Here is a 72,089-nt window from a genome sequence, read left to right as displayed (position 1 = left end):
ATCAAAACAAATCACATATTTCATATTCACTGGTGTTGAATGAGTTTTCAATGAGCCGACTTGACGCGCTCTGACGCAATGGGAATTGGTGTGACGCACACGTTTGACTAATACATTGGCGTGCCATTGATAGGAAGTGGTCTTGAAAACAATATTATAATCATTATACACACGCTGATATCCGCAGTAGACTCGACTCATAGAAACTGTCTTTAGATGCATGAATTCACTGACTCGCAGGCAGTGGTGAATTGTTCCACCTGTAATAGACGTTTGAATGTGACGAACGCTTTTCACTTTTTTCTACTGTCATGACAATCGCGTCCTGGCAAGAACGTACGAGGATTGACGTGGATATATCAGAGACGACCACTGATTTAATGAATCAACCAAGCAGATATAATTGCGTATATACTCGTTATTGAGTTATTGTATTGAAATAATATAAGTAATGACAATCTTGTTTATTTTCTACCAGATGGAAAATCCCAAAGAAGTAGAAGAATATGTTAAGTGTGCAATTAATGCTAGCTACCGTCATATCGATACGGCATTTTTTTAATGAAAACAAGAAAGATATTGGAAATGCACTTAAATCAGTTATAAATGCAGGAGTCATGACGCGAAAAAAATTCTTTATCAACACTAAGGCAGGTTGGATTGAAATCTGAAACAGTTACTGCATAACCAGTAAGGAACAGTCAAATTTACGGTAGCCCATATATACAAATGGTCCGCTACATGAAAATCCGTCCGTTAATTGCAAATAACTCCGTTACTTGGAAAAAGGTCGGTCGGCTACATGAACATCGGTCGTCTACTCGAAAATCGCTCTAGTTAACTTGACAATCGCTTGGCTACGTTGATGCAGTTGTGTCGGTTATTTGTTATAACGCCTTTTAAAACCACTGCGGTTTTGTGTACAAATTGTGTATATTTACTAAATTCTTGCTACACGTACAATGAGGAATTACAATTTAAATCCAGAGCAATGATACCTACGCATGATAATTTACATCATTTAATATAGGTGTTTTTCTAACGTGATAGAAAACCGGTGGCAAATACAAATAAGTAAATTGCGCGGGAAAAAAAGATACAATAACGAGTAAGCGCTCTTTGGTCGAAATTACAAATTAACACCCCCCCCCCCCCCGGTGCTGTTCATACAGTCGGTCCATTGTGGATGGACGATGTGTGTAAAATAGGCAGGCTGGTCGACTTCACTTTATTTAAAGACGTGGGAGTCATCACCTACGCATGCGTCAGGTGGCCATAGCTTGTAATTGTTTACAGACAAACGTCTACCCATGAGACTTTGCGTTTTTAGCGTGTGTTGTTACTCGCTTGGGACTCAATTTCCACGCGTGCGCAGGTGACGACCCTCCCGCTTTAACAATCAGATAGGAGCTTTGCATCACCGGTCACTTTGCCCTCCAAGCGTACGTGGTTTACCCGACTTTGTAAGCACTGTCATGAATTTGTTTTTGCGTATCTGTTGACCGACTTAATTAGTTGATTATTAGTGAATTGCCGTGTTATGTCTGTCATCGTTTAGGCCTATTTGATGTTTTGGACGGAACTTGGCTCAGTGATTTGAAACTAATTGCGAGATAACCGTCGCTATTCTGACTACTCATTCTGACAGTTGGTATCCGTAGTTATTAATGTAGTGAACGTTTAATCAAAAGATATGACGTATTCAGTACTTAGTGTGATTGGCTTTATGATTGGAAGTTACGCCCTAGAGTCTTTTTACTGCTTTGTAATTGGTTAGAGATTTGAAAATGAATAAAGAGAGTTTGAGTTGGTCTTGGAGAGCACAGCACGATTGACGCAGTCTGAGAGTCGAGTCCTGGAGAGACTTGGGGCGAGTCTTGACGCAGTCTAAAAGGGTCTTGGGTCAGCCTTGTGATAGTCTTGGGGACTTTTCCCCAGGGCGCCGTGTCTTATAGAGTGCTCGATTGACCGACTAAGACGAGAGCTGAAACGTATTTCGTTGTGTGTGTCTTATTTGACTGTAAAGTATAAGTTACTTTCCCGATCCCATACCTCAAGGGGTCGAGATATAGAGACGAGACGAGATTTCCCCCTGGCAAGTGTGGAGAACCCCATAGAGAAGAATCCCCCCCCCCCGTGATAGCACACACAGGAAAATCGTATACAGTAAAGGTAGTGTGTATGCCCCACCAAACTGCAGATGAATGTATTCAGGTGAAATTCAGGTGGCAATTCGCTGAATGAAGTTTCCTTGTGGTAATGCAAATGACATTGTTCTGTTGAAAGCAATAGGGCAAAGAAGTACGTGCAATTATTTCTACAAATTGTCCTGGTATAGGTCGTTAGTCGCAATGGAAACGTACTGTCGGCTGAGTGACTTTTACAAGATGCTGAACAAAAGCGTGACTGTAAAAACAACCACTACACTACACTACACTACACTACACTACACTACACTACACTACACTACACTACACTACACTACACTACATGTGTAAGAGCAAACAAAATAAATTTATGCAGTATAATTGAGGTCTAACAAAATACAATGTTTCTGGTCAGCGTGTGTACCACCGAAAAAGGGAGAAAATAGAGACCGATCTTTTTTTGCACTGTTTTCGCCACTTCACAGCGCCCTCTGTTGACAAATGTATTTAACCTGTGAGGCTTTATCCACATTAAAATGTATGTAATAATTGTAAATGCATTATTTTTTCATTTTTTTGGGTCAATTCGTGAAAGTCGAAATTATTGCATGTATTTTTTATGGGTCAACACGATGTATTGCGTGTTGGTGTGGACTACGTTGATACGTGAAAGGTGAGTGAAGACGACTCACAAATAATTCATGCACGTTTCTAAAGCTATGTTTGTTGTGTTAATGTTATTTAAAGAAATCAAAAATTTTATTTCAAAACTGCAATATTAATATTAACATTAGTACTAATTCTTAATATAATGACATCAATTTCACAGTATTTTTATAAGGGTTTTTATACTGAAAGTTTAAAACGTTTATAATATGGAGCATCAGACAGACAGAAAATGAAAAAAAAAATGACGTCAAGGTATACTAATGCTAACTCCGTTTTATACAGATTATGGAAACATTTGTCGATGAAGGTCGCAAGTCAATTGGTGTGTCCAGTTTTAACTCAAAGTAACTATAGCGAATTATGATCATGGCTAAACATAAACCAGTTACAAACCAGGTAAGACGTGCAACCATACTTGGAACAATCACTGTAAATTAAGCTAAGTATATTCTTACTGTGAAATGAAATGAAATATTATTGTTGTAATCACTGAGAATCCGTCACCCTACGCACCCACCTTATACTTCTATTCCTAAATGGTCAAATCAACATTGAAAAATAACCATTATTTAATGCTGCATTCAATAGTATCATTTTTTAAAAATTTAATTAGTAGATACTAATTGCATCCAATAATTGTATATATTTGAAAATGCTCAAATAAAAACATAGTCAATATTGAATGCTGCCCTCTAGGGTGAAAAATACGAACATCCCATATTACGATTTCGTTTATTTCTATGGCTACACTATGGTTACACTATGTTACGTTCTATAAAATTGCACATTCACCAACTCGTTAACGCATCGTAATTGGACAGTGTTTCATTTATTTTGGAGCACGTGAGTATAGCAATAATTATTTTTTTCTTTTGTTATGCATTCCATTCCAATCCATTCTAATAAATGCTTAAGGTTGTAATATTAAATTCATGTATTGTTCACAGATTCAAGGATCATTTACACATTCCTTTTAATGACGAGTTGCAGCTATAATACGTCATTATTACGACATTTTTGAAGTGGAACATGGAGATTTTGCAATAACAGACGGGCAATCACACTTATATGCACCGACAGAAAGGGATAACCCTATATTGATCACTTATGTGAATTGTTAATTATAAACCCACATCGGAATTAGGCATAAACCCTAATCATTCTTGTGTTTTGGTTGTCATTTCAAATATAAAATGGTCAGTGTAATCCTTAAAGCGCGGTGGTCGTTGCGCAGCGCGTGTTCGAATTTCATGTACATAAACAATGTATTTTACACGCGTTGTATACGTCGCTATGAGTCCCATATCGAACAGGACGCGGCACGTGAACCTCCATACTCAAAGTATATTTTGACCTGAACAATTGGCCTTTATATGTAAAAAAGTCATTGCATGCAAATTAAAATTGGAATGGGAAAGTAATTATTAATATTACACATCATTCACAACCTGGTTGAGTAATAACCTGACACATTGTCTGCTTCTTGTTTAATTCTTTATATTCGTGTTAAGAATTAAGGTATGTAAAGCCGGTTCACACCTTTTTATTTTGCTTACAATAATTAGATCTTAGATACAACTTACATGCAATTATTCAACTAATGCGTTGCCATGTTGTCACAATTAATACACTTGGCTATTTATTTCTGTTTTTCATGTGAGTATTAGTTTATAGCTTTATAATGTTAGTCTTTGTTTGTTTAAGTTTATTACGTTATAGGTTTGTAATTTTATTTCAGTTTCAGTTGCCTTTGCTTGTATACCATCTCTGTCGTATCTGGGTACCAGGTGCCAGTAGCCTCGTTTTGAGTACATGTGTGTTATTTGCTTGAGTCATATTTTTAATAAATTTCATTGCAATATATATATCATGCAGTTTGAACTATACATATCATAGATGTTGTGGATCCGTGGTACATCGTGGCCATTCCAGGATGTAAACTCGTTCTTACAAATAAATAAATACAACATTAGTATATTAGGCCCATTTTATATAATATTTCAATCGTGTGCATGCGACGCAAAACTTAATATATTGCCAAATATTTTGATTTTAATTATTTCCATGAGATAGCAAATTTAGTATTTTTTGGCAAATGTTTATTTCATTATCAGTATCAGTGTGTTTAAATTTCCACGAATTAACATTATGGCATTTTACGTCTGTCAAATAACGGCCAAATAAATACGTGGAATCATTAATTACTAAGGACCTGGCGTAGAATTGGAAATTACTCCAAATAAACAAATGTCCAATTCGGGAACAGGATAAAAGTATATTTGGTTATTGATGAAATAGTAGGGTGCCACCAGACGGTCTGGCTTAGCAAGTGCGTTGTGTTTCTCTCAGGAAGTTGACGCTGATTGCACATCGTGTTTGTGGTGTTTACAAAGGACGTGCAGATGATCCGTGGTTCATCGTGACCAATAATAAAATGATTGGTTGTCCAACTGTGGGCGTGTCTTTTATTTCTGTGTTAAATGTGCAACACCAAAGTCCCGCCATTTATTTCTCATGGTTGTTCAACCATGGTCGTCTGCACTAGTATCGCGAGTTCTAAGTTTGGTTTACTCAGTGTTCACTATGTTGGTAAAACTGCGCAAATTCATTTTACCGCCACTTTACAGCGGTTTTCACACAGACACCAGTTAATTCTGTTATCCAATGGCTGAAGCAATTTCACATCGACCAGACACGCCCCAAAACAGACGACAAGATTTGACAGGATCGGCCAATGCGCACGCGTATAAAACAGCTGGTACTAATATCCTAATATCTTATTTTGCACTCGTACAATGCAAAATACATATTTGATTAGGTTGGTTGGCCACCAAGTACCATCCTATGGCACCCAATTCATATACTATCACCAATACCATAGTACAGAGTTATGTTAACAGCGAGTCACAAATAAGACTAATATACTAAATTTGTATTTAATTAATTGTAAGAATGAGATTACATTGTGAAATGGCCATGATGTACCACGGATCGTTGTGACTTACAAAAATGATATACGTGGACTCGAATTCGAAACTAGCGCTTACCCTGTTTGTATGATCCGTGGTACATCGTGGCCATTTCACAATGTAATCTCATCCTTACAATTAATTAAATAAAAATTAGTATATTAGTCTTATTTTTGATTCGCTGTTAACATAACTCTGTACCATGATATTGGTGATATATGAATTGGGTGCCATAGGATAGTATTTGATGGCGAACCAATCTAATCAAATATGTATTTTGCATTGTACGAGTGCAAAATAAGTTATTGGGAAATTAGGATATTAGTACCAGCTGTTCTATACGCATGCGCATTGGCCGATCCTGTCAAATCGCGTCATCTGTTTTGGGGCGTGTCTGGTCAAGGTAAAATTGCTTCAGCCATTGGGTAACGGAATTAACTGGTGTATGTTTGAAAACCGCTGTAAAGTGGCGGTAAAAGGAATTTGCGCGGTTTGGAAAGCATGTTTCCGGGGAGGAGAGGTGTCGTGGCGTGGTGAGTAGATTTGCTCCACAGGACGCCGAGTTCAAAAGTTGGGCGTCGGTACCGACGGAGAGGGAATATGGTGTCGAGCGACCAACATAGTACTTAAACCAAACTTAGAACTCGCAATACTGGTGCAGACGACTATGGTCGAACAACCATGAAAAATAAATGGCGGGTGTTGCACATTTAGCACAGAAATAGAAGACACGCCCACAGTTGGACAACCAATCATTTTATTATTGGTCACGATGTACTACGGATCATCTGCACGTCCTTTGTAAACACCACATACACGATGTGCCGCCATCCAATGGCGGGATGAGCGGCTTCCTTTGTGCACAATCAGCGTCAACTTCAAGAGAGAAATACGACGCACTTGCTAAGTCAGAACGTCTGGTGGCGCCCTACTAATTCATCATCAATAACCAAATATACTATTATCCTGTTACCGAATTGGACATTTGTTTATTTGAAGTAATTTCCAATTCTACGCTAGGTCCTTAGGAATTAATGATTCCACGTATTTATTTGGCCGTTATTTGACAGACGTAAAATGCCATAATGTTAATTCGCGAAAATTTAAACACACTGATACTAATAATGAATTAAAAATTTGCCAAAAAATACTAAATTTGCTATCCCATGGAAATAATTGAAATCAAAATGTTTGACAATATATTGAGTTTTGCGTCGCATGCACACGATTGAAATGTCATATAAAATAGGCCTAATATGCTAATGCTGTATTTATTTAATTGTAAGAACGAGTTTAAATCCTGGAATGGCCACGATGTACCACGGATCTTGTATGTTGGTAATCTACCTATAATTTATAGAAGAAAACACATTTGCCAGTTAAAACTGGGGCTATATTGAAATTATTAATATAACACTGTGATTACAAAAATCAAATGGCAATGGACATGAACTGTAGCTTGTAGATAAGTTAAACGAATAAGGCAATTTAGATTCATTGCGACTTTTTGTTCAATTACCCCAATAATTTGAATTATATACCGGCCAGGTTATTTTAAATGCGAATAGCAAATTAGCAACCACGTTTGTTGGTATCCTACCAGCGATTACGTGAATGCAGTACATTCGTACTACACATACTACATAACATTTATCCCTGCAACAGCTGTTAGAGTGAATAACATGTAATCACAGCTGTTATTGCCACGACCCATTCTATGGCGACTGATTATGGCGGAAAGTGTACCAACATTGACTCTGAATAATGGATACCAAATGCCTCAGTTAGGACTGGGGACATGGCGAGTAAGTAAATCCAGGTTAAACACATCTATTTGACATTGTAGAATATATAATTAACTGACTACGTAGATGCGAATAGGGTATAATGCCAATTGAGTGTCACGCAGGCTATACACTAAATATAACATGGCGATTCGTGTCTGGTGTCAAACAAGGACCGTTTTATATCATGCTTTTTACGTGATTGTGATTGGGTAACGCACTCTAAGCAATGCAATGGAAAGAGCGTGAGTGATGGTCTTTCAGTAACATCAACGAATATCGCGTCAATCTTGCAATATGGGGTATGGGGGCAACAAATTCACAGGAATATGTCCCTCCCACAGCACATCGATAGTTCTGACAGTTATCCAGTGTAACAGACTTATATTTTAAACTGTTGAGGGTAGTGGTGATACAATCAGGATATTTATTACAACTACAATCGTCACCATACGCCCCCGGTCCTCTTCTCCCTTAATACCTTAGAACCCCCCATTTTTATAAACGACAGTGTTAATCGTTCAACCAATAGTCTAAATACTTTGCATGCGTTGTCATGACGGCATGTGGACTCCGCCAGTGAGGGCGTCGCCCCATAGCATCGTCATGACAACATCAATGCAACTTGGTGACACTGTCCTGTCCAACAAAAGATGAAAATGACCCCATTTTCGGACCGTGGCAACGTATGGTAAAAATATATAAACAGTAGGAAGTGTAAAAATTAGATATATGCAATAGGAATTGTACAAAATCAGATACAGACAACAAGAAATATATAAAAAAATTAAATACAGATAGAAGAAAATATAAAAAACAAAATTGATGATTAAATGAATAGGATGATTATAATGTGGAGGTAATGGAGTCTTTCAGATGAGTCTGGACCGCGAGTCTTTCAGATGAGTCTGTACCGCGAGTCTTTCAGATAAGTCGGGACCGCGAGTCTTTCAGATGAGTCGGGACCGCCAGTCTTTCAGATGAGTCGGGACCGCGAGTCTTTCACTCGAGTCAACGTGATTGGTTAGAACTTACTAACATGCCAAATAAGGAGTGCTAGACAGTCATGGTGACGTTTGACACAGCGTGTATAAAAGTGTTAATATGGTTTAGACTTTAAACAATACATTAGATATTACATATAGGTGTAGGAATGTGAACATTAAAGTAATAAGCATGGGAAAGTTAACACGTATTGACATAGACAATTGAATGCAATTGTCATGTCATACGTGTATGCGGGTACCACATCAGATTGGTGACACCAGGCACCGGGCGTCAGTTATAATCTAGGGCGCGTGTTCGACGCATACGTTTCGTTCTTTATTAAACTCCAAATTAAATGTTGCATTGTTCAGTATCTTGAATAACACCATCTCTGATGTTTATATATATATTCATACTCTAATTCAGGAGGAAGGGGTATTACTTTGCGGTGCTCCTATAACTTGATGGAGATATTTTGTTGGCATGACGACCACTCCAGTTTAACGTATTCCTTTTTAAATATACATATATCGCCACATATTTAACTTTTCTGACCATTTCCATTCATAAACCCGACGACACCAGCAGATATTTTGACGATAACAACTTAAAACATCACATATACGCAACTCTTGCCGCCAAAAAACAATCTTATACATCATCTAATGAATTGTATTGCGCTTGCTTATATTGTGTCAGGATTGTCTTGTGAATGATTACTTAGTTAGGCAAACATTTCTGAAATGGTTCGAGTTGTTTACGGCTTTCACAACGTTTTGTATTGAATGCATTGCCACTGAGTGGGAAATAAAATATATCAAAATGTTACGCATTCCATATGCTACACAGAGCAGCTCTCATTACCAGGCTAAACCAAATGAAGTGGGAGCTGCCGTGAAACAAGCCATTGATTTGGGATATCGTCACATTGACACCGCATGGGTTTACGGTAACGAACGGGAAATAGGAGATGCCCTGAAAGATGTACTGAGTGACGGCAAAGTAAAGAGAGAAGAACTGTACATTGTAACCAAGGTTCGATTGCGTTATTATTGTGTTGTCTTTAACTCAGCATGTGTATTTTGATTATACAAGGCATGTTACGTAGCTATATTCTTACTATTTCATTGGCAGCTGTGGGCAACATTCATGGCACCTGAGTGTGTTCGTAGTGGATTTATGGAGTCTTTAAACAACTTACAATTGGATTACGTTGACTTATATTTGATACACATGCCACAGGCACTTAAGGTGAGTAAGTGTTTTGAGTAATCCTGACGTACTAGAGTATTTTGAGATGCATCTGGTTAACTACATTTTTTTTAAATTCGCTGATAAACGGTATTTAAGTTTAAGGCATGTCATGTTATGTTACAGGCAGAAATGTGGTTAATTTTCATTCACGGATGAATGACAAAAATAAATAACGTCACTAATAATATATATACGATATATACAACCAGCGTGTTAATGTGTGATTACTGAATAGCACTGGCTCACAATCGACGGCTACAACACTTCTAAAAGAAAATAAACTGATAGCATAATGTTCATATACATAAATAAATATTACTGATTGTGATGCACCATTTCAAGGATAGCTGTAATTGTTATACATTATACACCAATGAGAGAAAGAGAATGATATATTATTACGTAAAACCATTCGATATATCGATATATCGATTGAGGTATGGGTCGACTTTGACCACAACATCCATCAACATACTGGCTTAGCACTTGGATATTATTTCCTCCCAGTTTGTGACGTATGCCATATCCATTGAATTGACGCAGATAAAAAAACAGACAACCCATCAATACTGAAATAAGACTACAATGTACTATAATTATTCATGTATCGGCAGTTATGAGTGACTGAAGTAGTGGGAGTCAGAGAGAATCACTATAACCCTCTATCCCCCGTGGTAGTGATTTTTTTTATTTCTTGTTTCACGCGAATACAAATTCACGCCTTTCGCTTATTATATTTATATTGCTATTATATTATATTTCTGTTATACTGTCATGAATTTGTTTTCGCGTATCTGTTGACCGACTTAATTAGTTGATTATTAGCGAATTGCTGTGTTATGTCTGTCATCGTTTAGGCCTATTTGAAGTTTTGGACGGAACTTGGCTCAGTGATTTGGAACTAATTACCAGATAACCATCGCTATTTAGACTATTAATTCTGACAGTTTATATCCATAGTTATTAATGTAGTGAAAGATTAATCAAAAGATATGACGTATTCAGTGCTTAGTGTGATTGGCTTTATGATTGAAGGTTACGCCCTGGAGTCTTTTTACTGCTTTGTAATTGGTTAGAGTTTTGAAAATGAATAAAGAGAGTTTGAGTTGGTCTTGACGAGTACTCTACAATAGACGAGTCGAGTGCAGTCCTGGAGAGCCTTGGGGCGAGTCTAAGCACAGTCTTGGGCTAGTCTTGGGTCAGCCTTGTGATAGTCTTGGGGATTTTTTCCCCAGGGCGCTGTGTCTTATAGAGTGCTCGATTGACCGACTAAGACGAGAGCTGAAACGTATTTCGTTGTGTGTGTCTTATTTGACTGTAAGTTAAAGTGACTTTCCCGATCCCGTACCTCAAGGGGACGCGATAGAGAGACGAGACGAGATTCCCCCCTGACAAGTGTGGAGAACCCCGAGAGAACCCGTGGAGTAGGATAATACACTGGTGTTATAATCAGATTTATATTTTGTGCATTAGTTTTAGCCGCGACCAAAAAAACCCTCTGTTTGAACCACTGAAATCAGGAATGTTTACAAATTTGACATGTAATCCGTTATTCCTGTTTACCATTTTTACTTGCCAGCAGAGTAGCGAACAATAAAAAAAGTAACTATAATTATTATCCTTCTCCTCAAAGACTTTGTCGGTATGAAAGAACTAAATAGATTAGGAGATGATAGTAAAAAAAATGTCTGTATGACACACGGCTAGAAAACATAGTCACGTATTCATTAGGTTGTACATAGCATAACTAACTGTAGCACAGTGGTGGACTTAGCTGACTTGCATATATATCAGGTCAGAACACTAGATAAGTATATAGTCTTCCAAACTGGTGCAAATATTCATTAATGCATAATTGTGACCAATGACAAACGTAACAGAAATACGGGGAGCGAGTTTGCTGATGCCTTGTACAAGAGAAACATGCCCAATAATTCAATCGATACTCTATATCTATTGGTAAGTATGGTCTTCGCGTTGGAAATGACGGATTGTTGTAAATCTGATCTATTTCGTGTTTTATTCCGTGTGTTTATTTATGAATTGAATACACCTACCAATGACATATGAAGAGTGGTGCATCTAAATCTGAAGTCATGAAAAACGACAAAGGTGAAGAGCTGTCTGATGACGTCGACTATGTTGACACGTGGCAGGTAATAACACACTTTAAAACTAAAATTCTTGAACAAAGATGTTTGTATTCAATGTATAGAAATGTACGAATGTCAAAGTACTGGCTACCATCAGACGGTGGTAATATCTTCTTCCCTGTTCTTTATTGCAAAATGTGTAGCTTTGCGTCATATCTGCGATATCCAATGTTTAGTCTAATCCTGGCTACTCCAAAACATTGATTATTCATATGTCTATTTAAATAGATTTTTTTTTGCTCACAGGAAGTCGAAAAACTTGTTGATGATGGTCTTGCAAAATCTATCGGCGTGTCAAATTTTAACCATAAACAGATTGACCGTATTTTGAGAATTGCAAAACATCGTCCTGTGACAAACCAGGTAAATACTGCAATGAATAATAATTGATTATTTTAAAATTGTATTAATTGCTTTTATTTATTCAAACAAATTAAAATAATAGCTGTTTTGTTGGCTCTTGAAAATGTAAAGATATTCGAAGAATATAAAATTAGCAGCGTCTCTCACTTCTATCTACAATTTATGAGATTGACGCTGATGACGGTGTTTCTAAAATACCCACTGTTTTTATTGTTTTAAAAAGAATAGCATATACATTAACCAACCATAATTTTATGTTTAACACTACAATTAGAACGCGCGTGGTTACGTCGGTAAATAGGTAACATGTTTTTATTTTTAAAACAACATTTTTGAAAGTAATGGAATTCTTTTATTTTAAACTGTTTTATTTCTTACGATACAAGATTAAGCAAGCCGTTTGTTTAAAGTGTAGTTGAATCGCCATAAATCTTTATTTCCGGAAATAATAGTATTTTTGTGGGTCCTCGGTGAGTCATTTTTACACGAATTACGTAATGGGAAATGGATCATGCTCCTATTCTCAAATGGAATATACTATAAAACACTTATTCAATTCATGAATGCAGTACATCAGTACACAGTGAGTGAGAACTGACCTTTCAGAATTTGTGGTTACATTTGCCATACCATTGCGTTTTTTTCTTAGCACAGTAAAACTTACATCTTTGATATCACGTGATTTGTATAAAAGTTGGTTAAAGCAATTTATGAGAACCAAGAAATTTGACTTGAGAAAACTGAGTCAGACTCGTAAACAGGACATTTAGTGTCATGCAGTGGTGCATTCTGATTGGTCGAGAATCACTAGGTGTTTTATATTATTTGTCCTATACTTTTTTGTATACAAAGTTTAAACACAGAAATGATCGACAGTCAGTAATATTCTATTGTATCAACAACAATACTGGCGTGCATTTAGCAAAATAGTACGTATTAAAATGCGTAGCTTTACACTTTACGTTTACGCGTGGCGTTCAGTCGGTAATATGACAGAACCCCACACCCTCCCCGTGGCTTTCGTTGCGTGTGGAAGTTATTTTCACGAGTGATGCGGTGTATCCTGCGGCCGTACTTTCGCGAGCGTAGCGAGTGAAAGTACAGCAGAATACACCGCATCTCGAGTGAAAATAACTTCCATACGCAACGAAAGCCACGGGGAGGGTGTGGGGTTCTGTTATTATTACATATGTTCCATACTTGATTATTTCGTACTAAAGAAAGAACGTGCAAACCGGGATGGAATTTAGGTCGGGGAACCCATTGCCCATTAATATGTTCCAATATAAGTGTTACGCCCTAGCAGCGCGTGTCAGTGTAGAACGCGCCCGGAGAACGCGTGTCACTGTTTGAAATTAAAATAATCAGACGTCTAATCTGAGTCACTGTCCGAATAAATAACTCGTTGACGTTTAGTTGGGACCTCGGCAGAACTTTACGACTATGATACACAGTTTATGTTGAAGTTAAAAGTTCTGCAAACATGCCGTGCAACTGCGGTACTCCACTGACGGGATGACTTTCGTCGACAGCGGTTGTCGCTGAGCTGCACGCTACAACTTCGTGTGTGATATGTTGCTTGCTGGTCGTGGATTGACTGAGTCTTGATTACCGGTTAAAATGTTGCTCTTTTGGCGTTGGTAATTTTTATTTGGAACTGAGTAACGCCGCAACGTCGCCAGCAGAAACCTGGTATCTCGATGCTTATGGTTGCGGCTGGCTGCATAGTAATCGCTGATTTTACTGCTGGTGGATCTTCTGAGAGCCCTTCAGGATTTATAAAACTCAGTTTCCAGGTGGTCAACATACATTAAGTTCCCCCAATCGTAGTATTCCATGTGATGTACACCTGACATGCCAAAAATGTTGTTGAACGATTTGAACTGGATAAAAATAGCAGACGAAAATGTGTTTACAAAATAAAAATAGTTCGGTAGCCAATGAAAATACCATGGTCATTTGCATATCGACCGTGAAAATACCGAAAACATTATTGCATGGGTGATATGCAAATTAGTTTGGGCCAAAATAAGTGACTGCCTAAAAGTACCATTACTGTTGTTCAAATTTCATTTCACTTGGCAAGTATATTTATTCATGTACCCCAAGGGGAAAGTATCATACTTCTAAATATTGTTTATTTCGAAAAACTGTACTCCTGAAGGGACTACTTTGTTTGCTCTCAGACCTCATTTGCATATGGGTTGTAGAAATACCGATTTTGATTTCATGGACGAATCAAAATAAACTGAAGTGCATATGTAATAATATACTTAAATACGTACATATAAATTGCATAGTTCAACTCTACTCGAATAGAACATACATATTATTTGAAGCATTCACTGTATATTATTATTATAACAGATTGAGGTACACCCTTACTTAACAAGAACAAAATTACTAGAATGGTGTCAGTCATATGAGATAATTGTTACAGCATATAGTCCACTATGTTGCCGAGGAAGACCTTGGTAAGTTACGCTAAATCATTTAGTTAATGTCAATAACCTTGTATGGAATTTATATGAATATTCTATGTAAAATGACAAGAAAAGACTGAAAGTCAACTGCCTCGTGTGAGCATGTGCAATACTCTGAAAACACCGATTTGTCGATATATTTGAAATAGAGATTAGCGAATATAAGTGAAGATGCAATATAATTAACATCAAATTATGCATTTATTGCCAATGTACTCTGTGTTATAATAACAGGGCTAAAGCGGTCGAGCCTGATATCACAAGAGACCCATTACTGCTGTCCATAGCCGAGCGACACGGCAAAACGTGCGCACAAGTGGCCCTCAGATTTGCCATTCAACGAGGCTGCTCGGTTATTACAAAAAGTGTACATCGAGATCGACTACAAGAAAACATTGACGTGAGTGGATCACACGATAATACACATTGATGTGAGTAGATCACACGATATTACACATTGATGTGAGTAGATCACACGATATTACCCATTGATGTGAGTAGATCACACGATATTACACATTGATATGAGTAGATCACACGATATTACACATTGATGTGAGTAGATCACACGATATTACACATTGATGTGAGTAGATCACACGATATTACACATTGATGTGAGTAGATCACACGATAATACACATTGATGTGAGTAGATCACACTATATTACACATTGATGTGAGTAGATCACACGATATTACACATTGATGTGAGTAGATCACACGATAATACACATTGATGTGAGTAGATCACACGATATTACACATTGATGTGAGTAGATCACACGATAGTACACATTGATGTGAGTAGATCACACGATATTACCCATTGATGTGAGTAGATCACACGATATTACACATTGATGTTAGTAGGTCACACGATATTACACATTGATGCGAGTAAATCACACAATATTACACATTGATGTGAGTAGATCACACGATATTACACATTGGTGTGAGTAAGTCACACGATATTACACATTGATGTGAGTAGATCACACGACATTACACATTGGTGTGAGTTGATCACACGATATTACACAACGATGTGAGTAGATCACACGATATTACACATTGATGTGAGTAAATCACACAATATTACACATTGATGTGAGTAGATCACAAAATATTACACATTGATGTGAGTAGATCACACGATATTACACATTGATGTGAGTAGATCACACGATATTACACATTGATGTGAGTAGATCACAAGATATTACGCATTGATGTGAGTAAATCACAAGATATTACACATTGATGCGAGTAAATCACACGATATTATACATTGATGTGAGTAAATCACACGATATTACATATTGATGTGAGTAGATCACACGATATTACACATTGATATGAGTAGATCACACGATATTACACATTGATCTGAGTAGATCACACGATAGTACACATTGATGTGAGTAGATCTCATGATAGTACACATTGATGTGAGTAGATCTCACGATATTACACATTGATGTGAGTAGATCACACGATATTACACATTGATGTGAGTAGATCACACGATATTACACATTGGTCTGAGTAGATCACACGATAGTACACATTGATGTGAGTAGATCTCACGATATTACACATTGATGTGAGTAGATCACACGATATTACACATTGATCTGAGTAGATCACACGTTAGTACACATTGATGTGAGTAGATCTCATGATAGTACACATTGATGTGAGTAGATCTCACGATATTACACATTGATGTGAGTAGATCACACGATATTACACATTGATGTGAGTAGATCACACGATATTACACATTGATGTGAGTAGATCACACGATATTACACATTGATGTGAGTAGATCACACGATATTACACATTGGTGTGAGTAAGTCACACGATATTACACATTGATGTGAGTAGATCACACGATATTACACATTGATGTGAGTAGATCACACGATAGTACACATTGATGTGAGTCGATCACACGATATTACACATTGATGTGAGTAGATCACACGATAGTACACATTGATGTGAGTCGATCACACGATATTACACATTGTTAATAAACAATTATTAACTTCAACTGAGGGGGTGTATGAAGATTTGTTTCCCCGATGTGACAAATATTCACCGAGGCGCAATAATAGGTCGGAAAGATAAAACTCATATAACCCGAAGCTAATAGTTAATGCATATCACAATGAAACCCTAATAAGTGGAAATTGTCGTGTCAAAAGTGGTATGATCTTTTTTGAGTAAATACAAACAAAATGAGTTTACCCTTGGCTTGTTCTGACAACAAATCAGTCAAGTGTGAACAATGGACTGAGTACTAGTATCCTAAGCTTTACGTTGATATATATAACCATATCGTATATTTATTTAATGTTTTTAACTATTTTTGACATCGCCTCCAAAACGACTGGTTAATTTTAAAAACTAGTCAAAGGAGTGAATTGTATATATATATATTTGATTATCAAGTCGATATTCCATCTATTACTCTCTGACGTCGAATAACATAGTTTCTATATCTCACGAGATTTTCCGTGTCCTGTGATAGAGGTATCGCGCAGTGAACAGATGCATCAAAATGAGCCGCAGTTAACGCTCAAAACTGTATGTGAGGAGTGTAAAGAATGGCATTTAACTGAAAATGCAGAAAAACTAAAATAATTCCTTACTCTTGTGGGAAATGTAAAAAATTTCCTATGTTCATGTTTTGTGAGGCTAATATTTAGGTAACGTCTGATCATGTTTATCTTGGCACAATATTTAATTATAATTTAAATTATAAATTTACCAAGGCTAAACTCAAGCAGACTGATCAGGCACGGCGTGTCAATCCGCGAGGGACTGTGATGAAGGCACAATCCGCAAATTATGTCAGCCAATTGACTTAATGAAAGCCGTATATGACATACTCTTGGATGACTAAAATCAGGTCTAGTATGTCTAACGTTTGGTTGAACCTTTTAAACAAAATATGAAATTAAGGTTATTGGATTTTACACGCGATATTAAACTTCTGAAATGCATGAAAAAGGCTTGTATACTCTGTTATTTCACAACACCTTTTATGTCTTGATCCAGCTCATCGTATTCAACTATGTGAATTTAGATTACGTAATAATACATTACCTATTATTACTGGTCGTTATCAAAACGTTGCTAGTCATGATAAAATATGAACATTATGATCATCAGATAACTATATTTGTGTTTGGGTGCATAGCTTTTCATACAAAAAGGAAACAATTATTAAAGCCGTAATATTTTTTTAGACCAAACATATTAATCAAATATTCAATTCATCGAAACAACTTGAACTTTCAGTTTTGTGAGTATATTATGATGAAGTTTTATATGCCGTACTGTTTTTTTTTTTTATGTACCAGTATTTCATTGTCCTTGGGATGGTGCCATAATCATACATATTTCTTGCATGCATTTTTTCACATTTATTGTGTAATGTATATTATTTAGTTCTCCCATAACTCTTAAGTGGAAAGAAAAACAAAATTGACATTATTTCAATTACTATTATTTTTATCGAGCGACCATCTTTTAGTTTACGGATTCAGATTATGTGTTAGTGTTGTGTTAGTGGCGTTTAGACTGGACACGGTATTGTCAGCTGCTCGCGTCAAGGAGTAAAATATCGCTGTTGTTTTCAGCATCGGTCTTGACAATATTGTGTTAGTTTGCCAAACCTATCGATACTTAGACTTTTAACAATTCGATTTTTGAAATCCAAATTCGACAGCCATCTTGGTGCATAGTTCGTCCCACATGCAAACGCCATTAGAGGAATGTTGGTATAATTTGCATAAACTGAGGGGATATACTATTCATTTTACGTGATCGGATCTCCTCCAATCAGCTTGGCGTATTCGAATATGAGAGATGACAGTATGATTTGCTCAACAGAATATTTAATGTTTGCACTGCACCTAACATTACTTTTACAGGTATTCGATTTCAAATTGACCACTACCGAATTGATCTCAATAGAAGCCCTCAATCGAAACTGGATGATCGGTGGGGAACGCATTTGGGCGAGGTAAATTTATTCTTTCTCTACGTGAAATTAAGCATGCGATTTTAAATGGCGAGTTGTACGCATGATCTTGTGGGCCTGGAGTCTTGGCTTTTACACGTTAAAATGAAATGAAACGAAAATGAAGAAAAAAGTTAGTATAAATGCTTCGAACATCTTGACTTATTCACGAGAAAAATGACGAAAATGAAACATTGAAAATCAACAGATATACCTTTTGTAAGCCAAATTATTAATGTCAGAGCTAAAAAGATGGCATCATATGAACTACAATTTATTAGTTGCTAGTTTATGAAGTTTTTGTACAAATATGTGGACTACCGTGTGTTTATTGGGGGAGGGGGTTATTGAATGAAAATTATGTTAATGTGACGTATAGCCCTTCGAGTCGCGATTTGTAAAATTCACGTACAACACGTGGGTATGTATTATTGGTTAAAGTTGGACTGTTTGTACTCAGAATTGCTTTTCTGAAAATGTGGCGTGTCCATGATAATTTGTTATCACATTTCTTGGCCCTGAATCAATTGACACATTATTCAAGCATCAATTTCCGTTAAAAGTAAGCACTCATGAGCATTGGAGTGTATGCCGTCATTTGGTCTTTACTTGGGTAATACCAAATCATACCTTGTCATACAATAGATTAATGGACATTTTAGGTAAACAGAATCTAAAATGAGGCGTGGTGTGATATTCGAGCTACACATCACTCTCAAACTGAATTTCTAGTGAGTGTTTATGTCATTTCCATATGCATAATTCTATTGTCAATATCCGTACTTCTTTTCTACCGCCAGATTATTACCGGCCAGTAGTATTCTATAACGGTTCTGCATATTATATTAAATTTGAATTGTGCTTATAATATTTCTATAATTCTGTTTCAGACGCCAAAATCACCCTCATTACCCATTTCATGAAGAATTTTGAAAATATTAACACAGAGGATGTATTTTGTGTTTACTGAACGATTATATAAATACGATATTTCTTTCATCATGTGGATATAACAATGTGTTTGATATGTTTCAAATTACTTAATTTAAATTATTTTGCAATTACTTGCTGAAAAATATGTTATGTTTGTAAGAGAACAGTACTCATACTAACCGTTGATTTAAAACCGTCATGCATGTCTTCGGTAGATGCATTTATTTGACTTAAATGTACTCTACTCATTATCACGTACATTTCAGCAACGTACTATTGAATTCAAGGTCATTGGTCATCAATTGGGTAAATTTTCGAACGAACGTCAAAAAATTGTTTTGTTTTACACATTATGCATAATTGAACTCAACATAGTGAATTGTATTCAGAGCATTTTGACTGATTTTCTATTTATTTGTGCTTTGCAGTCACATTGATTGTGCCCTAAGCAATCATTATTTTTGCGTGGGGATATAGCTTTGAACTCATATGAAGGTATAGTTTGGTTAGTACACACAAAGCAAAGTAAGACAAAAATGCATATTATCAGAATCAGCAGGTAATTGTCCCGTCCAAAATGTAAAGCTGTATCGAACGTGTCTAGTACACTGTAACCTCAGTATAATGAACACCGTTATAATGAACTTCCTGATATAATGCACACATAGCGTGTCTCCCTCTCACAACAAACCCAATGTATTATGTACTTCATTATAGTGAACATTTCACTATAACAAACGAATTGTATGTCTCCCAAAGAGTTCGTTATAGTGAGGCTACAGTGTACTTGATTTCGAGATAAATTTCACAAACCAGTGAGGACAATAATTTGTTAAAGTTGGAAACACATATGCAAATGACATATGTCAATTAAGATGTGTTTTTCGTAAATGTGGCGTCGATAATATTTAGTTGAAAGTTGTAAAAATAAGATAGACTATTCATGGAATGTTTTAAGATGTCAGGAAAAAAATGCTTATGTATTCGGAAAACGTTGACCGTAACCTGATGGGAACAGCAAAGCTGTCGGAGTTGCCCGATCTTGGTGTAATATCGAATCACGTTGTTGAAAGCTCGGGAAAAAGACTCTTAAACGCTCATTATACTACGAGACTGTCATACAAGAACAGCGTACAAAGTTGTGCAAATCTACGGAAAACTTTGCGTAGTTGATTGGAAATCCGACTTTGCTGTTTGCTGTTCGGAATGTTTTCAGATTCGTACAAAATGTTATCATATAATTGGCTTCTGTAGTCGGCAAAATTAGGCCGCAATATCGTGTTAAGTGATGGTGACGTTGGTAAGTTGAATTAAAACTTGACCGATGTTGCTGTCATAACCAATCACTTAGTTGAAAGCTCGTATTCTGTTGAGAACAGGTGCATTATGAATGGAGTGTGAATTTCCTAGTAAAAAAACACGCCAATTTGACAGATTTTGCAAGAAATATAACTATCACATTTTGCAAATATATCAAAATATGATACAAATGTGAATGAAATTGCCATATCTTCTTAAGAAGAAGCAACGCAGTTTCTACGCAGCTTCCAAGTTTGAAATAGAAATAACATCTATAAAGAAAAACTATCACCAATTTTTGGAATTAATGAAAAAATATGCAAATGCAATATCATTTTTCAAACTGCTAAAAGCCATTGACAGAAAAGCCATTGACAGAACAATAATATGAGGTTATTACGGGGAAGTATCGACCGACGCGCAGCGAAGGTCGATGCGACCGCGTACTGTCTGGGTGCATACTGTCTTAGTGCATCTATGGCGGCGGCGCAGGCGGGTCTTCCCTCGTAAAGAATGTTGGGGCGTCGCCCCTCCAAAATCAAGCTGAAACCCTTTGTGTCAGAAAATAGCGTTTCAGAGGGTCTAGATTTCAAAAGTGTTAAGGGGGAGAATTCCGCCGCCCCCAGAAAGTGCATGTTTTGTAGTATCCACGTAATAACCTTATTATTATACAACTTTACCCCCCACGAATAAATACATCATGGCAATGCAGAAATCCAAATCATATAGAACAGATTTAGCAAACTTCTTTGTGTTGGGTTCGGTCAAACCATGTTTGTTTTTATTATTAGAGGACGATTACGCGCGTAATCATTCTATATTTGGAATTTGCGTTTCCTTAAATCGTAGGAGGAAAATACCCAGTACAATAACACAAAGTTATGGCACACTGTAACTTATGGCTTTACGGTGACAGATGTATTGCAAAAAAAGTATAAAAAAACAAACATTTTTTTTAACGACGCGCTTACCAGAAACAAATCATATTGTCAACTCTAAGTTATCTTATTGCATATGGCAATGTTCAATGTATTCATCATGTCGCGGTCATTGTAGGCACCATCAGTGCGGAAGGAGGCTTTTCTGACAAGTACGTTACAGTGATTCTGTGTGAAATCAAATAATCAAACATATCAACAAATGACTCAAAATGGTGTACATGAATTTTCCATAACCCCACCCGGTACTATAAACAGTTATTTAGTCACCAATAATAACTGAAACTATTACGTAACACAGTTCATAATGTGATATCATTTATTGAGACACTTGCTCGTTAATACAATATTAAAATAACACATAATTTCTTCTTGACGACCAGTGAGTTAGTCAATTTCACAGCAAATTAAAAATCTTCACCGAATGGATAATGCGGGTGTTTTTTCAGACTGTAAAAAAAAACAGTTTGACTGTATGTTGTGTTTCACATATTTGTATACTTAATATAAATGTATCTCATCAGAGTAGAAAGGATGTACTCCATTAACTAAAGTTGATTATCTGATTTTTTGACGGAAATGTTTCACGAAGAATGCCAATACATAATCCCGAAATAACAATTTACAACTTGGGTTTACTTTGAATATAAGGGACGTGAACATAAATTGACTTACAGAGACCAGAGTGATACTTCAGCTTGTCTCCAACCACGATCAAACGATTCGACAGATTTGATATCATCAGATGTGAGTTTAAAATCAAAAATCTGAAAAAAAAATATGAGGCACAAACAAATGAACCGAGCGAGTCAATGGTACTGATATAACCTGTATTTTAAAGATACTCATCAACCCATTATGTACATAGTTGTGATGAATATAAACACATAAATGGCTAGTGTTAATTTCACCTCTATGTTTTCCTTCATTCTTTTGGGATTGACACTCTTTGGTATGACAGAACATCCACGATCGATTGAGAATCGAAGCAATACTTGTGCAGGTGTTTTACCATACTTTTCAGCAATTGTTTTCACGACTGGGCATTCAAGTGGGTTAGGATCATCTTCCTTGGCTCTATTAGACATAATCACAAATACATTCATAATAATGTTAATTATTAATAAATTAATACCACAGCCTTTTGACACACCACGCCATTGATATGCAATCAAGTAAAGAGATTACAATGAAGACTTTGCTGAGAGGATTTTACATCTTACAGTGCGTAAAGTCAAAATGAATGAGAGTCCAAAATAAGTGTTTTGTATGGAACGCCGTAACTGTTTTATGTGATGTTTTTTCATGATGTTATGTAGTCCCATCTTTATGTTATGCAATGCCGTATTTATGTAATGCAACCCCATCTTCATGTCATGCCTTTGTACAATTTACGGACGAATACAATAGCTGATTACATTTTACACCTTGTCCATGTCTACGAATTTACGTTTTTTATTTATTTAAATTACATTATTACGAAACTAAAAACAATTGATTACTGCTTACGAAAATACTCCTTGCCGACCCTCTTTAAACCACTCAGGCCTGCGAAATGAAAACAAATCTATCTAATGCGCAAGTCCTTGCCTTTTACGGAGCGGTTGCCGTAAACTACATTGTGGTAGTAATTTAGGACTTTACCACACTACGAATGAACTACACAAAGATGAAACAGGCCAGTAAGACACACGCGCATTATAACACGCCCGGCTTGCAGTACGCCGCATGGCATACAAATGAGACTCTATAACATAACTATGGGACTACATGACATAAATATGGAACTGCATAACATAAATATGGGACTGCATAAAATAAAGATGACACAACATAACAGGGACTGCATAAAATAAAGATGCGACTGCATAGCATAAATATGAGACTGCATAAAATAAAGATGACACTTCATAAAATAAAGATGGGACGACATAACATAAATACGACACTGCTTAACATACAGATGAGACAACATATCATAAATACGGGTCTGCATAACATAAATATGAGACAACATATCACAAATATGAGACGGCATAACATAAATATGAGACAACATATCACAAATATGGGACTGTATAACATAAATATGGGACTGACTAACATAAATACGAGACTACATAACATAAATACGGGACTGTACAACATAAAGATAGGACTGCATAACATAAATACGGGACTGTATAACATGAAGATGGGACTACATAAAATAAAGATGACACAACATATCAGGGACTGCATAACATAAATATGGGATTGCATAACATACATATGAGACAACATATCACAAATATGGGGCTCAATAAAATAAAGATGGGACTACATAACATAAATATGAGACAACATAACATAAATATGCGACGGTAAAAATAAAAATGAGACAACATATCACAAATATGTCACTGCATAAAATAAAGATGGGACTACATAACATAAATATGGGACTTCATAGCATAAATATGGGACCGCATAACACAAATATGCGACGGCATAAAATAAATATGAGATAACATAACATAAATACAGGACTGCATAACATAAATATGCGACTGCATGAAATAAATATGCGACTACATAACATAAATATGAGACAACATAACATAAATACGGGACTAACATAAATATGAGACAACATATCACAAATATGGGATTGCATAAAATAAAGATGGGACTACATAACATAAATATCGGACTGCATAACGCAAATATGCGACGGCATAAAATAAATATGAGACTGCATAACATACATATGAGACTACATATCACAAATATGGGACTCCATAAAATAAAGATGGGACTACATAACATAAAAATGAGACAACATAACATAAATACGGGACTGCATATCATAAATATAAGACAACATATCACAAATATGAGACAACATAACATAAATATGGGACTACATAACGCAAATATGCGACGGCATAAAATAAATATGAGACAATATAACATAAATACGGGACTGCATAACATGAATATGAGACAACATATCACATATATGGGGCTGCATAAAATAAAGATGAGACTACATAACATACATATGGGACTGCATAGCATAAATATGGGACTGCATAAGACAAATATGCGACGGCATAAAATAAATATGAGACAACATAACATAAATACGGGACTGCATAACATGAATATGAGACAACATATCACAAATATGGGGCTGCATAAAATAAAGATGAGACTACATAACATAAATATGGGACTGCATAGCATAAATATGGGACTGCATATCATAAATATGGGACTGCATAACACAAATATGCGACGGCATAAAATAAATATGAGACAACATAACATAAATACAGGACTGCATAACATAAAGATGGGACGACATGAAATAAATATGAGACAACATAACATAAATACGGGACTACATAGCATAACAATGAGACTGCATATCATAAAGGTGGGACTTCCTAACATAACTACGGGACTGCATAACATAAAAATGAGACTACAAAACATAAATATGCGACTGTATACCATAAATATGACTCTGACTAATATAAATACGGGACTGCATAACATAAAGGCGGGACTGCATAACATAAATACGGGACTGTATAACATAAAGATGGGACTGCATAACATAAATACGGGACTGTATAACATAAAGATGGGACTACATAACATAAAGATGGGACTGCATCACATAAATACGAGACTGCATAACATGAATACGGGACTGTATAACATAAAGATGGGACTGCATAACATAAATACGGGACTGTATAACATAAATACGGGACTGTATAATATAAATACGGGACTGCATAACATAAATACGAGACTGCATAACATAAATATGGGACTGCATAACATAAAGGCGGGACTGCATAACATAAATACGGGACTGTATAACATAAAGATGGGACTGCATATAATAAATACGGGACTGTATAACATAAAGATGGGACTACATAACATAAAGATGGGACTGCATCACATAAATACGGGACTGCATAACATAAATACGGGACTGTATAACATAAAGATGGGTCTGCATAACACAAATACGGGACTGTATAACATAAATACGGGACTGTATAATATAAAGATGGGTCTGCATAACATAAATACGGGACTGTATAATATAAAGATGGGACTGCATAACATAAATACGGGACTGCATAACATAAAGATGGGACTGCATAACATAAAGACAGGACAGTATAACATAAAGATGGGACTGCATAACATAAATACGGGACTGTATAATATAAAGATGGGTCTGCATAACATAAATACGGGACTGCATGACATAAATACGAGACTGCATAACATGAATACGGGACTGTATAATATAAAGATGGGACTGCATAACATAAATACGGGACTGTATAATATAAAGATGGGTCTGCATAATAAAAATACGGGACTGTATAACATAAAGATGGGACTGCATAACATAAGTGCGGGACTGCATAACATAAAGATGGGAATCTATAACATAAAGATGGGACAGCATAACATAAATACGGGACTGTATAACATAAAGATGGGACTACATAACATAACGATGGGACTGCATCACATAAATACGAGACTGCATAACATGAATACGGGACTGTATAATATAAAGATGGGACTGCATAACATAAATACGGGACAGTATAACATAAAGATGGGACTGCATAACATAAATACGGGACTGCATAATATAAAGATGGGTCTGCATAATAAAAATACGGGACTGTATAACATAAAGATGGGACTGCATAACATAAATGCGGGACTGCATAACATAAAGATGGGACTGCATAACATAAATACGGGACTGCATAATATAAAGATGGGTCTGCATAATAAAAATACGGGACTGTATAACATAAAGATGGGACTGCATAATATAAAGATGGGTCTGCATAACATAAATACGGGACTGCATAACATAAATACGGGACTGTATAACATAAAGATGGGACTGCATAACATAAAGATGGGACTGCATAACATAAATACGGGACTGCATAATATAAAGATGGGTCTGCATAATAAAAATACGGGACTGTATAACATAAAGATGGGACTGCATAATATAAAGATGGGTCTGCATAACATAAATACGGGACTGCATAACATAAATACGGGACTGTATAACATAAAGATGGGTCTGCATAATATAAAGATGGGTCTGCATAACATAAATACGGGACTGCATAACATAAATACGGGACTGTATAACATAAAGATGGGTCTGCATAATATAAAGATGGGTCTGCATAATAAAAATACGAGACTGCATAACATAAATACGGGACTGCATAATATAAAGATGGGTCTGCATAACATAAATGCGGGTCTGCATAACATAAATACGGGACTGCATAACATAAATACGGGACTGCATAATATAAAGATGGGTCTGCATAATATAAATATGGGTCTGCATAATATAAATACGGGACTGCATAACATAAATACGGGACTGCATAATATAAAGATGGGTCTGCATAATATAAAGATGGGTCTGCATAATAAAAATACGCGACTGCATAACATAAATGCGGGTCTGCATAATATAAAGATGGGTCTGCATAACATAAATACGGGACTGCATAACATAAATACGGGACTGTATAACATAAAGATGGGACTGCATAACATAAATACAAGACTGCATAACATAAATACGGGACTGTATAATATAAATATAAGACAACATATCACAAATATGGGACTGCATATCATAAATATGAGACAACATAACATAAATACGGGACTAACATAAATATGAGACAACATATCACAAATATGGGACTGCATAAAATAAAGATGGGACTACACAATAAAAATACGGGACTGCATAACATAAAGATGGGACTGCATAACATAAATGCGGGACTGCATAACATAAAGATGGGACTGCATAACATAAATACGAGACTGCATAACATAAAGATGGGACTGCATAACATAAATACGAGACTGTATAATATAAAGATGGAACTGCATAACATAAATACGGGACTGTATAACATAAAGATGGGACTGCAAAAAATAGTGATAGAACATCACAAAGACAATTACGGCGTTCCATAATTTTGCGTCTTACCCTTGTCTATCAGTCTGACAACCGCCAAACGAACTGTATGACGTAATAGCAATTTCACGTGATTTACACCATTCAATCATATTACAGCTTGCGTTATAAGGATGTATTTCGATCTGTTGAAGACAAATGAATACCGCCTATTTAAATATGGAACTTGCCGTGATAACATTTTTTTGCCGCGTTATGAATGGCGCCACCACACGTTCAATTAGTTTCAATGTTTTACCTGATTTATCACCGGTGTATACTTCGCAATATCAAGGATGCGATCAAGTTGTTTATGATTGAAGTTCGACACACCAATAGACTTAACCAATCGTACGAGAGGTGAACGACCACTGCACCAGGATACAACAGTCGTGAGACGTAATCGTGCGATTATTTTCATGTTTCCGGGTGCAACAGTCGTACAACGGCTGCAACGGTTGAACGATGATGCGACCAAGTCGCACGACATATGCGTTTTGTAGCACCATATGTCGCGCGACCTAGCGACCCGTTGTACGACTACTACAACCATTGTGCGACACACCGCACCACCTGTCGCGCGAGGTGTTGGCCTATAAATACGACACGCGATGCGACTTTCTTCATTACAACCGCTGATGCCTTCTCAGACTATTGGTCGAGCAGCAACCATGTTTACAGTATGGATGGTCCAGACATTTGGGATGAAAGCTCAGGAGTTCTCGAGCTTATATTGGGGGTGAAAAAAATCGTACAACGTTGCAAAGGGGGCAAGACAGGTCTTCCAATAGTCTTAGGGTGGTACAACGGACTCGTACGACAGGACGCATCATCGTACGCCATGAAAATACTCGTGTAACACTCGTTCGGGGTCTTACGAGTGCGTGCAAAGTCGCACAACACTCGTACTGCCTGTCGTGCAATTATTTTTCACCGCGTCAGTCGCTCAAAATATCGGAGCAGCACGGTTTATTTTCCCGACCGAGATGCGACCATTTTGTCGCATCTGGATCGTACAATAAGTGGTACAACGGCTACAACGAGTCGTACAACGGGAAAAATTTCGAGTCGCAAGCCGTTGTAGTCTGTTTGGCACCAATTGTGAAAAGGGCTTAACATATAATCTACTGTCCAGATTAGTCACGTACTTTTTTGGATTTCCTGCAGATATTGCATACAAATCAATATTTGTTATCTCCTGACCCATTTGCATATAATTTCATGTGATGTCTTGGAGATGAGATTCTATTGCTTCTCAGAATAAAAAAAGTTTTACTTTGTCACACGCTTTATCCAGCAATACCGTAGAATTAAAATACTCGAATTGCTCGCTCATTTTATCTGAAAATCAGGGGTATATCATCTAAGTGCCACAATTATAAAAATGTTCACCTTGATTTGTCTCGTTTGTTTGGCGGCCAACTTGGTTTTAACAAAACCTGAATGTGTTACATTGAGCGTTTTTCCAGGCAATCTAAAATTTGCCTTTTCAGCATAATCAGCATATTGTCTACCTTTTTCAAGTCACCAAAAAGGGCGTTAAAATATTCGTTATGATTGAATAAAACGTTGATAAGGGTAATGTCATGAATTTGTTTTTGCGTATCTGTTGATCGACTTAATTAGCTGATTACCAGCGAATTGCTGTGTTATGTCTGTCATCGTTTAGGCCATGTGAAGTTTTGGACGGAACTCGACTCAGTGATTTGGAACTAATTACGAGATAACCGTAGCTATTCGGACTATTAATTCTGACAGTTGGTATTAGTAGTTATTAATGTAGTGAACGAATAATCAAAAGATATGACGTATTCAGTACTTAGTTTGATTGGCTTTATGATTGAAGGTTACGCCTTACAGTCTTTTTACTGCATTGTAATTGGTTAAGGTTTTGAAAATGAATAAAGAGAGTTTGAGTTGGTCTTGGTGAGTACAACACGACAGACGAGTCCAGTCCCAGAGAGTCTTGACACAGTCTTGGACAGAGTCTTGGGTCAGCCTTGCGATAGTCTTGGGGATTTTTCCCCAGGGCGCTGTGTCTTATAGAGTGCTCGACAAATCGACTAAGACGAGAGTTGAATCGTATTTCGTTGTGTGTGTTTATTTGACTGTAATAGTAACCCTAAATTAGCCATATATTGAGCCAATCTGTGAAAAAATTTAAAAGAAGCTAATTTCAACTGATTTTATAAGGTATGGGTCTGGACAACTACCAAAAAAAAAGAAGGGGAGATAGGGCTGGGGAATTTTTTTATCGGAGGTCAAAGGTCATTGACTTTTGCCAAAATAGCTATGATTTTTGTATGAATCATATTTTATCATCAGAATACGGTATATAGGTAAAATTGGTGTCAAAATGCGCAGAATTAAAAATGAAAGAAGACTTAAATAAAAATTAACTCTTTGCATCAAATTTTGACCTCCACAAATGAGGTCAAAGGTCAAAAATTGTCATTTTTATCACATAAAACGGCATATTAATCATATTTTAGTTTAGCTTTAGTTGTCAGAATGCGTGGAACTATGCATGAAAATGAGATATTAAATTTGGTGTCAATATAGCATACAAAAAGGAAAAGGGTTTCTAAATTGCCATTTGTAGAGGAGGTCTTATGTTATTGAGCCAGTCTAAAACACTCGGCCATACTTATTAATCATACCTCATCAACACACATGGTATGTATATGACCTAGTATGGTCTTGGTATAAAACTGAACATCATTAATTGAACTGGAAGGAGAGTGAATAGATCTCATAGTCACTAAGGGGTCAAATGTCTTCAACCATGTCCATCTCAGGAACAACATATGGTGTATGTCAAGCATTGTTTTGACTTGATGTCAAAATCCACAACATTACATTGCAAGTAGAACAAATTTAAAATATTTATATGGTGACTCTTACATTGGCCTATACTAGGCAAGAGTTATTATGTAGTTTGACGCACTTTGTAGGAATTCTCGGACATGTATGAATCTATGCTAGAGAAAGTGATGTTGTCTCTAATTAACAACAAGTAAAACGAAAAACCCTGTATAACAAATTATCAATATGGAAATTTGTGAAATATGTAGTGAGGACTCTTCAGAAGCAGGAAAGCTACAACGGTTGTACACAAAGGGATATGAGAACCTCATTAAACAGTGTAGGCGTATTGATGACTCTTCATTGTTAGAGCGATTGGCAACCAAATGGTCCAGGAACATTCCTATGAAAGTCCATCATAGATGCCGAACACTTTTCATTCAAAAGGAGCCAGATGTTGAGGAGCAAGAGCATGCACCACGAAATAAACGACAAAAAGTTTCACAATCTGTAAATGATGGCAGAGATCATGGTAAGTTATATATATTTATTCTTTGTACTTGATTCATATAAATTTAATTAAGATCCGAAGCCAAATTAATTTTAAAACTATTTTATTTGAATTTTGAATGTTAGTACTAGTAGGGCATAGGGTTATTTACATGTGATGGCGGCTAACTTTGTCCTAATAATATTTTCCAGGCCAGGGTTCAACTCGATTTCCGTACAGTGAAAGATGTTTCATATGCAACGAGGACATCCATTTCGATGAAAGACATCCTAATAGACAGCGGACCATACATCGAGCATCAACTATCACACTAAAGCAATCCCTTTTGAGAATCGCAAGTGAAAGAAATGATAGTCTGGGAATGGCTGTGAAAGGACGCTTGGAAGGCATGGCAGATCTTATAGCAGAAGAGGCTGTTTATCATAATAAATGTTACTGCACCCTTAACAACGTTCCAGGTTGCTGTAATGTAAGTTATATTTATACAGTAGACATATGCTCTTAAAGTACCGTTTGAATTGTAAAGTATGTCACAGTGTATGAAATTTATTCAAATCTTCATATTTACAAAGATGCATTTAACCATTTTGTCAAGGCTTATTATTTATAAATAACGTCTCTCTTTTCCTTCTCTATTAAATTCATCTTTTATTTAAAGTATTTAATAATTATGCAGATTGTTGATTTCTAAAAATTCACGACAAATAAACAAAACACTTGAACATTTTGTTTATTCTTTAGAAACCAGGCAGACCTGTAGATGCTGGCAAGGAAAATGCCTTCTACCAGCTGTGCGGATGGCTTGACAGTGAAATGGAGAGTGGAGTGTACACAGTAAGCCAATTATATGACCAGATGAAGATGATAGCAGGCGATGACACTCCAGTGTACCATGAGAGATACTTGAAAGAAGCACTTGAGAGATACTATGGTGATAGTATATTCAATAACCAACCAAGAGCGCAGGAAGGATGTTGTCTGCTTTAGAAGCTGTACAGCACGCATCATCCGAGACTACCATGAAATGCAAACTGATGATGAAGAGGCAAAGAAAAGAGCCATCATCAAAACTGCAGCTTCACTCATTATCAATGACATCAAGTGTCTCAATTTCAGCAAAGAGGACTTCCCATCGCTTAAAGAAATGACATCATTGTATGAACTACCAGAATCTCTTGAACTGATGTTGACATCCTTAATGCCTCATTCATCTGTTAGGCGAAATGTTGCGGGGCAGAATATTATATCTTCACAGCGCCCAAGATAATCTAAGATGCCTTTCCAGCTTGGCATGAGTTTGTACCTTGATCACAAGTTTGGTTCAGATAAGCTGATTGATGTCATGCACAGGCTTGGCATTTGTGAAAGTCAAAAAGAGACAGTGGACTACAAGTACACGTATATTGACTCTACTAATACTACAAATGCAGCATCAATGGCAGTCCTTGAGAATCAGGTCGAACAACACATTGGCGACAACATGGATCACGATCTGATCACATTGGATGGCCAGCTGGGTTTTCACGCTATGGGGCAGATCAAAGTAACGACTCCAGAAAACTCAAATCAACTTGAAGTTGATGAGAATCGGAAGTTACAGAGAAAGCCAATCGTTAAAAGTGAAACTCTGTCAAATATTGAAGGCCTGCATAATTATGTGCCACAACGAACAAACGCCCTACTGGAGATGAAACTCATGGAGTATGAAGACCTTCAACACAAAGTACCAGAGAAATCCATCCCAACAGATGATTCGGTCATAGACTGGTACAATGGATGGATAGAGGGAAGAACCGTTCATCCCAACTTCATGGGTTTCATGCATCAGACCTACAATGGATTAGCACTGAAATCCTCAATCGAGTTTCTGCCAATCATCAATGTGAATCCTATTGACATGCAGACAGTATACACTACCATCACGAGAGCTATCAAGGGAACGTACAAATCTCCAGCAATAATAACATTTGATTTGCCTCTATTCATTAAGGCATCTCAAATTGTTAAGGAGCAAAAGTTGGCAGTTGTTGTGAGGCTTAGAGGATTTCATTTCCTTAAGAGTTACCTTGGCTGCATCGGCTACATCATGGATGGCAGTGGTTTGGCAGAAGCCATGGAAGTCATCTATGGACCTACCACTATCAAGTACATCCTGAAAGGTGCAGCATACTCAAAGGCACTAAGAGCACACTTCTTGACAGATGCCGCGCTGGTCAAACACATGATGGGTGGAAGTGACAAAGAAAGTCTTGATGAGACACTCAAAGACTTGCACAAAACATCAAGAACGGCAAAGCTATGGGTTTTGTACCACAAACTTGTAAGAACAGCACAAGATTTCATCTTAGCAGAAAGACTCCACGATTGGCACGGACATCTAAATGCTGTTTCTAAGATGATTGGTATATTTGCCACCGCTGGACATGGTCAGTACGCCAAATTTGGACGCATGTACCTACAAGAGATGCTCAGACTTCCAGAAGATTATCCTGAGGTTAGTAACTTCAATCAATCGTTGCAATTTGCAAGTAAAATCATTATCCGTCTTTTTTCATTAATTATTGCTTGTTATCATTCTAAAGATCTGACTATTTGTGTTATTGGCAGGTGTATGAATCATTCATGGAGGGTAATCATACAACACGTTACAGCAATGAACAATTTTCAGGACAATTTTCTGACCAGACAATTGAAGAAACACTTATGAGGAAAGCCAAGTCAAATGGAGGTTTGACACGTGGAAGAATGCGCAACGAAAACTCTGTGAAAATATGGGCTGGAACATTTTCACATCTGAAGCTTCTAAGCGACCTGATGGAAGATCTGATTGGTGGTAAACGGAGTAAGAGGACTCACAAAGACATTGGAGCAAAGCGTCTAGAAAAAGACAGCCAGTGCGTCAAGATGATATCTGTGTGGTTTTCAGCTCACAACCCATTCATAGAGGTTAGTATAGATCTGTATCATCTACTTATAGTGTCAGATAAATCATTCCACAGTCCACATTTGAGTAAAAAATTTTGAAATATTTTCTTATCATCTAAAGGGATTTTTCATTTCAGGTAAACGATGTCAACATCATTGCTTCACTGTCTAATGGGATAATAACCAGAAGAAAGTAAAGGTAGGGGACAAGAAAATATACATCGAGAAGACACTACTCTTCAATAGATTGATCATCATGGCAGAGAGGAATGAAGGTATAGAAGACATATTCAAATTTGAGTTGACCCCTGTCCCAACATCTCTCTTCACAATGGACCGCATGATGAGGAAACCAAAAAAACATGAATTTGGCAAGATGCTAAAAGAGAAAGCTACAAAACTCAACGTAGACATGAACAGCAAGGTACATGTGGTTGATGGAGGATGGCTTCTTCATCAGGTAAAATGGGCCAGCGGAGCAACTGTCAAGGCTATAGTTCATTCTTATATCAGGTATGTTGACAACAAATTCAAGAATGCTACTGTCGTGTTTGATGGCTACAGGGAGGAATCATCAACAAAAGACCATGATCATATACCCCGGATGGCTGGAAAGAAGGTTTCTCCGGACTTGAGTGTCACACCGGACCTGACTGTGTCATGTGATAGAGAAGTATTCCTGACAAATGAGAAGAACAAAGGAGCCTTAATCATGATGATATTTACAGAGATGGCAAGACAGCATATCACTGTACGCCAAGCAAAGGATGATGGTGACACACTGATTGTTAGATCTGCAATGGATTTGGTCGTAGGTGTTAATTCCCCAGTTGTTGTTGTCGCTCAGGACACTGATATTTTGATTTTGCTCTGCTATCATAGACCTATCGACTGTACTAATTTGTATCTTCAAGCAGACTTTGGTGGTCTTTACGACATCTCTACCATAGACATCGGTGACCGTGAGGAGTTCCTCGTCAAGTATGGCTGGTCTGGAAACGACACTGTTTCATGCATTCATGGACATACCAAATGTGCTCTCTACAAATGCAAATTCCCTGCCAGTGTCATCACAACATTCACAAGTAGCACTTCACCCGTCTCCAAAATTCGAACAGCCGGATTAAAAGCAATGCAGATCACATATGGCTGTGGGGATATTCCTCTCGAAAAGTCTCGCTATCTTAAGTTCAAGAAGCAAGCAGCCAAGGGAAAGATCGATCCTGACCATCTACCACCAACGCAAAATGCAACCGCTCAACATTCCCTGCGTGTTCATCTTCAAGTTGTGATATGGAAGCATCTGAACACCTCTATTCTTGAACCCAAAGGAAGAGGATGGGAATTAGATTCCAACAGAAAACTCAAACCAAAGATGATCTCTGGTGGTATTGCGCCAGACAACCTTCTCAAAGGAATCTGCTGCAGTTGCAAGGATGGCGAAAGGCAATGTCAAACCATGAGATGCAGCTGCATGAAAGCTGGCATGTCATGTGTATCTGCATGTGGAGTGTGCTGTGGACTTTGCGACAATGGAACAGATAGCACAGATGCAGAAGAACTAATTGACAGCGATGAAGAGGAAGCACTATAATCATTCATTTATTTTGTGTTGGCGATAGTTACTGTAAGTTTCAAGTTATTATCAGCATCATTTTGACCTTGTATTTGGTGGTCAAGACTTGATATAAGAGTCATTGTCAAATTTAGTTTGACCCATTCATTCTGTGTGTTTTGACACCATGTATGATCATCAATTTACATGTTGTAACTTAGGTCCTACCATTGTGATAAATAATAACCCCTTACCGCCTCAATAAGTCAAAATTAACATCTTAAATATTTTGGGGATTGTTGGTCATTTTTAAAAAATCAAAAAAAAATCACGAATATAGCATGTTCACGATAGAATGAGTATTTTTGACCTTTGACCTCATTTTCTAAGGTCAAGACTCAGTTCAAAGTTGTTTTTTTATATTCTTTTTATTTTATTTTTATTTATTATTTTATTCCCTTTTTAATTCTGCACATTTTAACATAAATATCATCTATATACCATATTATGTTGTTGAAATATCAATCATATGCCATTTTATGTGGAAAAATTAACTTTTTTGACATTTGACCTCATTTTTAGAGGTTAAAATTTGATCAAAAAAGTTGACTTCTATTTTAAGTCTTCTTCCTTTTTTAATTCTACACATTTCGACACCAATGTTATCTATATGCCATATTCTGGTGATGAAATATGACTAATACAAGAATCATAGCTATTTGGGCAAAGGTCAATGAACTTTGACCCCCGATAAAAAAGTTTCCCTAACCCTTATCTCTCCTTCTTTTTTTTGGTAGTTGTCCATACCCATACCTACCAAAATCAGTTGAAATTAGCTTCTTTAAAATTTTTTCACAGATAAACCTTTAGTTAGGGATACTATAAAGCTTAAGTGACTTTCCTGATCCCGTACCTCAAGGGGACGCGATAGAGAGACGAGACGAGACGAGATTCCCCCCTGGCACGTGTGAAGAACCCCAGAGAGAAGAATTTCCCCCTGATAGTAACATCAATAAATAAAAGTATATCATATTAGACGATGTGGATACTATGGTAACACAATCACTTATACAGTGACGTGTGTCGGAATACAAGAACAATATTACAAGTGATTAATTCTTATGCGTTATATAAATTACTACCGTACCATCCATGTGTCAATATAGTCAATGTCAGCTGCAACTGCGTAACTATCACTATCCACTTTGAATGGAGCTGTGCCGTCAGCCTAGATTCAATAACAAGAAATGATAGCCCCTTTTAAACAATATTATACTTGTTTTACTTTTGAGCAATGTGACCATAAGTATATATACAATAACACCCATAAAAAGTGTGCCATTTATTTGATTTACTTGTACTGTAAACAACATTTGTTTTGTTGAAAGAGTGTACTTGTCTCACTGTAAACAACAATTGAGTCATGGAATGGATGTACTTGTCTCACTGTAAACACCAATTGTGTCATGGAATGGATGTACTTGTCTCACTGTAAACACCAATTGTGTCATGGAATGGATGTACTTGTCTCACTGTAAACAACAATTGAGTCATGGAATGGATGTACTTGTCACACTGTAAACAACAATTGAGTCATGGAATGGATGTACTTGTCTCACTGTAAACAACAATTGAGTCATGGAATGGATGTACTCGTCTCACTGTAAACAACAATTGAGTCATGGAATGGATGTACTTGTTTCACTGTAAACAACAATTGAGTCATGGAATGGATGTACTTGTCTCACTGTAAACAACAATTATGTCATGGAATGGATGTACTTGTCTCACTGTAAACAACAATTGAGTCATGGAATGGATGTACTTGTCTCATTGTAAACAACAATTGAGTCATGGAATGTGTGTACTTTTCTCACTGTAAACAACAATTGAGTCATGGAATGGATGTACTTGTCTCACTGTAAACAACAATTGAGTCATGGAATGTGTGTACTTTTCTCACTGTAAACAACAATTGAGTCATGGAATGGATGTACTTGTCTCACTGTAAACAACAATTGAGTCATGGAATGTGTGTACTTTTCTCACTGTAAACAACAATTGAGTCATGGAATGGGTGTACTTGTCTCACTGTAAACAACAATTGTGTCATGGAATGTGTGTACTTGTGTCACTGTAAACAACAATTGTGTCATTGAATGGATGTAGTTGTCTCGCTGTAAACAACAATTGAGTCATGGAATGGATGTAATTGTCTCGCTGTAAACAACAATTGAGTCATGGAATGGGTGTACTTGTCTCACTGTAAACACCAATTGTGTCATGGAATGGGTGTACTTGTCTCACTGTAAACAACAATTGTGTCATTGAATGGGTGTACTTGTCTCACTGTAAACAACAATTGCGTCATGGAATGTGCGTACTTGTCTCACTGTAAACAACAATTGTGTCATGGAATGGATGTAGTTGTCTCGCTGTAAACAACAATTGAGTCATGGAATGGGTGTACTTGTCTCACTGTAAACAACAATTGCGTCATGGAATGTGCGTACTTGTCTCAGTGTAAACAACAATTGAGTCATGGAATGTGTGTACTTGTCTCACTGTAAACAACAATTGAGTCATGGAATGGATGTACTTGTCTCACTGTAAACAACAATTGAGTCATGGAATGTGTGTACTTGTCTCACTGTAAACAACAATTGTGTCATTGAATGGATGTAGTTGTCTCGCTGTAAACAACAATTGAGTCATGGAATGGGTTTACTTGTCTCGCTGTAAACAACAATTGGGTCATGGAATGTGTACTTGTCTCACTGTAAACAACAATTGTGTCATTGAATGGACGTACTTGTCTCACTGTAAACAACAATTGTGTCATGGAATGTGTGTACTTGTCTCACTGTAAACAACAATTGTGTCATTGAATGGATGTAGTTGTCTCGCTGTAAACAACAATTGAGTCATGGAATGGGTTTACTTGTCTCGCTGTAAACAACAATTGTGTCATGGAATGTGTGTACTTGTCTCACTGTAAACAACAATTGTGTCATTGAATGGATGTACTTGTCTCACTGTAAACAACAATTGTGTCATGGAATGGATGTACTTGTCTCACTGTAAACAACAATTGAGTCATGGAATGGATGTACTTGTCTCACTGTAAACAACAATTGAGTCATGGAATGGATGTACTTGTCTCACTGTAAACAACAATTGAGTCATGGAATGGATGTACTTGTCTCACTGTAAACAACAATTGAGTCGTGGAATGGGTGTAGTTGTCTCACTGTAAACAACAATTGTGTCATGGAATGGATGTACTTGTCTCACTGTAAACAACAATTGAGTCATGGAGTGGGTGTACTTGTCTCACTGTAAACAACAATTGAGTCATGGAATGGATGTACTTGTCTCACTGTAAACAACAATTGAGTCATGGAATGTGTGTACTTTTCTCACTGTAAACAACAATTGTGTCATGGAATGGGTGTACTTGTCTCACTGTAAACAACAATTGAGTCATGGAATGGGTGTACTTGTCTCACTGTAAACAACAATTGTGTCATGGAATGGATATACTTGTCTCACTGTAAACAACAATTGTGTCATTGAATGTGTGTACTTGTCTCACTGTAAACAACAATTGTGTCATGGAATGGGTGTACTTGTCTCACTGTAAACAACAATTGTGTCATGGAATGGATGTACTTGTCTCACTGTAAACAACAATTGAGTCATGGAATGGGTGTACTTGTCTCACTGTAAACAACAATTGAGTCATGGAATGGGTGTACTTGTCTCACTGTAAACAACAATTGTGTCAAGGAATGGGTGTACTTGTCTCACTGTAAACAACAATTGAGTCATGGAATGGGTTTACTTGTCTCACTGTAAACACCAATTGTGTCATGGAATGGGTGTACTTGTCTCACTGTAAACAACAATTGTGTCATTGAATGGATGTACTTGTCTCACTGTAAACAATAATTGTGTTATTGAATGGATGTACTTGTCTCACTGTAAACAACAATTGAGTCATGGAATGTGTGTACTTGTCTCACTGTAAACAACAATTGAGTCATGGAATGGATGTACTTGTCTCACTGTAAACAACAATTGAGTCATGGAATGGATGTACTTGTCTCACTGTAAACAACAATTGAGTCATGGAATGGATGTACTTGTCTCACTGTAAAAAACAATTGAGTCGTGGAATGGGTGTAGTTGTTTCACTGTAAACAACAATTGTGTCATGGAATGGATGTACTTGTCTCACTGTAAACAACAATTGAGTCATGGAATGGGTGTACTTGTCTCACTGTAAACAACAATTGAGTCATGGAATGGATGTACTTGTCTCACTGTAAACAACAATTGAGTCGTGGAATGGATGTACTTGTCTCACTGTAAACACCAATTGTGTCATGGAATGGATGTACTTGTCTCACTGTAAACAACAATTGAGTCATGGAATGGATGTACTTGTCACACTGTAAACAACAATTGAGTCATGGAATGGATGTACTTGTCTCACTGTAAACAACAATTGAGTCATGGAATGGATGTACTCGTCTCACTGTAAACAACAATTGAGTCATGGAATGGATGTACTTGTTTCACTGTAAACAACAATTGAGTCATGGAATGGATGTACTTGTCTCACTGTAAACAACAATTATGTCATGGAATGGATGTACTTGTCTCACTGTAAACAACAATTGAGTCATGGAATGGATGTACTTGTCTCATTGTAAACAACAATTGAGTCATGGAATGTGTGTACTTTTCTCACTGTAAACAACAATTGAGTCATGGAATGGATGTACTTGTCTCACTGTAAACAACAATTGAGTCATGGAATGTGTGTACTTTTCTCACTGTAAACAACAATTGAGTCATGGAATGGATGTACTTGTCTCACTGTAAACAACAATTGAGTCATGGAATGTGTGTACTTTTCTCACTGTAAACAACAATTGAGTCATGGAATGGGTGTACTTGTCTCACTGTAAACAACAATTGTGTCATGGAATGTGTGTACTTGTGTCACTGTAAACAACAATTGTGTCATTGAATGGATGTAGTTGTCTCGCTGTAAACAACAATTGAGTCATGGAATGGATGTAATTGTCTCGCTGTAAACAACAATTGAGTCATGGAATGGGTGTACTTGTCTCACTGTAAACACCAATTGTGTCATGGAATGGGTGTACTTGTCTCACTGTAAACAACAATTGTGTCATTGAATGGGTGTACTTGTCTCACTGTAAACAACAATTGCGTCATGGAATGTGCGTACTTGTCTCACTGTAAACAACAATTGTGTCATGGAATGGATGTAGTTGTCTCGCTGTAAACAACAATTGAGTCATGGAATGGGTGTACTTGTCTCACTGTAAACAACAATTGCGTCATGGAATGTGCGTACTTGTCTCAGTGTAAACAACAATTGAGTCATGGAATGTGTGTACTTGTCTCACTGTAAACAACAATTGAGTCATGGAATGGATGTACTTGTCTCACTGTAAACAACAATTGAGTCATGGAATGTGTGTACTTGTCTCACTGTAAACAACAATTGTGTCATTGAATGGATGTAGTTGTCTCGCTGTAAACAACAATTGAGTCATGGAATGGGTTTACTTGTCTCGCTGTAAACAACAATTGGGTCATGGAATGTGTACTTGTCTCACTGTAAACAACAATTGTGTCATTGAATGGACGTACTTGTCTCACTGTAAACAACAATTGTGTCATGGAATGTGTGTACTTGTCTCACTGTAAACAACAATTGTGTCATTGAATGGATGTAGTTGTCTCGCTGTAAACAACAATTGAGTCATGGAATGGGTTTACTTGTCTCGCTGTAAACAACAATTGTGTCATGGAATGTGTGTACTTGTCTCACTGTAAACAACAATTGTGTCATTGAATGGATGTACTTGTCTCACTGTAAACAACAATTGTGTCATGGAATGGATGTACTTGTCTCACTGTAAACAACAATTGAGTCATGGAATGGATGTACTTGTCTCACTGTAAACAACAATTGAGTCATGGAATGGATGTACTTGTCTCACTGTAAACAACAATTGAGTCATGGAATGGATGTATTGTCTCACTGTAAACAACAATTGAGTCGTAGAATGGGTGTAGTTGTCTCACTGTAAACAACAATTGTGTCATGGAATGGATGTACTTGTCTCACTGTAAACAACAATTGAGTCATGGAGTGGGTGTACTTGTCTCACTGTAAACAACAATTGAGTCATGGAATGGATGTACTTGTCTCACTGTAAACAACAATTGAGTCATGGAATGTGTGTACTTTTCTCACTGTAAACAACAATTGTGTCATGGAATGGGTGTACTTGTCTCACTGTAAACAACAATTGAGTCATGGAATGGGTGTACTTGTCTCACTGTAAACAACAATTGTGTCATGGAATGGATATACTTGTCTCACTGTAAACAACAATTGTGTCATTGAATGTGTGTACTTGTCTCACTGTAAACAACAATTGTGTCATGGAATGGGTGTACTTGTCTCACTGTAAACAACAATTGTGTCATGGAATGGATGTACTTGTCTCACTGTAAACAACAATTGAGTCATGGAATGGGTGTACTTGTCTCACTGTAAACAACAATTGAGTCATGGAATGGGTGTACTTGTCTCACTGTAAACAACAATTGTGTCATGGAATGGGTGTACTTGTCTCACTGTAAACAACAATTGAGTCATGGAATGGGTTTACTTGTCTCACTGTAAACACCAATTGTGTCATGGAATGGGTGTACTTGTCTCACTGTAAACAACAATTGTGTCATTGAATGGATGTACTTGTCTCACTGTAAACAATAATTGTGTTATTGAATGGATGTACTTGTCTCACTGTAAACAACAATTGAGTCATGGAATGTGTGTACTTGTCTCACTGTAAACAACAATTGAGTCATGGAATGGATGTACTTGTCTCACTGTAAACAACAATTGAGTCATGGAATGGATGTACTTGTCTCACTGTAAACAACAATTGAGTCATGGAATGGATGTACTTGTCTCACTGTAAACAACAATTGAGTCGTGGAATGGGTGTAGTTGTTTCACTGTAAACAACAATTGTGTCATGGAATGGATGTACTTGTCTCACTGTAAACAACAATTGAGTCATGGAATGGGTGTACTTGTCTCACTGTAAACAACAATTGAGTCATGGAATGGATGTACTTGTCTCACTGTAAACAACAATTGAGTCGTGGAATGGGTGTAGTTGTCTCACTGTAAACAACAATTGTGTCATGGAATGGATGTACTTGTCTCACTGTAAACAACAATTGAGTCATGGAATGGGTGTACTTGTCTCACTGTAAACAACAATTGAGTCATGGAATGGATGTACTTGTCTCACTGTAAACAACAATGGAGTCATGGAATGTGTATACTTTTCTCACTGTAACCAACAATTGTGTCATGGAATGGGTGTACTTGTCTCACTGCAAACAACAATTGAGTCATGGAATGGGTGTACTTGTCTCACTGTAAACAACAATTGTGTCATGGAATGGATATACTTGTCTCACTGTAAACAACAATTGTGTCATTGAATGTGTGTACTTGTCTCACTGTAAACAACAATTGTGTCATGGAATGGGTGTACTTGTCTCACTGTAAACAACAATTGTGTCATGGAATGGATGTACTTGTCTCACTGTAAACAACAATTGAGTCATGGAATGGGTGTACTTGTCTCACTGTAAACAACAATTGAATCATGGAATGGGTGTACTTGTCTCACTGTAAACAACAATTGTGTCATGGAATGGGTGTACTTGTCTCACTGTAAACAACAATTGAGTCATGGAATGGGTTTACTTGTCTCACTGTAAACACCAATTGTGTCATGGAATGGGTGTACTTGTCTCACTGTAAACAACAATTGTGTCATTGAATGGATGTACTTGTCTCACTGTAAACAATAATTGTGTTATTGAATGGATGTACTTGTCTCACTGTAAACAACAATTGAGTCATGGAATGTGTGTACTTGTCTCACTGTAAACAACAATTGAGTCATGGAATGGATGTACTTGTCTCACTGTAAACAACAATTGAGTCATGGAATGGATGTACTTGTCTCACTGTAAACAACAATTGAGTCATGGAATGTGTGTACTTGTCTCACTGTAAACAACAATTGAGTCATGGAATGGATGTACTTGTCTCACTGTAAACAACAATTGAGTCATGGAATGGATGTACTTGTCTCACTGTAAACAACAATTGAGTCATGGAATGTGTGTACTTGTCTCACTGTAAACAACAATTGAGTCATGGAATGGATGTACTTGTCTCACTGTAAACAACAATTGAGTCATGGAATGGATGTACTTGTCTCACTGTAAACAACAATTGAGTCATGGAATGGATGTACTTGTCTCACTGTAAACAACAATTGTGTCATTGAATGGGTGTACTTGTCTCACTGTAAACAATAATTGTGTTATTGAATGGATGTACTTGTCTCACTGTAAACAACAATTGTGTCATTGAATGGATGTACTTGTCTCACTGTAAACAACAATTGAGTCATGGAATGGGTGTACTTGTCTCACTGTAAACAACAATTGAGTCATGGAATAGGTGTACTTGTCTTACTGTAAACAACAATTATGTCATTGAATGGGTGTACTTGTCTCACTGTAAACAACAATTGTGTCATGGAATGGGTGTAATTGTTTCACTGTAAACAACAATTGTGTCATGGAATGGGTGTAATTGTCTCACTGTAAACAACAATTGTGTCATGGAATGTGTGTACTTGTCTCACTGTAAACAACAATTGAGTCATGGAATGGATGTACTTGTCTCACTGTAAACAACAATTGTGTCATTGAATGGGTGTACTTGTCTCACTGTAAACAATATTTGTGTTATTGAATGGATGTACTTGTCTCACTGTAAACAACAATTGTGTCATGGAATGGGTGTACTTGTCTCACTGTAAACAACAATTGTGTCATTGAATGGGTGTACTTGTCTCACTGTAAACAATAATTGTGTTATTGAATGGATGTACTTGTCTCACTGTAAACAACAATTGAGTCATGGAATGGGTTTACTTGTCTCACTGTAAACACCAATTGTGTCATGGAATGGGTGTACTTGTCTCACTGTAAACAACAATTGTGTCATTGAATGGATGTACTTGTCTCACTGTAAACAATAATTGTGTTATTGAATGGATGTACTTGTCTCACTGTAAACAACAATTGAGTCATGGAATGTGTGTACTTGTCTCACTGTAAACAACAATTGAGTCATGGAATGGATGTACTTGTCTCACTGTAAACAACAACTGAGTCATGGAATGGATGTACTTGTCTCACTGTAAACAACAATTGAGTCATGGAATGGATGTACTTGTCTCACTGTAAACAACAATTGAGTCATGGAATGGATGTACTTGTCTCACTGTAAACAACAATTGAGTCGTGGAATGGGTGTAGTTGTCTCACTGTAAACAACAATTGTGTCATGGAATGGATGTACTTGTCTCACTGTAAACAACAATTGAGTCATGGAATGGGTGTACTTGTCTCACTGTAAACAACAATTGAGTCATGGAATGGATGTACTTGTCTCACTGTAAACAACAATTGAGTCATGGAATGTGTATACTTTTCTCACTGTAAACAACAATTGTGTCATGGAATGGGTGTACTTGTCTCACTGTAAACAACAATTGAGTCATGGAATGGGTGTACTTGTCTCACTGTAAACAACAATTGTGTCATGGAATGGATATACTTGTCTCACTGTAAACAACAATTGTGTCATTGAATGTGTGTACTTGTCTCACTGTAAACAACAATTGTGTCATGGAATGGGTGTACTTGTCTCACTGTAAACAACAATTGTGTCATGGAATGGATGTACTTGTCTCACTGTAAACAACAATTGAGTCATGGAATGGGTGTACTTGTCTCACTGTAAACAACAATTGAATCATGGAATGGGTGTACTTGTCTCACTGTAAACAACAATTGTGTCATGGAATGGGTGTACTTGTCTCACTGTAAACAACAATTGAGTCATGGAATGGGTTTACTTGTCTCACTGTAAACACCAATTGTGTCATGGAATGGGTGTACTTGTCTCACTGTAAACAACAATTGTGTCATTGAATGGATGTACTTGTCTCACTGTAAACAATAATTGTGTTATTGAATGGATGTACTTGTCTCACTGTAAACAACAATTGAGTCATGGAATGTGTGTACTTGTCTCACTGTAAACAACAATTGAGTCATGGAATGGATGTACTTGTCTCACTGTAAACAACAATTGAGTCATGGAATGGATGTACTTGTCTCACTGTAAACAACAATTGAGTCATGGAATGTGTGTACTTGTCTCACTGTAAACAACAATTGAGTCATGGAATGGATGTACTTGTCTCACTGTAAACAACAATTGAGTCATGGAATGGATGTACTTGTCTCACTGTAAACAACAATTGAGTCATGGAATGTGTGTACTTGTCTCACTGTAAACAACAATTGTGTCATTGAATGGATGTACTTGTCTCACTGTAAACAACAATTGAGTCATGGAATGGGTGTACTTGTCTCACTGTAAACAACAATTGAGTCATGGAATAGGTGTACTTGTCTTACTGTATACAACAATTGTGTCATTGAATGGGTGTACTTGTCTCACTGTAAACAACAATTGTGTCATGGAATGGGTGTAATTGTTTCACTGTAAACAATAATTGTGTCATGGAATGGGTGTAATTGTCTCACTGTAAACAACAATTGTGTCATGGAATGTGTGTACTTGTCTCACTGTAAACAACAATTGAGTCATGGAATGGATGTACTTGTCTCACTGTAAACAACAATTGTGTCATTGAATGGGTGTACTTGTCTCACTGTAAACAATAATTGTGTTATTGAATGGATGTACTTGTCTCACTGTAAACAACAATTGTGTCATTGAATGGATGTACTTGTCTCACTGTAAACAACAATTGAGTCATGGAATGGGTGTACTTGTCTCACTGTAAACAACAATTGAGTCATGGAATAGGTGTACTTGTCTTACTGTAAACAACAATTGTGTCATTGAATGGGTGTACTTGTCTCACTGTAAACAACAATTGTGTCATGGAATGGGTGTAATTGTTTCACTGTAAACAACAATTGTGTCATGGAATGGGTGTAATTGTCTCACTGTAAACAACAATTGTGTCATGGAATGTGTGTACTTGTCTCACTGTAAACAACAATTGAGTCATGGAATGGATGTACTTGTCTCACTGTAAACAACAATTGTGTCATTGAATGGGTGTACTTGTCTCACTGTAAACAATATTTGTGTTATTGAATGGATGTACTTGTCTCACTGTAAACAACAATTGTGTCATGGAATGGGTGTACTTGTCTCACTGTAAACAACAATTGTGTCATTGAATGGGTGTACTTGTCTCACTGTAAACAATAATTGTGTTATTGAATGGATGTACTTGTCTCACTGTAAACAACAATTGTGTCATGGAATGGGTGTACTTGTCTCACTGTAAACAACAATTGTGTCATGGAATGGGTGTACTTGTCTCACTGTAAACAACAATTGAGTCATGGAATGGGTGTAATTGTCTCACTGTAAACAACAATTGTGTCATGGAATGTGTGTACTTGTCTCACTGTAAACAACAATTGTGTCATGGAATGGGTGTACTTATCTCACTGTAAACAACAATTGTGTCATGGAATGGGTGTACTTGTCTCACTGTAAACACCAATTGTGTCATGGAATGGGTGTACTTGACTCACTGTAAACAACAATTGAGTCATGGAATGGGTGTACTTGTCTCACTGTAAACAACAATTGAGTCATGGAATGTGTGTACTTGTCTCACTATTAACAACAATTGAGTCATGGAATGGATGTACTTGTCTCACTGTAAACAACAATTGAGTCATGGAATGGATGTACTTGTCTCACTGTAAACAACAATTGAGTCATGGAATGTGTGTACTTGTCTCACTGTAAACAACAATTGAGTCATGGAATGGATGTACTTGTCTCACTGTAAACAACAATTGAGTCATGGAATGGGTGTACTTGTCTCACTGTAAACAACAATTGAGTCATGGAATAGGTGTACTTGTCTCACTGTAAACAACAATTGTGTCATTGAATGGGTGTACTTGTCTCACTGTAAACAACAATTGTGTCATGGAATGGGTGTAATTGTTTCACTGTAAACAACAATTGTGTCATGGAATGGGTGTAATTGTCTCACTGTAAACAACAATTGTGTCATGGAATGTGTGTACTTGTCTCACTGTAAACAACAATTGAGTCATGGAATGGATGTACTTGTCTCACTGTAAACAACAATTGTGTCATTGAATGGGTGTACTTGTCTCACTGTAAACAATAATTGTGTTATTGAATGGATGTACTTGTCTCACTGTAAACAACAATTGTGTCATGGAATGGGTGTACTTGTCTCACTGTAAACAACAATTGTGTCATTGAATGGGTGTACTTGTCTCACTGTAAACAATAATTGTGTTATTGAATGGATGTACTTGTCTCACTGTAAACAACAATTGTGTCATGGAATGGGTGTACTTGTCTCACTGTAAACAACAATTGTGTCATGGAATGGGTGTACTTGTCTCACTGTAAACAACAATTGAGTCATGGAATGGATGTACTTGTCTCACTGTAAACAACAATTGAGTCATGGAATGTGTGTACTTGTCTCACTGTAAACAACAATTGAGTCATGGAATGGATGTACTTGTCTCACTGTAAACAACAATTGAGTCATGGAATGGGTGTAATTGTCTCACTGTAAACAACAATTGAGTCATGGAATGTGTGTACTTGTCTCACTGTAAACAACAATTGTGTCATGGAATGGGTGTACTTGTCTCACTGTAAACAACAATTGTGTCATGGAATGGGTGTACTTGTCTCACTGTAAACACCAATTGTGTCATGGAATGGGTGTACTTGTCTCACTGTAAACAACAATTGAGTCATGGAATGGGTGTAATTGTCTCACTGTAAACAACAATTGAGTCATGGAATGTGTGTACTTGTCTCACTGTAAACAACAATTGTGTCATGGAATGGGTGTACTTGTCTCACTGTAAACAACAATTGTGTCATGGAATGGGTGTACTTGTCTCACTGTAAACACCAATTGTGTCATGGAATGGGTGTACTTGTCTCACTGTAAACAACAATTGAGTCATGGAATGGGTGTACTTGTCTCACTGTAAACAACAATTGAGTCATGGAATGTGTGTACTTGTCTCACTATAAACAACAATTGTGTCATGGAATGGGTGTACTTGTCTCACTGTAAACAACAATTGTGTCATTGAATGGGTGTACTTGTCTCACTGTAAACAATAATTGTGTTATTGAATGGATGTACTTGTCTCACTGTAAACAACAATTGTGTCATGGAATGGGTGTACTTGTCTCACTGTAAACAACAATTGTGTCATGGAATGGGTGTACTTGTTTCACTGTAAACAACAATTGAGTCATGGAATGGGTGTAATTGTCTCACTGTAAACAACAATTGTGTCATGGAATGTGTGTACTTGTCTCACTGTAAACAACAATTGTGTCATGGAATGGGTGTACTTGTCTCACTGTAAACAACAATTGTGTCATGGAATGGGTGTACTTGTCTCACTGTAAACACCAATTGTGTCATGGAATGGGTGTACTTGTCTCACTGTAAACAACAATTGAGTCATGGAATGGGTGTACTTGTCTCACTGTAAACAACAATTGAGTCATGGAATGTGTGTACTTGTCTCACTGTAAACAACAATTGAGTCATGGAATAGGTGTACTTGTCTCACTGTAAACAACAATTGAGTCATGGAATGGATGTACTTGTCTCACTGTAAACAACAATTGTGTCATGGAATGGATGTACTTGTCTCACTGTAAACAACAATTGAGTCATGGAATGGGTGTAATTGTCTCACTGTAAACAACAATTGAGTCATGGAATGGGTGTACTTGTCTCACTGCAAACAACAATTGTGTCATTGAATGGGTGTACTTGTCTCACTGTAAACAATAATTGTGTTATTGAATGGATGTACTTGTCTCACTGTAAACAACAATTGAGTCATGGAATGTGTGTACTTGTCTCACTGTAAACAACAATTGAGTCATGGAATGTGTGTACTTGTCTCACTGTAAACAACAATTGAGTCATGGAATGGATGTACTTGTCTCACTGTAAACAACAATTAAGTCATGGAATGGGTGTACTTGTCTCACTGTAAACAACAATTGAGTCATGGAATGTGTGTACTTGTCTCACTGTAAACAACAATTGAGTCATGGAATAGGTGTACTTGTCTCACTGTAAACAACAATTGTGTCATGGAATGGATGTACTTGTCTCACTGTAAACAACAATTGTGTCATGGAATGGATGTACTTGTCTCACTGTAAACAACAATTGAGTCATGGAATGGGTGTAATTGTCTCACTGTAAACAACAATTGAGTCATGGAATGGATGTACTTGTCTCACTGTAAACAACAATTGTGTCATTGAATGGGTGTACTTGTCTCACTGTAAACAATAATTGTGTTATTGAATGGATGTACTTGTCTCACTGTAAACAACAATTGTGTCATGGAATGGGTGTACTTGTCTCACTGTAAACAACAATTGTGTCATTGAATGGGTGTACTTGTCTCACTGTAAACAATAATTGTGTTATTGAATGGATGTACTTGTCTCACTGTAAACAACAATTGTGTCATGGAATGGGTGTACTTGTCTCACTGTAAACAACAATTGTGTCATGGAATGGGTGTACTTGTTTCACTGTAAACAACAATTGAGTCATGGAATGGGTGTAATTGTCTCACTGTAAACAACAATTGTGTCATGGAATGTGTGTACTTGTCTCACTGTAAACAACAATTGTGTCATGGAATGGGTGTACTTGTCTCACTGTAAACAACAATTGTGTCATGGAATGGGTGTACTTGTCTCACTGTAAACACCAATTGTGTCATGGAATGGGTGTACTTGTCTCACTGTAAACAACAATTGAGTCATGGAATGGGTGTACTTGTCTCACTGTAAACAACAATTGAGTCATGGAATGTGTGTACTTGTCTCACTGTAAACAACAATTGAGTCATGGAATAGGTGTACTTGTCTCACTGTAAACAACAATTGAGTCATGGAATGGATGTACTTGTCTCACTGTAAACAACAATTGTGTCATGGAATGGATGTACTTGTCTCACTGTAAACAACAATTGAGTCATGGAATGGGTGTAATTGTCTCACTGTAAACAACAATTGAGTCATGGAATGGGTGTACTTGTCTCACTGCAAACAACAATTGTGTCATTGAATGGGTGTACTTGTCTCACTGTAAACAATAATTGTGTTATTGAATGGATGTACTTGTCTCACTGTAAACAACAATTGAGTCATGGAATGTGTGTACTTGTCTCACTGTAAACAACAATTGAGTCATGGAATGTGTGTACTTGTCTCACTGTAAACAACAATTGAGTCATGGAATGGATGTACTTGTCTCACTGTAAACAACAATTAAGTCATGGAATGGGTGTACTTGTCTCACTGTAAACAACAATTGAGTCATGGAATGGGTGTACTTGTCTCACTGTAAACAACAATTGTGTCATGGAATGTGTGTACTTGTCTCACTGTAAACACCAATTGTGTCATGGAATGGGTGTACTTGTCTCACTGTAAACACCAATTGTGTCATGGAATGTGTGTACTTGTCTCACTGTAAACAACAATTGAGTCATGGAATGGGTGTAATTGTCTCACTGTAAACAACAATTGAGTCATGGAATGGGTGTACTTGTCTCACTGCAAACAACAATTGTGTCATTGAATGGGTGTACTTGTCTCACTGTAAACAATAATTGTGTTATTGAATGGATGTACTTGTCTCACTGTAAACAACAATTGAGTCATGGAATGTGTGTACTTGTCTCACTGTAAACAACAATTGAGTCATTGAATGGGTGTACTTGTCTCACTGTAAACAACAATTGTGTCATTGAATGGGTGTACTTGTCTCACTGTAAACAATAATTGTGTTATTGAATGGATGTACTTGTCTCACTGTAAACAACAATTGTGTCATGGAATGGGTGTACTTGTCTCACTGTAAACAACAATTGTGTCATGGAATGGGTGTACTTGTTTCACTGTAAACAACAATTGAGTCATGGAATGGGTGTAATTGTCTCACTGTAAACAACAATTGTGTCATGGAATGTGTGTACTTGTCTCACTGTAAACAACAATTGTGTCATGGAATGGGTGTACTTGTCTCACTGTAAACAACAATTGTGTCATGGAATGGGTGTACTTGTCTCACTGTAAACACCAATTGTGTCATGGAATGGGTGTACTTGTCTCACTGTAAACAACAATTGAGTCATGGAATGGGTGTACTTGTCTCACTGTAAACAACAATTGAGTCATGGAATGTGTGTACTTGTCTCACTGTAAACAACAATTGAGTCATGGAATAGGTGTACTTGTCTCACTGTAAACAACAATTGAGTCATGGAATGGATGTACTTGTCTCACTGTAAACAACAATTGTGTCATGGAATGGATGTACTTGTCTCACTGTAAACAACAATTGAGTCATGGAATGGGTGTAATTGTCTCACTGTAAACAACAATTGAGTCATGGAATGGGTGTACTTGTCTCACTGCAAACAACAATTGTGTCATTGAATGGGTGTACTTGTCTCACTGTAAACAATAATTGTGTTATTGAATGGATGTACTTGTCTCACTGTAAACAACAATTGAGTCATGGAATGTGTGTACTTGTCTCACTGTAAACAACAATTGAGTCATGGAATGGATGTACTTGTCTCACTGTAAACAACAATTAAGTCATGGAATGGGTGTACTTGTCTCACTGTAAACAACAATTGAGTCATGGAATGGGTGTACTTGTCTCACTGTAAACAACAATTGTGTCATGGAATGTGTGTACTTGTCTCACTGTAAACACCAATTGTGTCATGGAATGGGTGTACTTGTCTCACTGTAAACACCAATTGTGTCATGGAATGTGTGTACTTGTCTCACTGTAAACAACAATTGTGTCATGGAATGTGTGTACTTGTCTCACTGTAAACAACAATTGAGTCATGGAATGTGTGTACTTGTCTCACTGTAAACACCAATTATGTCATGGAATGGGTGTACTTGTCTCACTGTAAACAACAATTGTGTCATGGAATGGATGTACTTGTCTCACTGTAAACAACAATTGAGTCATGGAATGTGTGTACTTGTCTCACTGTAAACAACAATTGAGTCATTGAATGGGTGTACTTGTCTCACTGTAAACAACAATTGTGTCATTGAATGGGTGTACTTGTCTCACTGTAAACAATAATTGTGTTATTGAATGGATGTACTTGTCTCACTGTAAACAACAATTGTGTCATGGAATGGGTGTACTTGTCTCACTGTAAACAACAATTGTGTCATGGAATGGGTGTACTTGTTTCACTGTAAACAACAATTGAGTCATGGAATGGGTGTAATTGTCTCACTGTAAACAACAATTGTGTCATGGAATGTGTGTACTTGTCTCACTGTAAACAACAATTGTGTCATGGAATGGGTGTACTTGTCTCACTGTAAACAACAATTGTGTCATGGAATGGGTGTACTTGTCTCACTGTAAACACCAATTGTGTCATGGAATGGGTGTACTTGTCTCACTGTAAACAACAATTGAGTCATGGAATGGGTGTACTTGTCTCACTGTAAACAATAATTGAGTCATGGAATGTGTGTACTTGTCTCACTGTAAACAACAATTGAGTCATGGAATAGGTGTACTTGTCTCACTGTAAACAACAATTGAGTCATGGAATGGATGTACTTGTCTCACTGTAAACAACAATTGTGTCATGGAATGGATGTACTTGTCTCACTGTAAACAACAATTGAGTCATGGAATGGGTGTAATTGTCTCACTGTAAACAACAATTGAGTCATGGAATGGGTGTACTTGTCTCACTGCAAACAACAATTGTGTCATTGAATGGGTGTACTTGTCTCACTGTAAACAATAATTGTGTTATTGAATGGATGTACTTGTCTCACTGTAAACAACAATTGAGTCATGGAATGTGTGTACTTGTCTCACTGTAAACAACAATTGAGTCATGGAATGTGTGTACTTGTCTCACTGTAAACAACAATTGAGTCATGGAATGGATGTACTTGTCTCACTGTAAACAACAATTAAGTCATGGAATGGGTGTACTTGTCTCACTGTAAACAACAATTGAGTCATGGAATGGGTGTACTTGTCTCACTGTAAACAACAATTGTGTCATGGAATGTGTGTACTTGTCTCACTGTAAACACCAATTGTGTCATGGAATGGGTGTACTTGTCTCACTGTAAACACCAATTGTGTCATGGAATGTGTGTACTTGTCTCACTGTAAACAACAATTGTGTCATGGAATGTGTGTACTTGTCTCACTGTAAACAACAATTGAGTCATGGAATGTGTGTACTTGTCTCACTGTAAACACCAATTATGTCATGGAATGGGTGTACTTGTCTCACTGTAAACAACAATTGTGTCATGGAATGGATGTACTTGTCTCACTGTAAACAACAATTGAGTCATGGAATGTGTGTACTTGTCTCACTGTAAACAACAATTGAGTCATTGAATGGGTGTACTTGTCTCACTGTAAACAACGATTGTGTCATGGAATGGATGTACTTTTCTCACTGTAAACAACAATTGTGTCATGGAATGGATGTACTTGTCTCACTGTAAACAACAATTGAGTCATGGAATGTGTGTACTTGTCTCACTGTAAACAACAACTGAGTCATGGAATGGATGTACTTGTCTCACTGTAAACAACAATTGAGTCATTGAATGGGTGTACTTGTCTCACTGTAAACAACGATTGTGTCATGGAATGGATGTACTTGTCTCACTGTAAACAACAATTGAGTCATGGAATGTGTGTACTTGTCTCACTGTAAACAACAATTGTGTCATGGAATGGATGTACTTGTCTCACTGTAAACAACAATTGAGTCATGGAATGTGTGTACTTGTCTCACTGTAAACAACAATTGTGTCATTGAATGGATGTACTTGTCTCACTGTAAACAACAATTGAGTCATGGAATGGGTGTACTTGTCTCACTGTAAACAACAATTGTGTCATGGAATGGATGTACTTGTCTCACTGTAAACAACAATTGAGTCATGGAATGTGTGTACTTGTCTCACTGTAAACAACAATTGAGTCATTGAATGGGTGTACTTGTCTCACTGTAAACAACAATTGAGTCATGGAATGTGTGTACTTGTCTCACTGTAAACAACAATTGAGTCATGGAATGGGTGTACTTTTCTCACTGTAAACAACAATTGAGTCATGGAATGTGTGTACTTGTCTCACTGTAAACAACAATTGAGTCATGGAATGGGTGTACTTGTCTCACTGTAAACAACAATTGTGTCATGGAATGGGTGTACTTGTCTCACTGTAAACAACAATTGAGTCATGGAATGGGTGTACTTGTCTCACTGTAAACAACAATTGAGTCATGGAATGTGTGTACTTGTCTCACTGTAAACAACAATTGAGTCATGGAATGGGTGTACTTCCTCACTGTAAACAACAATTGTGTCATGGAATGGATGTACTTGTCTCACTGTAAACAACAATTGAGTCATGGAATGGATGTAATTGTTTCACTGTAAACAACAATTGTGTCATGGAATGGGTGTAATTGTCTCACTGTAAACAACAATTGTGTCATGGAATGTGTGTACTTGTCTCACTGTAAACAACAATTGAGTCATTGAATGGGTGTACTTGTCTCACTGTAAACAACAATTGAGTCATGGAATGTGTGTACTTGTCTCACTGTAAACAACAATTGAGTCATGGAATGGGTGTACTTTTCTCACTGTAAACAACAATTGAGTCATGGAATGTGTGTACTTGTCTCACTGTAAACAACAATTGAGTCATGGAATGGGTGTACTTGTCTCACTGTAAACAACAATTGTGTCATGGAATGGGTGTACTTGTCTCACTGTAAACAACAATTGAGTCATGGAATGGGTGTACTTGTCTCACTGTAAACAACAATTGAGTCATGGAATGTGTGTACTTGTCTCACTGTAAACAACAATTGAGTCATGGAATGGGTGTACTTCCTCACTGTAAACAACAATTGTGTCATGGAATGGATGTACTTGTCTCACTGTAAACAACAATTGAGTCATGGAATGGATGTACTTGTCTCACTGTAAACAACAATTGAGTCATGGAATGGGTGTACTTGTCTCACTGTAAACAACAATTGAGTCATGGAATGGATGTACTTGTCTCACTGTAAACAACGATTGAGTCATGGAATGGGTGTACTTGTCTCACTGTAAACACCAATTGTGTCATGGAATGGGTGTACTTGTCTCACTGTAAACAACAATTGAGTCATGGAATGGATGTACTTGTTTCACTGTAAACAACAATTGTGTCATGGATTGGGTGTACTTGTCTCACTGTAAACAATAATTGTGTACAGCCGAGTCGCGGAATTAGTGTAATTGTTTCAAAGTGAACAACAATTGTGTCATGGAATTGGTGTATAGCTGAGTCGCGGAATTAGTGTAATTGTCTAACTGTATATAATAATTGTGTCAGAGAATTAGTGTAATTGTCCCACCTCTAGAGCAGTAGGGGTGTGAATTAAGTACAAGTCAATATAGTCTAATTGCAGACTTTTTAAAGATTCCATGAAGTGCTTGTGAACGTCCTGGGGTGCCATCTGTGTTGCCCACAACTGCAAAACATGGACGAATGAAAGGTAAATAAAAATAATATAAACTAAAAGGAGTGTATAATAAATATACGCTAACTTAACGCTAAAGTAAAGATATCCACTAATTAATATTGTATGACATCATGTATTAGTAAATAAACACTTTCAGTACAGCCATCACTGGCGGATCCAACAATTCGGTAAGAGGGAGGGGCTCATATTGACGTGAGCCACGTCCGCCCACCTCTGGTGTGCTGGGTTTGTCAATTTTTTTTGCGAATTTTCTCCCAAAGACGTACAGGTGCAGGTAGATTTTTATTTTCGGATCTGTGATGGAGTTGGTTTAAAAGGTATCTTTAATTTCCATTTTGACGTAAAATTACGCATTTCGACAAAAATCACTTCAATTACACTTTGATTATGAAATTTAGTCTATCAATATATGTAAGTGTCTCGTTTATCACCAATATGCACTGTTAATAGCAGGCAAAAACATAATTACCATATGTTTATGTTGAGTGAACTCGCCAAAATCAGTGTTTACTATCTTCAGGGGATCTTATTGTATTACACCAATTTTATTTTGAAGGTTATTCTGAGATACAGAAATAACTTTGAAGCACTAAAATCAATTTTCAAATCTGATATAACACCTAAAACATTCTATTTGCAACGGTGATTAAATGAAACTGACTGGTACTAGCATTAAGCGAATATGCATACATCGAGCGATGGCGTAAATTTACAGCCATATTTCGGCGTTGCGAAGTTTATTTGGGTAGTTTCTTGTTAACGGCAACGTTGATATATGTAACATCATCTCATTCGCCATAATAAAAAAAATACAGACACCGACTAGTGCCGTACGCCTCATAGATTCATTTTAAGCATCGACCAACATTTCGGCTTCACGAACAAGCCACTGCTGACGGCAATAATTTTTTGTTTTGTTTTTCTCTTTTGCGTAACTCTAAATAAAAATGTTTTCATGCTTCTATTTTTAAGTGCCCAAGGGTCGCAATGTTCACGTTTATCATATACCTCGTATTGCCCGGTCTCACAACGCGATGAGAAACCCGATGAGCCGTGCAATAATTGTCAAAAGCACGCCCGGCATTCCATAATCCTTTTATAAATCGGCGGCGTAAACTCTAACAGTGGTTTTCATCCAGTTGCTGGTACATCGCGTTCCGGAAATGTCAGTTTGTATTGAAGGAGTTTGTATTGATCTTGACAGTACATAATTTAGCCGCTATGTTGTGGGCTTGCTTTTATAAAACATTATCACATTACCTACAACTGGTTGTCGAGCATGAGAAGATATTTTGGGCTGAAAATCTAACTATATTTAAGAGGTTATGTGTTCTATTCTAGTGCGGGTTCTAGTTCGAAAAAGTTGAGAGATTTGTGAGCGCGAGCCGGTCTAAAATACCTGATATACCACAGTTTATCCCTGTGTCTGACGTCAAAAATGAACGAGACCCGCTTGCGTTCTAAGACTCGTTCACGCTCGATACTTCTTTGAACATCGATCGTTTTCAGCTTTTAATATCTCCTCGTACTCCACAGCTACCTGTAGCTAATGTAGTCATGTTTTATATAAAAGTAAGCCCACGACATAACGGCAGCATTCTTTACTGTGAAGACCAATACAGACTAAAATGTCATCTTCTGTAATGCTATGTGCTGATTCAATAAACCGGGGTGTATTCTGAGTGGGAGTGCTCCGCAGCCAGGTAAAAACTGGAACCAAAAATATCGACGTTTAACGCGATTTGTGGCTCAAAATTGCTTATATATTGCCTACATTTTGCTAAATTCCCGAAAATCAGAAAAATGGGGGTAAAAGTGATCGGCTCTCAAATCAGACCGACTGCCTAGTCGAATGGTATATTTAGCACTTAACAATATTGGTTATAGAATGGTGAACGATCTCTTGTCATCCTATAACGTATTGCAATATACTGTCTTTTTTATTTAACATATGTGAAAATAGTATTCTAGACAAATCAGTCTGTATTAAATGGGCTAAAAATATAAATATTTATATAAACATATAAAATGGTAGTAGGAAACGTATTGCTTGGTATTCAAAGCGTTCCCCTAAAAATGTTGACAACTGTACATGTATTATTATGCCAACCAACACATGCTTGGATTTCACTATTCTAATTGTCACCTTGGTTACGATAAATAATTCGGATCTAGTAATTGTTCTACCAGTCAGTACTTCATTTAAAGCATCACCAATAGCCTTCTCGTTACCATAGCACCATGCAGTATCGATGAGGCGATAACCAATGTCAATGGCAGCTTTCACAGCAGCGCCAACACCGGTGGAATCCATCTGATGACGAGATAAGTAAACATACCATCACTTTTTAACAGCGAAATATTAAAAATACGATAAGTATTTTTTTTACTACAACTAGTGATTTGCAAGCTGCGCGAAATTTTAAATATCGCGATATTTGTTCAGTAATAAATGCCTCGTACGACAATTGTATTTTTGATCACCAGCAATTGTTTTTCACCAAATACGTACCAACGACACGTGACGGGATACCAACGCATATGTAACGTTGCTAAATGAATGGAGATTCAGCAGTCTTAGAATCTACACAACAAAATGATTCACTAACACGTTTGCAACGGAAAAATATGATTAGTTTCAACATTCTATTTATAAATATTCCGTTTTTCCTTAGTTGTATAGTTGATTGATGGTACAACAATGACAATTTTAGCAACATGAATTTAGAATTGAATAGAATCTCGTTACTAAATATGCTAAACATTCTATCACAATTTATATCCTATTTAGAATGTATCTATAATTATACAATACCAATACATGTATTACGTAATAACCAACCTTCCATGTTCCCAAGCCTATCAACGGCATAGTACATCCGTTATTCAATTTTAAGGATGGGACAGCCATTTCGCCTCGCCTCTAGGTAGAAAAGTATTTATGTATTGCGCATGCGTCTACTAGTCATGAATATTGTTGGATTACGTATAAGCCAATCAAGGCTGTATTTAGTATGTAGCGCCAAGCTCGTGGCATCACGCTAAATGGGAATCCAGTACAATATGTTTGTCTTTGGAATGTATTTCCATGACGTATCTTGATTTAATTAACAAACTTTTCATTCCGCGATACACATCCACATTTACTAAATAAATAAATAAATATTCATAAGTGAAACTCTATGTGAGTCAGAAAAGAGATTCAATTGTGTCACTTCAATCGATGCAGGCAGCACGACGAATGACCACACCGGGGTTAGCAGCAACACCGGTCACAACTACTCTGGTAGCCTCTGCTAGTTCTGGTGCGTTGGTACATTTGTACATGCTAATCTAACAGTGGGCGCTGGTGACGCTATTATTGGAGAACAACAGGATGCAGCTCGCCACAACGACAAAGGGCAAACATAAAATCGACCCATAAAGTACGGCTTCGTCGTATTTGATTTATTATTCATTCGTTAATGTGTAAATATGCCAGATGTTCAAGTTGTTATTTAAATATCGGGTATCTATTTCCATCACATTCATTGGTGGTAATATTCGAATAAAACATCGGGTATCTATTTCCATCACATTCATTGGTGGTAATATTCGAATAAAACATCGGGTATCTATTTCCATCACATTCATAGGTGGTAATATTCGAATAAAACATCGGGTATTTATTTCCATCACATTCATTGGTGGCAATATTCGAATAAAACATCGGGTATTTATTTCTATCACATTCATTGGTAGTAATATTCGAATAAAACATCGGGTATCTATTTCCATCACATTCATTGGTGGTAATATTCGGATAAAACATCGGGTATTCATTTTAATCACATTCATTGGTGGTAATATTCAAATGAAACATCGGGTATCTATTTCCATCACATTCATTAGTGGTAATATTCGAATAAAACATCGGGTGTCTATTTTCATCACATTCATTGATGGTAATATTCGACTAAAACATGGGGTATTTATTTCCAACACATTCATTGGTGGAAATATTCGAATAAAACATCGGGTATCTATTTCCATCACATTCATTGGTGGTAATATTCGAATAAAACATCGGGTATCTATTTTCATCACATTCATTGGTGTTAATATTCGAATAAAACATCGGGTATCTATTTCCATCACATTCATTGGTGGTAGTTTTCGAATAAAACATCGGGTATCTATTTCCCTCACACTCATTGGTGATAATATTCGAATAAAACATCAGGTATATATTCTCATCACATTCATTGGTGGTAATATTCGAATAAAACATCGGGTATCTATTACCATCACATTCATTGGTGGTAATATTCGAATAAAACATGGGGTATTTATTTCAATCATATTCATTGGTGGTAATATTCGAATAAAACATGGGGTATTTATTTTAATCACATTCATTGGTGGTAATATTCGAATAAAACAACGGGCATCTATTTTAATCACATTCATTGGTGGTATTATTCGAATAAAACATCGGGTATCTATTTTCATCACATTCATTGATGGTAGTGTTCGAATAAAACATCGGGTATTTATTTTAATCACATTCATTGTTGGTAATATTCGAATGAAACATCGGGTATCTATTTCCATCACATTCATTGGTGGTAATATTCGAATAAAACATCGGGTATTTTTTAAATCACATTCATTGGTGGTAATATTCGAATGAAACATCGGGAATTTATTTCCATCACATTCACTGGTGGTAATATTCGAATAAAACATCGGGTATCTGTTTCCATCACATTCATTGGTGGTAATATTCGAATAAAACATCGGGTATTTATTTTAATCACATTCATTGTTGGTAATATTCGAATGAAACATCGGGTATCTATTTCCATCACATTCATTGGTGGTAATATTCGAATAAAACATCGGGTATTTATTTCTATCACATTCATTGGTGGTAATATTCGAATAAAACATCGGGTATCTATTTCCATCACATTCATTGGTGGTAATATTCGGATAAAACATCGGGTATTCATTTTAATCACATTCATTGGTGGTAATATTTTAATAAAACATAGGGTATCTATTTCCATCACATTCATTGGTGGTAATATTTTAATAAAACATAGGGTATCTATTTCCATCACATTCATTGGTGGTAATATTCGAATAAAACATCGGGTATATATTTCCATCACATTCATTGGTGGTAATATTCGAATAAAACATCGGGTATATATTTTCATGACATTCATTGGTGGTTATATTCGAATAAAACATTGGGTATCTATTTCCATCATATTCATTAGTGGTAATATTCGAATAAAACATCGGGTATCTATTTTCATCACATTCATTGGTGGTAATATTCGAATAAAACAACGGGTATCTATTTTAATCACATTCATTGGTGGTATTATTCGAATAAAACATCGGGTATCTATTTTAATCACATTCATTGGTGGTATTATTCGAATAAAACATCGGGTATTTATTTCCATCACATTCATTGGTAGTTATATTCGAATAAAACACCGGGATCTACTTTCATCACATTCATTGGTGGTAATATTCGAATAAAACAACGGGTATCTATTTTAATCACATTCATTGGTGGTATTATTCGAATAAAACATCTGGTTTCTATTTTCATCACATTCATTGATGGTAGTGTTCGAATAAAACATCGGGAATCTATTTCCATCACATTCATTGGTGGTAATATTCGAATAAAACAACGGGTATCTATTTTAATCACATTCATTGGTGGTATTATTCGAATAAAACATCGGGTATTTATTTCCATCATATTCATTGGTGGTAATATTCGAATAAAACATCGGGTTTCTATTTTCATCACATTCATTGATGGTAGTGTTCGAATAAAACATCGGGAATCTATTTCCATCACATTCATTGGTGGTAATATTCGAATAAAACAACGGGTATCTATTTTAATCACATTCATTGGTGGTATTATTCGAATAAAACATCGATTATCTATTTTAATCACATTCATTGGTGGTATTATTCGAATAAAACATCGGGTATCTATTTTCATCACATTCATTGATGGTAGTATTCGAATAAAACATCGGGTGTCTATTTTCATCACATTCATTGATGGTAATATTCGACTAAAACATGGGTATTTATTTCCAACACATTCATTGGTGGAAATATTCGAATAAAACATAGGGTATCTATTTCCATCACATTCATTGGTGGTAATATTCGAATAAAACATCGGGTATCTATTTTCATGACATTCATTGGTGGTAGTATTCGAAGAAAACATCGGGTATCTATTTTCATCACATTCATTGATGGTAGTATTCGAATAAAACATCGGGTATTGATTTCCAACACATTCATTGGTGGTAATATTCGAATAAAACATCGGGAATCTATGTCCATCACATTCATTGGTGGTAATTTGAATAAAACATTGGGTATCTATTATCATCACATTCATTGGTGGTAATATTCGAATAAAACATCGGTTATCTATTTCCATCACATTCATTGGAGGTAATATTCGAATAAAACATCGGGAATTTATTTCCATCACATTCATAGGTGGTAATAGTCGAATAAAACATCGGATATCTGTTTCCATCACATTCATTGGTGGTAATATTCGAATAAAACATCGGGTATTTATTTTAATCACATTCATTGTTGGTAATATTCAAATGAACATCGGGTATCTATTTCCATCACATTCATTGGTGGTAATATTGGAATAAAACATCGGGTGTCTATTTTAATCGCATTCATTGGTGGTATTATTCGAATAAAACATCGGGTATTTATTTCCATCACATTCATTGGTGGTAATATTCGAGTAAAACATCGGGTATCTATTTCCATCACATTCATTGGTGGTAATATTCGAATAAAACATCGGGTATCTATTTTAATCACATTCATTGGTGGTATTATTCGAACAAAACATCGGGTATCTATTTTCATCACATTCATTGATGGTAGTATTCGAATAAAACATCGGGTATTTATTTCCAACACATTCATTGGTGGTAATATTCGAATAAAACATCGGGAATCTATGTCCATCACATTCATTGGTGGTAATTTGAATAAAACATCGGGTATCTATTATCATCACATTCATTGGTGGTAATACTCGAATAAAACATCGGGTATTTATTTCCATCACATTCATTAGTGGTAATATTCGAACAAAACATCGGGTATTTATTTCCATCACATTCATTGGTGGTAATATTCGAATAAAACATCGGGAATCTATGTCCATCACATTCATTGGTGGTAATTTGAATAAAACATCGGGTATCTATTATCATCACATTCATTGGTGGTAATATTCGAATAAAACATCGGGTATCTAATTCCATGACATTCATTGGTGGTAATATTCGAATAAAACATCGGGTATCTGTTTCCATCACATTCATTGGTGGTAATATTCGAATAAAACATCGGGTGTCTATTTTCATCACATTCATTGATGGTAATATTCGACTAAATCATGGGGTATCTATTCCCATCACATTCATTGGTGGTAATATTCGAACAAAACATCGGGTATTTATTTCAATCACATTCATTGGTGGTAATATTCGAATAAAACAATGGGTATATATTTTAATCACATTCATTGGTGGTAATATTCGAATAAAACATGGGGTATCTATTTCCATCACATTCATTGGTGGTAATATTCGAATAAAATATCGGGAATCTATTTCCATCACTTTCATTGGTGGTAATATTCGAATAAAACATCGGGTATCTATTCCCATCACATTCATTGGTGGTAATATTCGAACAAAACATCGGGTATTTATTTCAATCACATTCATTGGTGGTAATATTCGAATAAAACAATGGGTATATATTTTAATCACATTCATTGGTGGTAATATTCGAATAAAACATGGGGTATCTATTTCCATCACATTCATTGGTGGTAATATTCGAATAAAATATCGGGAATCTATTTCCATCACTTTCATTGGTGGTAATATTCGAATAAAACATCGGGTATCTATTTCCATCACATTCATTGGTGGTAATATTAGAATAAAACATCGGTTATCTATTTCCATCACATTCATTGATGGTAATATTCGACTAAATCATGGGGTATCTATTCCCATCACATTCATTGGTGGTAATATTCGAACAAAACATCGGGTATTTATTTCAATCACATTCATTGGTGGTAATATTCGAATAAAACAATGGGTATATATTTTAATCACATTCATTGGTGGTAATATTCGAATAAAACATGGGGTATCTATTTCCATCACATTCATTGGTGGTAATATTCGAATAAAATATCGGGAATCTATTTCCATCACTTTCATTGGTGGTAATATTCGAATAAAACATCGGGTATCTATTTCCATCACATTCATTGGTGGTAATGTTAGAATAAAACATCGGGTATCTATTTCCATCACATTCATGTGCGGTAATATTCAAATAAAACATCGGATATGTATTTTAATCACGTTCATTGTTGGTAATATTCAAATGAAACATCAGGTATCTATTTCCATCACATTCATTGGTGGTAATATTCGAATAAAACATCGGGTGTCTATTTTCATCACATTCATTGATGGTAATATTCGACTAAAACATGGGGTATTTATTTCCAACACATTCATTGGTGGAAATATTCGAATAAAACATCGGGTATCTATTGCCATCACATTCATTGGTGGTAATATTCGAATAAAACATCGGGTATCTATTCCCATCACATTCATTGGTGTTAATATTCGAATAAAACATGGAGTATATTTTAATCACATTCATTGGTGGTAGTTTTCGAATAAAACATCGGGTATCTATTTCCCTCACACTCATTGGTGATAATATTCGAATAAAAGATCAGGTATATATTCTCATCACATTCATTGGTGGTAATATTCGAATAAAACATCGGGTATCTATTACCATCACATTCATTGATGGTAATATTCGAATAAAACATCGGGAATTTATTTCCATCACATTCATTGGTGGTAATATTCGAATATAATATCGGGTATCTGTTTCCATCACATTCATTGGTGGTAATATTCGAATAAAACATCGGGAATTTATTTCCATCACATTCATTGGTGGTAATATTCGAATAAAACATGGGGTATTTATTTTAATCACATTCATTATTGGTAATATTCAAATGAAACATCGGGTATCTATTTTCATCACATTCATTCGTGGTAATATTCGAATAAAACATCGGCTGTCTATTTTCATCACATTCATTGATGGTAATATTCGACTAAACCATGGGGTATTTATTTCCAACACATTCATTTGTGGAAATATTCGAATAAAACATCGGGTATCTATTTCCATCACATTCATTGGTGGTAATATTCGAATAAAACATCGGGTATCTATTCCCATCACATTCATTGGTCTTAATATTCGAATAAAACATCGGGTATCTATTTCCATCACACTCAATGGTGATAATATTCGAATAAAACATCAGGTATATATTCTCATCACATTCATTGGTGGTAATATTCGAACAAAACATCGGGTATCTATTACCATCACATTCATTGGTGGTAATATTCGAATAAAACATGAGGTATTTATTTCAATCATATTCATTGGTGGTAATATTCGAATAAAACATGGGGTATTTATTTTAATCACATTCATTGGTGGTAATATTCGAATAAAACAACGGGCATCTATTTTAATCACATTCATTGGTGGTATTATTCGAATAAAACATCGGGAATCTATGTCCATCACATTCACTGGTGGTAATATTCGAATAAAACATCGGGTATCTATTTCCATCACATTCATTGGTGGTATTATTCGAATAAAACAACAGGTATCTATTTTAATCGCATTCATTGGTGGTATTATTCGAATAAAACATCGGGTATCAATTCCCATCACATTCATTGGTGGTAATATTCGAATAAAACATCGGGTATCTATTTTCATCACATTCATTCGTGGTAATATTCGAATAAAACATCGGGTGTCTATTTTCATCACATTCATTGATGGTAATATTCGACAAAAACATGGGGTATTTATTTCCAACACATTCATTGGTGGTAATATTCGAATAAAACATCGGGAATCTATTTCCATCACTTTCATTGGTGGAAATATTCGAATAAAACATCGGGTATCTATTTCCATCACATTCATTGGTGGAAATATTCGAATAAAACATCGGGTATATATTTCCATCACATTCATTGGTGGTAATATTCGATAAAACATCAGGTATCTATTCCCATCACATTCATTGGTGTTAATATTCGACTAAAACATGGGGTATTTATTTCCAACACATTCATTGGTGGAATTATTCGAATAAAACATCGGGTATCTATTTCCATCACATTCATTGGTGGTAATATTCGAATAAAACATCGGGTATCTATTCCCATCACATTCATTGGTGTTAATATTCGAATAAAACATGGGGTATATTTTAATCACATTCATTGGTGGTAGTTTTCGAATAAAACATCGGGTATCTATTTCCCTCACACTCATTGGTGATAATATTCGAATAAAACATCAGGTATATATTCTCATCACATTCATTGGTGGTAATATTCGAATAAAACATCGGGTATCTATTTTCATAACATTCATTGGTGGTAATATTCGAATAAAACATCGGGTATCTATTTTCATCACATTCATTCGTGGTAATATTCGAATAAAACATCGGGTGTCTATTTTCATCACATTCATTGATGGTAATATTCGACTAAAACATGGGGTATTTGTTTCCAACACATTCATTTGTGGAAATATTCGAATAAAACATCGGGTATCTATTTCCATCACATTCATTGGTGGTAATATTCGAATAAAACATCGGGTATCTATTCCCATCACATTCATTGGTCTTAATATTCGAATAAAACATCGGGTATCTATTTCCATCACATTCATTGGTGGTAATATTCGAATAAAACATCGGGTATCTATTCCCATCACATTCATTGGTCTTAATATTCGAATAAAACATCGGGTATCTATTTTCATCACATTCATTGGTGGTAATATTCGAATAAAACAACGGGCATCTATTTTAATCACATTCATTGGTGGTATTATTCGAATAAAACATCGGGTATCTATTTTCATCACATTCATTGATGGTAGTGTTCGAATAAAACATCGGGAATCTATGTCCACCACATTCATTGGTGGTAATATTCGAATAAAACATCGGGTATCTATTTCCATCACATTCATTGGTGGTATTATTTGAATAAAACAACGGGTATCTATTTTAATCGCATTCATTGGTGGTATTATTCGAATAAAACATCGGGTATCTATTCCCATCACATTCATTGGTGGTAATATTCGAATAAAACATCGGGTATCTATTTTCATCACATTCATTCGTGGTAATATTCGAATAAAACATCGGGTGTCTATTTTCATCACATTCATTAATGGTAATATTCGACTAAAACATGGGGTATTTATTTCCAACACATTCATTGGCGGTAATATTCGAATAAAACATCGGGAATCTATTTCCATCACTTTCATTGGTGGAAATATTCGAATAAAACTTCGGGTATCTATTTCCATCACATTCATTGGTGGAAATATTCGAATAAAACATCGGGTATATATTTCCATCACATTCATTGGTGGTAATATTCGAATAAAACATCAGGTATCTATTCCCATCACATTCATTGGTGTTAATATTCGACTAAAACATGGGGTATTTATTTCCAACACATTCATTGGTGGAATTATTCGAATAAAACATCGGGTATCTATTTCCATCACATTCATTGGTGGTAATATTCGAATAAAACATCGGGTATATATTCCCATCACATTCATTGGTGTTAATATTCGAATAAAACATGGGGTATATTTTCATCACATTCATTGGTGGTAGTTTTCGAATAAAACATCGGGTATCTATTTCCCTCACACTCATTGGTGATAATATTCGAATAAAACATCAGGTATATATTCTCATCACATTCATTGGTGGTAATATTCGAATAAAACATCAGGTATCTATTCCCATCACATTCATTGGTGTTAATATTCGAATGAAACATCGGGTATTTATTTCCATCACACTCATTGGTGATAATATTCGAATAAAACATCAGGTATATATTCTCATCACATTCATTGGTGGTAATATTCGAACAAAACATCGGGCATCTATTACCATCACAGTCATTGGTGGTAATATTCGAATAAAACATGGGGTATTTATTTCAATGATATTCATTGGTGGTAATATTCGAATAAAACATGGGGTATTTATTTTAATCACATTCATTGGTGGTAATATTCGAATAAAACAACGGGCATCTATTTTAATCACATTCATTGGTGGTATTATTCGAATAAAACATCGGGTATCTATTTTCATCACATTCATTGATGGTAGTGTTCGAATAAAACATCGGGAATCTATGTCCATCACATTCATTGGTGGTAATATTCGACTAAAACATCGGGTATCTATTTCCATCATATTCATTGGTGGTAATATTCGAATAAATCATCGGGTATCTATTCCCATCACATTCATTGGTGGTAATATTCGAACAAAATATCGGGTATTTATTTCAATCACATTCATTGGTGGTAATATTCGAATAAAACATCGGGTATCTATTTCCATCACATTCATTGGTAGTAATATTCGAATAAAACATCGGGTATCTATTTCCATCACATTCATGTGTGGTAATAGTCAAATAAAACATCGGATATGTATTTTAATCACATTCATTGTTGGTAATATTCAAATGAAACATCGGGTATCTATTTCCATCACATTCATTGGTGGTAATATTCGAATAAATCATCGGGTGTCTATTTTCATCACATTCATTGATGGTAATATTCGACTAAAACATGGGGTATTTATTTCCAACACATTCATTGGTGGAAATATTCGAATAAAATATCGGGTATCTATTTCCATCACATTCATTGGTGGTAATATTCGAATAAAACATCGGGTATCTATTTCCATCACATTCATTCGTGGTAATATTCGAATAAAACATCGGGTGTCTATTTTCATCACATTCATTGATGGTAATATTCGACTAAAACATGGGGTATTTATTTCCAACACATTCATTGGTGGAAATATTCGAATAAAACATCGGGTATCTATTTCCATCACATTCATTGGTGGTAATATTCGAATAAAACATCGGGTATCTATTCCCATCACATTCATTGGTGTTAATATTCGAATAAAACATCGGGTATCTATTTCCATCACACTCATTGGTGATAATATTCGAATAAAACATCAGGTATATATTCTCATCACATTCATTGGTGGTAATATTCGAACAAAACATCGGGTATCTATTACCATCACATTCATGTGTGGTAATATTCGAATAAAACATGGGGTATTTATTTCAATCATATTCATTGGTGGTAATATTCGAATAAAACATGGGGTATTTATTTTAATCACATTCATTGGTGGTAATATTCGAATAAAACAACGGGCATATATTTTAATCACTTTCATTGGTGGTATTATTCGAATAAAACATCGGGTATCTATTTTCATCACATTCATTGATGGTAGTGTTCGAATAAAACATCGGGTATCTATTTCCATCACATTCATTGGTGGTAATATTCGAATAAAACAACGGGTATCTATTTTAATCGCATTCACTGGTGGTATTATTCTAATAAAACATCGGGTATCTATTCCCATCACATTCATTGGTGGTAATATTCGAACAAAACATCGGGTATTTATTTCAATCACATTCATTGGTGGTAATATTCGAATAAAACATGGGGTATATAATTTAATCACATTCATTGGTGGTAATATTCGAATAAAACATGGGGTGTCTATTTCCATCACATTCATTGGTGGTAATATTCGAATAAAACATCGGGAATCTATTTCCATCACTTTCATTGGTGGTAATATTCGAATAAAACATCGGGTATCTATTTCCATCACATTCATTGGTGGTAATATTCGAATAAAACATCGGGTATCTATTTCCATCACATTCATGTGTGGTAATATTCAAATAAAACATCGGATATGTATTTTAATCACATTCATTGTTGGTAATAGTCAAATGAAACATCGGGTATCTATTTCCATCACATTCATTGGTGGTAATATTCGAATAAAACATCGGGTATCTATTACCATCACATTCCATGGTGGTAATATTCGAATAAAACTTCGGGTATCTATTTCCAACACATTCATTGGTGGAAATATTCGAATAAAACATCGGGTATCTATTTCCATCACATTCATTGGTAGTAATATTCGAATAAAACATCGGCTATCTATTCCCATCACATTGATTGGTGTTAATATTCGAATAAAACATGGGGTATATTTTAATCACATTCATTGGTGGTAGTTTTCGAATAAAACATCGGGTATCTATTTCCCTCACACTCATTGGTGATAATATTCGAATAAAACATCAGGTATATATTCTCATCACATTCATTGGTGGTAATATTCGAATAAAACATCGGGTATCTATTACCATCACATTCCATGGTGGTAATATTCGAATAAAACTTCGGGTATCTATTTTCATCGCATTCATTCGTGGTAATATTCGAATAAAACATCGGGTATCTATTTCCATCACATTCATTGATGGTAATATTAACATAAAACATCGGGTATCTATTTTCATCACATTCATTGGTGGTAATATTCGAATAAAACATCGGGTATCTATTTTCATCGCATTCATTGATGGTAATATTAGGATAAAACATCGGGTATCTATTTTCATCACATTCATTGGTGGTAATATTCGAATGAATCATCGGGTATCTATTTTCATCACATTCATTGATGGTAATATTCGAATAAAACATGGGGTATTTATTTCCAACACATTCATTGGTGGAAATATTCGAATAAACCATCGGGTAACTATTTCCATCACATTCATTGGTGGTAATATTCGAATAAAACATCGGAATCTACTTTCATCACATTCATTGATGGTAGTATTCGAATAAAACATCGGGTATATATTTTAATCACATTCATGGGTGGTAATATTTGAATAAAACATCGGGTATCTATTTTCATCACATTCATTCGTGGTAATATTCGGATAAAACATCGGGTATCTCTTTTCATCACATTCATTGGTGTTAATATTCGAGTAAAACATCGGGTATCTATTCCCATCACATTCATTGGTGTTAATATTCGAATAAAACATCGGGTATCTATTTCCATCACATTCATTGGTGGTAATATTCGAATAAAACATCGGGTGTCTATTTTCATCACATTCATTGATGGTAATATTCGACTAAAACATGGGGTATT

The 72,089-nt window shown here is 36.1% G+C and overlaps 2 protein-coding genes across 5 annotated transcripts; one reads left to right on the top strand and one right to left on the bottom strand.

The window, feature by feature from the left end:
• The first annotated feature begins 7,491 nt into the window (after window positions 1–7,491).
• On the top strand, window positions 7,492–21,127 carry LOC100377491 (aldo-keto reductase family 1 member B7-like). Of its 3 annotated transcripts, none has more exons than XR_014928933.1 (9): window positions 7,492–7,590; window positions 9,424–9,591; window positions 9,691–9,807; window positions 11,883–11,966; window positions 12,210–12,326; window positions 14,694–14,800; window positions 15,044–15,240; window positions 18,763–18,854; window positions 19,742–21,127. XR_014928933.1 is itself a non-coding variant. In XM_078013237.2 (9 exons), the coding sequence occupies exons 1-9, from the start codon at window positions 7,516–7,518 to the stop codon at window positions 19,782–19,784; spliced, it is 969 nt and encodes a 322-aa protein (XP_077869363.1). In that variant the 5' UTR covers window positions 7,492–7,515; the 3' UTR covers window positions 19,785–21,127. The 3 variants fall into 3 exon arrangements, 2 of the variants coding, with proteins under 2 accessions (XP_077869363.1, XP_085352848.1); XM_078013237.2 differs by having other exon boundaries at window positions 15,044–15,209; XM_085496722.1 differs by lacking the exon at window positions 9,424–9,591 and having other exon boundaries at window positions 15,044–15,209.
• Window positions 21,128–22,322: 1,195 nt separating this feature from the next.
• On the bottom strand, window positions 22,323–59,700 carry LOC102806604 (aldo-keto reductase family 1 member B1-like). 2 transcript variants are annotated; one of them, XM_085497546.1, is made up of 8 exons: window positions 59,607–59,700; window positions 58,911–59,078; window positions 56,636–56,752; window positions 37,002–37,082; window positions 28,092–28,204; window positions 22,933–23,098; window positions 22,697–22,788; window positions 22,323–22,471 (listed from the first exon to the last, which is right to left on the bottom strand). In XM_085497546.1, exons 1-8 carry the CDS (start codon window positions 59,673–59,675, stop codon window positions 22,429–22,431), a joined length of 849 nt encoding a protein of 282 aa, XP_085353672.1. In that variant the 5' UTR covers window positions 59,676–59,700; the 3' UTR covers window positions 22,323–22,428. The 2 variants fall into 2 exon arrangements, with proteins under 2 accessions (XP_085353672.1, XP_085353673.1); XM_085497547.1 differs by lacking the exon at window positions 56,636–56,752.
• Between the last annotated feature and the right edge of the window lie 12,389 nt (window positions 59,701–72,089).

The sequence above is a fragment of the Saccoglossus kowalevskii genome, chromosome 3 (genome assembly GCF_978046115.1).
Source record: "Saccoglossus kowalevskii chromosome 3, keSacKowa6.1, whole genome shotgun sequence".
Lineage (NCBI taxonomy): Eukaryota > Metazoa > Hemichordata > Enteropneusta > Harrimaniidae > Saccoglossus > Saccoglossus kowalevskii.
Note: the sequence above shows the minus strand (reverse complement) of the source record. Positions and strands in the feature narration are given on the sequence as shown.

Excerpts from the sequence above, each read along its gene's own strand:
- LOC100377491 (XM_078013237.2), top strand. The coding sequence starts at position 7,516 with ATGGCGGAAAGTGTACCAACATTGACTCTGAATAATGGATACCAAATG. Across the intron at positions 9,808-11,882 it reads ACATGCCACAGGCACTTAAG|AGTGGTGCATCTAAATCTGA; the intron begins GTGAGTAAGTGT and ends TGACATATGAAG. Across the intron at positions 18,855-19,741 it reads GGGGAACGCATTTGGGCGAG|ACGCCAAAATCACCCTCATT; the intron begins GTAAATTTATTC and ends ATTCTGTTTCAG.
- LOC102806604 (XM_085497546.1), bottom strand. The coding sequence starts at position 59,675 with ATGGCTGTCCCATCCTTAAAATTGAATAACGGATGTACTATGCCGTTG. Across the intron at positions 37,083-56,635 it reads ACACCCCTACTGCTCTAGAG|GCTGACGGCACAGCTCCATT; the intron begins GTGGGACAATTA and ends TATTGAATCTAG. Across the intron at positions 22,789-22,932 it reads GAATGAAGGAAAACATAGAG|ATTTTTGATTTTAAACTCAC; the intron begins GTGAAATTAACA and ends TTTTTTTTTCAG.